This window comes from Arachis ipaensis, chromosome B6 (assembly GCF_059453495.1).
Source record: "Arachis ipaensis isolate K30076 ecotype BB chromosome B6, ASM5945349v1, whole genome shotgun sequence".
NCBI lineage: Eukaryota > Viridiplantae > Streptophyta > Magnoliopsida > Fabales > Fabaceae > Arachis > Arachis ipaensis.
The window spans coordinates 103776533-103848621 of NC_142441.1; the positions used below are offsets into that span (position 1 = coordinate 103776533).

The 72089-nt window shown below is 36.8% G+C and overlaps 1 protein-coding gene and 1 pseudogene across 2 annotated transcripts; both read right to left on the bottom strand.

Moving 5' to 3' along the window:
- Positions 1 to 357: 357 nt before the first annotated feature.
- LOC148562130 (uncharacterized) lies at positions 358 to 2661 on the bottom strand. The gene is made up of 5 exons (XM_088492068.1): positions 2518 to 2661; positions 2234 to 2326; positions 1955 to 2056; positions 1502 to 1852; positions 358 to 438 (listed from the first exon to the last, which is right to left on the bottom strand). Exons 1-5 carry the CDS (start codon positions 2659 to 2661, stop codon positions 358 to 360), a joined length of 771 nt encoding a protein of 256 aa, XP_088348194.1.
- A 17742-nt stretch (positions 2662 to 20403) lies between these two features.
- LOC148562131 (uncharacterized) lies at positions 20404 to 53726 on the bottom strand (annotated as a pseudogene). The gene is made up of 2 exons (XR_015885631.1): positions 53514 to 53726; positions 20404 to 23805 (listed from the first exon to the last, which is right to left on the bottom strand). The product of XR_015885631.1 is annotated as an uncharacterized LOC148562131 (transcript).
- Between the last annotated feature and the right edge of the window lie 18363 nt (positions 53727 to 72089).

The following is a 72089-nucleotide window of genomic DNA, read 5'->3' on the forward strand; positions in this document are numbered from 1 at the left end:
CCAGCGTATAATGGCATCGTTTTCATTTAAAACGGGGGTTTCTAACCTTTGTTTGTACCTAATTATGATAACAATTTTATGCTTTTTAAAATAAGATTGAAACCACTAATTTAAAGTGATATTTTCGAAACTCACTTAAAAATCTCATAATAACCAAAAGGTATAGCCATAAATCAAACATCATAAGATGATTTTTAATTCATACATGATCCAAAAGTCATAATCCAAGTCATAATTGAAATGTCATAATCCAAAAAACAAAGTATCAAAATAATCCTTAACAAGCATTGACTAATTCTGACTTATAATTGTCTTAACATATAATCCTTAATATACGTCTTAACATATCAAGCAAGGTCATGCTTCCTTGTTGCTTGCTCCAGAAGACCTACTTCCTAACTCTTTTGGTGATGGAATCTCACTCTCCTGATCCAATCCCTACAATAAAAATATAATTATTATGAGCACAAGAAATACAAGAAAAAGGCATATATTAATAATAAGTGGATAATTATGAATTTGAATTCATCTAAAAAATACATATAAAATGTTACTAATAATACTACTAGTGCTAGTTGTTAATTAGCTTTCCCATGTGCTTGTTAACCATAGCAGCGACAAAGAATGAAGCCTTAAGATCTTTCTATTCACTGATGTATAGAATCATTTTCAAACAAAGCAATAACAGCAATAACAACCCTTAGTCAACAACCAGCAATAACACATGCTCATGCTCACCTATTACCATTAGCTGCTTCCTACTTATGCCTATATACCACAAACATTGATAAATCTTTTTTTTTCACTTTTTGTTAATCAATTATAATTTACAACAAAATCAGAACGGGAAGTCAAAATCTGTATTCATGAACAGTTTACAATTATTTCACTCAAAAGTACATTCAAATAGCCAACAGTGACCATGACCGAATCTTAACTTGTTTTGGAGATCAAAAGTATTCATGAACAGTTTACAATTATTTCACATCAAAAGGAAAAAAAAGAGGGAATTCTATGATGAATATGAACACTACTACTTGGGGGAGAAACCCTAATATTGCTCTACAAGGAGATGCTACTTCTCAATTAGCCCAACTACAACTGTTGCAAAATCTGTTGCAAATCATGAACGGCAACACATTTCTTAACATGGGAATAACCCTAATTTCCCCTTAGGAAATTAAACCCCAGCTTCAATAATTCTTATCTTAACGGGTCAAACATCCTTCAAATTGTAGAACCTTTTGGCTTGAAAAGTGAAGAATATGGATCACAATCAAACCCTACTGGTCTATTATTATCTCAATCAGACTACAGTAATGACTTCTTTCAACATGGATTGTCAATAAATACACGAGAGCTTGAATGCTATAACAAACTCAGCAACACTACTAATCAAGCAGAGATTAATCCACTGTTCCATGCATTAGTAGCATCCTCTCCACTGTTTATAATTATTTCACATCAAAAGGAAAAAAAAAGAGGATAATTGTATTTGTACCTGTGAAACTTGTTGAGTAGGGAACATTCCAGCCAATTGTATTGGAATTTTACCTCCTTCCTTAGAAGCAATATAGGAGACTAGCGCTTGCAATTGCGCTTTAACGGTATCCAACTCTTCTTGCACATTTGGACCACAAGTAGATGATGTTCCAACATCATTTGAAGAACCTAAATTCATTTGACTAATCCTTGTAGTGTTGTTCTTGAAAGCAATTGTTGGAACAGCTCCCATACCTAAACCTCGAACACGACCAGGGTGCTCTTTCCCAAAAACTACTCCAAGAGCATCAAGAGGAGAATTAAGAGTTAATTCCATCGGTTGTTGGCTGCTATGTGCTTCAATCTTCTCCTACATGTATAAAAAAGAAAGAAAGAATAAAAAATAGTATTATATTATAAAAAAGAAAGAAAAAGAAATACAATCAAGTTACTTATTACACTTTAGTCTTACCGCTATTTCTTTAGCTTTTTCATTAACATAACTTCCATCTGTTTTCTTGTGAGTGATGTCCCACATTTGAACCCTACTAACTTCTTTTCCCGTCTCTTCCGTCTAAAATTTAAGAAAAGTAGAAAGACTCGATCAAAAAATAGAAGCCTACTAACTTCAATCATGTATATATCATTCATCTAATTATTATCTGAGATAGATTAGATATGCAGAAAAATTAAGAGATGATGCATGCATTATATTTGAGATAGATTAGATATGTATGCATTAATTGATTACCAATTCAGCCCTTCTTCTTGCAATTGATTTAGCACCTGAAGTATGAGGAATTATTTGTTTTTGCCGAATTTCTTGATTCCTCTTACAAAGTTTCTGCAAGTTAAATTTGGACATAATTAAATAGAACCAAACATGCATTCAACATATAACAATAATAATGGTTTCAAGAGGGCAAAAGAGTGCAGCACTACTGCATGAGAAGCTATCACTAGTTCATTACCAACTCTATATAAAATAAAATACAAGAGCAGGCAGCAGCAATATCTGCTTCATATAAGGCTTACCTGAGTTTCAGGCTTCAAACGATATTCTACAAATAAAGCCCATTGATCAGGAGCAATATCTTCTGGTGCATTATTTATGATCTCGGTTTTACTCAACCTCGGATCATAAAAATCATTCCAAAGCTTTATCCTATGTCCCTCCATTTTTTGCCAAGTGATTGGAGCAAAAATCGTTTGGCCAAGTTATCACTCACTTTGAAGCAAAATCGAGCCTTCAAAATTATAACAAAGAATATATATTAACCAGCAAATATAACTAAATAATGGCAAAGAAATAAGCTTTAGAGTTTAAGTAATCTTCTTACTAGGAAAAAAATATTCCATTGATTTTCAAAAAAGCTTTTTGGAATGTTTTAATAAAATGCATTAAATAAATAAATAAATATTTTATATATAAATTAATTAATTATATATAAAAAAATTAAATAAAAGAATTTGTTATTATATTAACTGGGTAGAAAAATATAACTTTCTAGAAAAATAAGACTAGCAGAGTATAACATGTTATCCATTTGTCACATATGAAACACACATTGCAAAAATCGTCATAACATTATTTTGGTTCCTTATCTCAACCAGTACAGCACTTATGATAGGTATGCATGCTTGTGCAGCAAGAATGAAGTCATGTACATTACTCTTTCCCTTAACCCTGCCCGTACCACAGATTCCAAATGATCAAATGAAAAGTTGTTGCTCATTTTAGTAGGACATAGAAGTTAGAACATAGATTATTGGAATAGCTCATAATATGCTTGACCCTTAATGATATTACATTTAGACATTGATTCTGCAGCTCGTTACAATTATAAGCTAAAAAAATGGTTGCAAACTTCACCCAGAAATAAATATCCAGGATAAATAAAGTAATTTAGCCACAGAAGCGTACATACCAGTCATATGAAACAGAGATAGCAGGTATATCATTGAAAAAAGCCTCGCGAGCTCCTGCTACAGTGCCCGAGTAAACACTAGAAATAGAAATACTTAGTACAGCCATGGAAAAAACACTTTCTTAACGGAGTTAAAAACTTCTGAAGTAACAATAGTTGTTTTCTAAGTTTCTTTGCAAATTATAATTTTGTGCATCTCAAATTGCAGGAGGTTAATGATCATATATGGAGTTAATGATGATTACATTGTCATATGGAGTAAATTACATCTACTAGGCATCTTTCAGTTAGATCAATTGCTATCAAATGGAAAATGCCAATTTTAAGAAGGGATTTAAAAACTGCCTCCGAGTCATCCTCACTTGGTTGGCAAAGATGAATGATTTGCAGCTGAGAGCGCATTAGATTGAATAAAAGTGTGCAGTTTAGGAAGACAAGAGTGTTACATACATGTGATAGCCACAGTTGCTACCCACAATTAAGAGGTTCATAGAGGGTATCTTGTAAAGAGTTAACCATTTTTGAAATTAAAATCCGCATCACCCATCAATTAAATGTTAGACTTCTATAATACATTACCATCATAAACTGCATAGCCCAGCAAGGAATCCAGCAAAATTTGCCAACGTGAAAAATTAATCAATGACCCAATGTGGTAAATTGAATCTACATATGCTTCAATATGTATTACTGAATGATCCCTTGTATACTTGCAACAAAACAATCGTGAGCAAACAAATACCTTAGATAGCCCAGGGGGGATTGTAACAAGATCTTATCTAAAGGCAATGAGCTGTATAGTTCATCAACATCGCTGAATTCATCAAAGTCCTCCTGCAGAAAAATGAAAAATAGAACAAACAGAATAAAAAATAGTCTTAGAATAATATCATACCAGGTTTACACTCAAAATAGAATAAGCAAAGTTTGGAAGCTAGTTGCAAGTTTCATTACTAGACTCATATCAGAGCTCAATTTCTTAAATTTTCACCATCACCAACACCAGGAAGTAAAACACAGCACAAAAAGAAAAGATATTTGATTACCCTTTAAGGTCAAGAGTCAAGACAGAGAAGCATACTCAAAATAATTCAGCAGAGGAAAAAGAAAGTTACCTAATAATGAAGAAGATATGAACCTTGAGTGCAGAATTCTACAAAATTGAGTTAAATATAGTTGGATAACACAAACTGCAACATACTACACAAACTGCAACATAATCACTCATATTTCAACAACTCATGACAAAATTGAGTAGCAAAACATATCAACTTCAGAAGAAAAAACACACACAATTTGAATAACACCTTTACACTACTTGAGTTGCTTCCTTTTGCTTGAGAAATAAAGAGAACTAAATAGAAGTAAGCAAAACAAAGCAAACATAGTTCAGTTATTACCTCATAAACTAGTTCCCAAACTGCAAAACAAAATGGTTCTAAGTGCCTAAGAAGCAAGTCCAAAATCAAAGAAACAGTTCAACCAGGGTCTAATACACACATCAAAATAACAAAAAAGTGGTGAATTTTTTCTCAAAGAAAAAATCTTCTTTTACATATAAACCACGACCATCCATAATCAATTTTGTTCTAACTAATCTAATTTTACATGAAAACCGATGAAAAGTATAACATTATCATCACCATCGTCCGAATCGAACCCATTGTTTTTCTTTTTCTTCTAAGTAACTCTCACTTCTTCTATTATTATTATTTTTTTTATTTTTTCTGAAAAATGTTCTCCAAAATTACATATTATCTTTCTTTCTTTCTTTTTTTGGTGGTGAAATGATGAAACTAAAACATTGTACTGTTGAGAAGAATGATAAAAACAGAAAGTAATAAGCGAGGGGAAAAAATAAAGAAATAAACTGTTATTTGGAAATTAAAGGATGAAAAAGAAGGAAAGAGAGAAGATTAAAAAGAATGAGTAATGATTAACAATCACAAATCTTTTGTAGAGAGTGGTGAAGGTGGCTAAATAGCGAAAAGAGCACTCTCCCTCTTTTTTGCTTTCAAAACTCAACCAACAACTATTACAAATATTTAAAAAATATTAACTAGAGTAATAACAAGAGTTAACAGCCATTCCAATAACAAGAGTCAACAGCCATTCTACTAAAATTGTTCAAAAATAAATATAAACAAAAGAAAGTCCAAGACAGCCAGCCTAAAAGAAGCAGAAGGAATAAAATGAAACAAGGACTACAACATGTTAATCAAATCTAGGTGCAAGGACATGTTAATCAAATAATGAGCTGCACTACATGTTTGATGTTGATGACCTGAGACTGAAATGAAACAAGGACTACAGCATACACTAATGTGTCTAAGTGCTTCTTTTCACTGCTATTTTAGGGCTTTAATTAAATATTGAACAGAGCTAATGCAAAAACATTGAACAGAGCAACAGCAACAGAGCTAAACAACTAAAGAGATTACTCATTTATAGCTTTGCTTAAAAGAACCAAAAAAGAACCAAAGAGGCAAATAGAGAAATTGAGAGGAATAGAAGATCTGAGTTCAGAGAGAGAGACACACGTTAATAGAAGTAAGCGAAAGAAGACCTGAGATCGTCGTCAATCACCCCCGCACCAACGTCAATCCAATGCTTCAACGGAAGACCCAAAAATCCCTAACAGAGCTGCAGAGAAACAAAAACCCCCAAAAATCAGCACCAAAAGTAATTTTCAAATCCTAACCCAAACAAAAACAAAGAAATTGGTGCCTTCTGGAATCGAAATGCTAATGTCAGTAGCCACCAGAGCCTTGCCTCTCGCCGGAATTTTGTGCAAAAATAAAACAGCATCAGTTTCGATTTTGGCTTCTCTATGTACGAAAACAGCATTTCGGTTTCGATTTCAGTTTAACTTGAGAGGGAGAGGTACCTGGAGAGATCGTAACCGGCGGAGAGAGGAGAAGCCCTAGAAGGAAGAAGGCGTTGTCGGAGAGCTTCTTTACACTGAGGAAATGAGAGTGTTGTATGTTCAGAGAGGATAGAAGCCCTAGCTAAAAGGAAGAACGGCGTTGAATGAGCCAGGAATTGTAATTTTTTTCTTTTTATATGCGTGTGAAAACGGCGGTTCAAAACCGCCATAATCACCAGAACCGCCAAAATATATAAAGCCAATTACGGCAGCAGAAAAAATTGCCATAATGACTCGATAATATGGCGGTTCTTTAAAACCGCCTTAATCTTCATGCCATTTTAACCCTTTTTTTTTGTAGTGTTAGTTTTTGTTGACTAAAGTGGATAACAAGTTATTTCTCTTATAAATTATTTTGTACAATTTGAGGTGATAAGTTAATTTATCTAATTAATTCAAGATATAAAGCCAACTTAATTATTTGTGCAATTTTCGTGGTCTTTTTTTCATATTATAAAATTGAAATTGTTATTTCCTAAAAGTAGATATGTAAATAAGTGATTTCGTTATATTTTTTTTTTTTACAATATCTTGTAGTCCAACAGATCGAAAATTAATTCGTTGTGAATTTAAACTCCATTTAAGGGTTTGGAATTGTCCAATAAGTTATTGTATGCATACAGATTCTTTTCTAAAATAAAATAAAAAAATTATTATTTTTTCAAATCCCATTTTTTAACTTTTCATAAAGATTCGAATCATTGTTAATTTTCTATGTTAAATTTATAGAGTTCAAAAATCATGTTTGAGGAAATAATAATTTTTTTATTTTATTTTAGTGAAAAAATCAATAAAGTGATATTCGAACTTTCGATACGTACTTAAATAGGCTACTAAACTAATTACTAGACTAATCTAAGCTGGTTAGTGATTTCATTTCTCGAAATTAAAAATAAAAGAAGAGAAATTAATCCGTTTTAAATAACTAACTTTTATTAGATATGAATCTCATGTTAGAAAATAGTATAGAGTGATTAAGTATTCATATTTAACTTTATAAATTTTTTTTCCTTAGGGAAGCTAAATATCTAAATAAAAGGGAATGTAGATGTCTAAACTCTTAAATAAGGCTAATTCTGTTATTATTGGCATCTTGTGTTTAAGGAGAGATGGTGAGATGGACAATTGAAAATGACTAGATATGTAAAAAAGAAAATACTTTGCAGTGAATAAAACAAAGAAAAAGATAAAAATGAGTCCTAAACCTTTAGTGGCAAATGCTTCTCATAGCCTCAACCCCACAACCCATTCAGCAATCGAAGTAACAATGAGTTAATAGGACTATAGGAGTAACCAAATATTAACAAGAATCCAACTATGGTTTCAAATTCTAGCAACCAGCCAGTTTTTATTTCTAGTTATCTTCTCTTTTGTTAATTTCCCTATTGTTTATTAGCCACTGTGAATCTTCATCAGTTGAAATAAACCTTAGGTCTACATGAGGATTTTTTATTTTAATAAATAAATTAATTATAATAATTATTGAAATAAATATTTTAAAAAATAATTATCGAAATAAATATTCTTCTCTTATCTTGTTTACACTGTAAACGAGATAATTTTACATGTATTTCGTTTACCGTGTAAACGAGATAAAAGAGGTGGACGCAACAATATCTCGTTTACAATGTACTAATTGATCAAACATATCCATTTTAATCTTTTTTACCAATTTTTTTATATACTAATTGTATACTAAAAGTTTGGATTATTAATATTATTAATAATTTTTATTGTTTTTAGAAATTTTTTTTTTTACAAATATACGTATTTCGTTTACAATAGTGTAAACGAGATAGTTCTATCTCGTTTACCTATACACGTGTCGCATCTACCTTTCTTATTTCGTTTACAGCTATGCAAAATTGTCTCATTTATAGTATAAACGAGATAAGAAGAGAATATTTATTTCAGTAATTATTATAATTAATTTATTTATTAAAATAAAAAATCCGTCTAGATGATGATCTGCTCACAAAACACTCAAATCAAATAAAACCGAGGGCATGAAATTGTACAATTGAATAAAGTAATATTAAATTAATAAAAAAAAACTTAGGCAGCCATCAAATTAAACTCTGGTAATCAATATTGGGGTCTTGGCTCTGTATGAAGGGTGCTAATGTTATTTGTACAACCTTACATTGGGAATTATTATTTCTGTACAATCCTACATGCACAGGACTAATGTTATTTGTATATTTAAATAGGTGTTCTATTTGTAGACATCTAATATAATTTATAATTATTTGATTAGGTGTGATTCCATTTGTTTCTATGTGTGTCTATTTCGGAGATATGAATTTTGAGAGTTTTTTAAACCATTCTATATGTCACCGTCATTACCCGTAGTCCCATATAGAGCCTTCTTCTTGGCACCATTCAGGGCTGGAGCTAGCTACTTTTGTAACGCGGCCAATAATTACTATTAATATAATATAATATAAACATGAATATATATTTACTAAAATAGAATTCACAACATACAAAAATAAAGTAAATATTTAATTGTTAAAATATCTAGTCAAACAATAAATGCATTTAGTTTTGAAAAAAATTATAAAAGCTAATTAGCTAACTTCAAATATTAGAATTGAACTTGTAGGTAGCGTTTGTTTTGAGATACTGAGACAGAGACTAAGAGACTGAGACTCAGTATTGTGTTTGTTAGTTCAGAGACTGGTACTAAAATTTCTGTCTCTGTCTCTAAAATTTCAGTATTTCAGTACTTCCAAAAAGTATGGACACATGGGACTGAAATTTTTAAAGATGGAAACTGAAACTTTAATAACATTTTATACCTAAAATACTTTCATTTCAATTAATTAATTCCAATTTTACCCTTTATGCAAATTAAATTAGAGTTTTATTCATGTTTCAATTCCTGTCTCCCATTTTGCACCAAACAGAATACTGAAATTTATTTCAATCCCTGTCTCATAGTCTCTGTCTCTCAGTCTCAGTCTTTCTGTCTCTATCTCTCCACCAAACGCTACCTTAATGTACCATAGTTTGTTTTTTCCTTCAAGATAAATAATTTATATTTAGACATATCATAACTCATACGAGTAAAAATAACAAGAATTAAAGCAAAATTTAAATAATTTTTGAAGAGTGTAACTTATAATTGTTTTTTAAAAAATTGTGAATAGTCAGAAGTGTAGATTATTGAGTGAGTTGAAAGGTATGATACATAGGAGCATATATAGGTGTTAGAAGAATCAAAGTAATAAAAGCATACAATCTTACAATTAATATACAGATATTCTATATAAATATAAATGATACTAATTGATCTAAATTGATTCTAATTTATTCTCTAACATCTCCCCTCAAACTCAAGTGGGAGTTAAAGATGCCATCTTGAGTTTGGATACTAGAGTCTGGAAACGAGTAGGATGATGAGCCTTCGTGAAGATATCAGCAGTTTGATCCAGAGTTCCAACAGCGGCAAGGCAAACAACATTAATAAGGAGACGTTGCCGGACAAAGTGATAATCAATCTTAATGTGTTTGGTGCGTTCATGAAACACATCATTATGTGCAATCTGAAAAGCATTGCCATTGTCACAAAAGACATCGGTTGGGGATGATTGAGGAGCACCTAAATCTGAAAAAATCCAACGAATCGAGACAACCTTAGCAATGGTGTCACAAGAGCACGGTATTCGTCTCTGTGCTTGATCGAGCAGTGAACGCTTGCTTCTAAGCTCGCCAAGAAATGAGAGCGTCCTCAAGAAACAAATAATAACCAGTAGTAAAACGATGATCAGTGGGATCACCAGCCCAATCAGCATCTGAGTACGCATGAAGGGACAAAGATGAATGGACAAAAAAATAGAGGCCATGAAATAGGGTGCCTTTGATGTAGCGAAGAATGCAAAGAACTGCCGCATAGTGAGTAGTACGAGGAGCTAACAAGAACTGGCTAAGTACATGAACTGGATAGGCGATGTCTGGTCGGGTGACAGTAAAGTAAACGAGACCTCCAACTAACTGTCGATAAAGAGTAGGATTATCCAAAGCAATGTCATCTATAGGGGTAAATCGAATATTAAGCTCAAGGGGAGTAGACTCAGTGCGACTATCTGTAATCCCGGTGCGAGCAAGAAGATCTGAAGCATACTTAGCTTGAGGGAGATAGATGCCATCATTTGTGGATATGACCTCGAGACTAAGAAAATAAGTGAGAGAACTAAGATCTTTCATCTAAAAAATACGGTGAAGAGAGGCTTTGAAATCAGAGATACCATCAACATCATCTCCAGTAATGATTATGTCATCAACATACAAAAGCAGAAGAACAACTCCACGTTCACTTTTACGAATAAAGAGAGCATTCTCATAAGGGTTGCAAGTGAAATTGAGATTGCATATAGTGGTACTGAACTTGTCAAACCATTCACGAGGAGCTTGCTTAAGACCATAAAGTGCCTTGCGAAGGAGACAGACTTTGCTAGAAGGATAAGAATAACCCGGAGGTGGTATCATATAGACCTTATTTTTTAAATCTCCATTAAAAAATGCATTCTTCACGTCCATCTGACTGAGAGACCATTTTTTGGCTGCAGCAATGGCAAGAAGAGCTCGAACAGATGTGAGACGAGCAACAGGAGCAAAAGTCTCTTCATAGTCAATACCATACTCTTGCGTACAACCTTGAAAAACTAATTATGCCTTATAATGGTCAATAGAACCATCAGAGTGAGTCTTGATCTTGTATATCCATCTACTACCCATAACTTTTTTATTAGAAGGAGGATCAACCAAATTCCAAGTGTGTACTTTTTCAAGTACCTGTATTTCTTCCTGCATTGCTTGTTGCCAATTTAGATTTGTGGAGGCTTCTCTGAATGACTTAGATTCATGTTGATAAAGAATAGTAGAAAAATAATGATAATCAAGAAGATAAGGAGGTGGATTTCTTACCCTAGAAGAACGAGTGGAAGGAGGAGGCATGACAGTAGGAGCAGGATCGTCATCCGATCTGAAATCATCGGGAGATGGAGAAGGTGGAAGAGCAGGAGACTGTAGAGGGTGACTCGAGATAGAACCTGTAGAATCATCACTAGGAAGAAGACCAATATTGGGGTTAGTGAAAAAAGGTGACTGAATAGGAGGAATGGACTCAAAGGAGGAGAACTAAGAAAACATGTGATGCTCCTAGAAGACAACATGACGAGATATACGAATACGTCTAGAGAGTGGATCCCAACATCAATAAACCCTTGTGTTTAGTGTCATAACCAAGGAAACAACACATGCGAGCCCGAGGTTCAAGTTTACTATGTTCATGAGATTGAAGAAGAACAAAACAGACACAACCGAAAACTCAAAGAGAACTGTAATCTGGAGAAGTATGATAAATATGCTCAAAGGGAGTAATATTACCAAGGACAGAAGAAGAAAGTCTACTGATAACCTAAACAACAGTAAGAAAAGTTTCACCCCAAGTACGCTTAAGACATGAAGAAGAAAGAAGCATTGCATGAACAGAGTCAAGAATGTGACAGTGTTTGCGTTCAGCTCATCCATTTTGTTGAGACGTACCAGGGCAAGAAAACTCAGACAAAGTACCCTGTTCTACAAGAAAGATTAAAAGTTTGGAATCATGGTATTTCATAGCATTATCGCGTCGAAAAACCTTAATGACCTTGGAAAACTAAGTTTTAATCATAGTGGAAAAGTTAATATAAATCTGAGGTAACTCAAGGAGATTAGTCATCAAATAAACCCAAGTAACGCATGAATAATCATCAATAAAAACGACAAAAAAATTGAGCTCCTCCCATAGAAGCGGTGGGAGCGGGGCCTCAAACATTAGAGTGGATAAGATCAAAAGGAGAGCAAGCAAGAGAGAAATTATTGTGAAAAGATAAAGCAGGTTGTTTGGTAGTTTAACAAGAAACGCAATCAAAAAACTCATTATTAACCTGACCCAAAATACGTTGAGACACAAGAGGACACAATTTTTCCAAGGAGCTGTGGGCAAGACGTTGATGCCATAAGTGAAGGGTAGATGGAGAAGAAGCAGTAGAGAGATTTGGCACAGGGGGAATATGAAGATTCTCAAGTTCAAACAACCTTCTGACCTTACGTCCAGTCCCAATGATTTGTCCCGTTCGATGATAGTTTACACGACAACCAAAAATAGAAAAATTGACATCAAAATCGAGTTCAACAAGTTGACTAATAGAAATAAAATTAAAGTTCAATTTGGTAATATAATAAGTATCAGGGAGATTAAGAATGGATTGGGAAATAAAACCCTTGTGTGTTGTGTGCAGGAGAGAACTATTAGCAATATTGATAGAAGGTGCATTGGTAGTTGTAGACAAAGACGATAAAAGATGACGCAAAGGAGACATGTCATTAAAGCAACTGGAGTCAAAATACCATTTAGAATTACCTGGAGGAGTTGAAAAAGCAGCATGAATGTTACCAGAAAGGGAGAGAAGATGCTTAAGAAGAGACGCAATATCAGATAGAGAGACAGTAGACAGGTTGAGAGGAGCAGAAGTGGTAGATTCAGTAGTAGCATCAACCGGAGAAGCAGACACATTCTTGGAGAAGTTGGGATGAGAATGATACTTAAGGTGATCAGGACGTGGTGGGCGAGTAGGTCAGGTAGTAATCAAATGTCCCGAGAGCTTGCAGTAATCGCAGAATAGTTGTGGACAATTGTAGCTAATGTGACTTCACTGTTGGCATGTGTGACATTCAACAGAAGGACAGTCTGAGAAGAGGTGCCCAGAACGGTTACATTTATGATAAAATTTACTCTATCTATCTGTGGCAGCAAAAACATCTGAATTTTCCATAATAGTAGATACAAAGATCAAAGGGAAGAGAGAAAACTGCAAATTTGGGGCCGAAAACTGGAAAACAGACGGCAGAATCAGAAATAGCTCGCCAAAAACCCTTAAGGAGGGCCTCATTGTCTGACACGTCAGCTGCCACGTCAAATTCTACGTCAGCAGCGACGCCAGTAGGAAAGGTGACACGTGGCGACGGCTGAGTGGAGAAGGGAAGCCACGTCAATGTTGAATCAGCAAGATCGGCGCACGGGTCACGAAGCGGTCCGGGTCGGGTTGGTATGGGAGCAGGTTGCTAGAGGCACTACTTCTGTGACACGTGGCATGCTCTGGACCGTTTGATCGTTGCTGAAGACGTCTGGAGAAGGAAAACGATGGAAGCAGATAGCGATCTTGCGGCGGCACGTGGCGGTAGGGGTGTGCATGGGCCGGGTGAAACCAGGTTTGATGTGACCCAGACCCGGCCCGAAAATATATACCGGGCCTATTTATTAGACCCGAACCCGGCCCTAGACCCGATGAAACCTATACACTTTCGGGCCACGATTATACCGAGTAAAAATCGGGTGAAACTCGGGCCGTTAACACTACATTATCTTGATACCTTCTTATAAGCTAGCATGTGAAAATATCCAAATTTCCAAGACTCTAACCATTATTTGACATGGTAAAATTCACTTAGAAAAATATAACAAGAACCAACTTTTCTCTAAAATTAAAGCATAACCATAATCAATACTAATATTGTCTAATAACACCAAATATTTAAATCAATATAAATAACACAATATTATACATTAGTCTAAAATCTTATGCATTTTAAACATAAAACATTAATTTGTAGTCTTATAATAACTAATAACACAAAATATTAAGGTTTACAATACTTAAATTTCACATAAGAATAGCCATCATCCATCACTAATAATACAAAATATTAATTGTGTATAATGACCGGGCCACCGGGCCGACTTCGGGTGACCCGAGCCATGGCCCGGACCCGACCTGAAATAATGACCAGGTCTATTTTTGAGACCCTTACCCGACCCTAGACCCGGTGAAATCATACCAAAATTGCCCCTAAAATGTTCGGGGCCGGGCCGGGCCATGCACACCCCTACATGGCGGCGCGTCCGATTGTTTCTGGCTATGGGGCTGGGCTCGTTGAACTCACGAAAGCGAGACGAAGATGGTGGTAATGGCAGTGACAAACCAAAGCGTTGGAAAATGTTCGAAAAATGAGGCCAAAGAACACTTTCGGGAGAAAAAAAGGGGCTATGAACGAATTTTCATGGAAAAAAAAAGAACGTATGCTCTAGATACTATGTTAGAAACAAAAGAATAATCTGAAGAGTGTATTATTGAGTGAGTTAAAAGGTACGATACATAAGGGTATTGGGTATATATAGGTGCTAGAAGAATCAAATAATAAAAGCATATAATCCTACAATTAATATATAGATATTCTATATAAATATAAATGATACTAATTGATCTAAATTGATTCTAATTTATTCTCTAACATATTATAAAACATGTACTAAAAATAATAACAATCTCTTTTTCAATATAAATAACTAAATTATGTATATTTTTCTTGTTTCTTTTATTATGTGACTGAAGGAAAAAAAATTGTCGGTAAAGATTTTTTCAAAAATATTCCGTTGCAAGTATAGTTCTAAACCAACAATTAACCTCAATTAATGTTTAAATTGTTTGTCACTTAAGCAAACCCAATAAAATTAACCGAAGAATTTAAACCTCGGGTCGTCTCTCAAGGAATTGCAGGGAAGCGTATTTATTATTGGTTAAGAAAAAGTATATTTTTGGGTTTTGTAATAAGAACAAGAAAGTAAAATGGCGAGAAAATAAACTAATAACTAAGAAAAGTCCTAGCAAGTGTTGAGAATCGGAATTCCTATCCTCATTATCATTGTCAATTGTGATGGTAATTGCAAATTGCTCTCACGTAGTTAACCTCTAACAATTGAAGGAAAGTCAAGTGAGAAAATCAACTTGAGTTCACAAGTCCTAATCAAAGACTAGAGTTAGTGAAGCTCAAGCCAACTAGCAACTTTCAATCACCAACCAACAAGAGACTTTGACAATTCAAGAGTCTCCAAATTACTCAATCCAAACTAAGAATACAAAAATCTAATTTAAAATCCAACCAAGCATTTTATCAAACACTTGGTGGGCATAAAATAAAAGCATGGTAAAATTGCAAGACATAAAAAATTCTAAGACTAACCAAAGCAAAGAAATAACCATAACAAAGTAATTGAACAATAAGAAACATGAAACATAAATTGCATTAATGAAAATTGAGAGTAACACATGAACTCATAAACTAAATTAGCAAAATAAAGGAATCAATAAGGGAAGTAGGTAACTAAAGTGCTAGAACAAATAAAAGAGAAAACTAAATTAAAGGAAGATTGAAATCTGAACCTAAGGAGAAATTGAAAGAAGAAACCCTAAACATAGAGAGAGGAGAGAGCCTCCCTCTCTAGAATTCTACATCTAAAATCTAAAATGTGAATGAATGAGAAGTGAATGATTTTCCCTTCCAGCTCTACTCTGCAACCTCTAATCTGTAATTTCGGGCCTGAAACTGGGTCAAAAGCAGCCTAGAAATCGCCCCCCAACATTTTCTGTTTAATGCAGCACGTGACGTTCGTCACGCATACGCGTCATCCACTCATACGCGTCGCTGGACTTTTCACTGGCCACGCGTAGGCTTCAGCCATGCGTGTGCGTCATTTGTCGAATACACCAGTCATGCGTACGCGTCGTCCATGCGTGCGCGTCGCTACCAGATTCTCAAAACTTCAATTTCTTGTGTTCCTTCCACTTTTGCATGCTTCTTTTCCATCCTCTAAGCCATTCCTACCTATAAATCCTGAAAATACTTAACAGACGTATCACGGCATCGAATGGTAAGAAGAGAGGATTAAAATTAGCAAATTTAAGGCCAAAGAAGTATGTTTTTAATCACAGCACAAAATTAGGAAGGTTAATGTAAAACATGCGAATTATATGCATAAGGGTGAGAATAATAGATAAAATCCACTCAATTATACAAAATAAACTATAAAATAGTGGTTTATCAATCTCCCCATACTTAAACATTAGCATGTCCTCATGCTTTGCTCAATAGAAGCTATAAAGGAGGTGAAGAGGAATAGTAGAATTTATGAAGTACAACCTATCTATATGAATGCAACTAAATACAAAATGCTTTTACCTACTTGGTTAAAAGTAAATCAAATTCTCTAAAAACAAATATGAACTGGATTCCACTAATTCAAATCATAAAATGAAGTACACATAAACTTGCAAGAAGAAAGCTCGTGAAAGCCGAGAACAAAGAATCGAGCATCGAACCCTCACCGGAAGTGTATACACTCTCATCATTCAAGTGTCTAAGGTTCGATTCTCTCAATTCTCTACTAACCTTGCTTTCTAAGGCTTGCTCTTCTTCTACCAATCAACAAAAATTTAATGCACGAATACACATATCAAGAGGTCTTTTAAGGGTTGTAATGGGGTTAAGGTCAAGGTAGGATTGTATTTGGTTAAGTGGACTAAAATCTGAATCCTTGATTAACCTAAACTTCCCTCCTAACTTAAGACAATCCATGTAATCAGAATATAAAATCTAACTACCCATTAACTATGTTTACCATATATTCATGCATCCCAATTTTTAGTACAGTACATATGAATTGCTATCACCATTTACTTTGGGGCATTTTGTCTCCTTTTATTATTTGCTCTTTTTTTTTGCTTTTTCTCTTTTCTTTTCTTTTCTTTTCTTTTGTTTTTCTCAATGCATATGATTAAGGTATTAAATGCAAGAATATGTCCTCAACATTCTTTTCACATTTTCACAAAAAAGTCTAACATACTCAATTTTCAAACTAGATATTTCCAAACCCAATTTTCCCACACTTAAATCATGAGCACTCTCAGTAGTCTAAGCTAACCAAGGATTCAAATTAAGGTCATTTATTATTTTTCACTTAGAGTTAATGATGTGCTAAAGTAAAGAACAGATAGGGTAAAATAGGCTCAATATTGGTTTGCAAAGGATAATGAAAGGGTAAGGCCATATGGGTATGTGAGCTATAGTGAAACAAAGGTCTCAATCACGTAGGTGCATGCATGCATCAAATGATGCATATATCAAAAGATGGAAATATAGAATTAAGCAAGACAAAGATCACAATTTTAGAGAGAACAACACACACCAAAATAAAACATTGGTTGATAAGATGCAACCAATCAAATAAGTTCAAAAACTTACTGGGTTTGTGTGTTTGAGCTCTAAACCATGTTCCAAAATAAATTTCTTCAAGCAAGTTCAAAAAAGTTTTAATTCAATTTAGTGAAATGATATAAAATAGTTTCTTGAAAAAGAATTCATCACTTCAACTAAGTAGTACATACATGCAAGCAACTAACTATACATGCAATCTATCATGCAATGCAACAATTAACTAACAAGAAAATTAAACATTGGTGTTGAAAAGAAAGTAGTTACCCACGGAAGTCGGTCATCGACCTCCCCACACTTAAAGATTGCACCGTCCTCAGTGCATGCAAATATGTGCAAGTGGACGGGTTGCTACAACTGATGCGATTTCTCTAAAAGATTATGCACAGGAACTTGTTTGTTCGCCCCATTAGAAGTGTTCCGTTCCCCTTCTTGGTGGCCATCTTGAAAGAAGATAAAAAGGAAGAAGAATAACCCACGAACAAAGATATGCAAGCAAATAAAGATGGGTGGGCTAATGCCAAATAATAATGAGGTTCTCAACTACATGGTAGCTACAACATGCAAGTGAGAAAACAGTATAGGCAAATGGCATATCAACTAATATTTGATGCAAGAGTAAAGTCAAAGCATAAGTAAATGGCAAGAATACTCGAAAACATCAAGTTAAAACAAGACTTGACACAGACAAGATTAGTGATAAGCATGAAAGCATTTGGTCCTACCCTAACTTAATGATAATGAAGCGCAAAAACAAAGAATAATGAGTTAGAAGGGATCAAAGCACTAATCTTGAGTGTGGGGCAAAAATTTCCATTAATGCTAAACAAGTTACGAAGCACCAAAATGATTCAAGAAATCTTCAAAAGTTGAGTAGAAAATTTAACACCATTGGTAAAATAGGAAACGTAAGAAGGAAAATAAAAATAAGTTACAAAAGCAAAGTTAAAATGAAATGAATGGAAGTATGCAAATGTAATAAACAAAAGAGAATAAAAGAGAATAAGGATGAGAAGTTAAAGAAATGAAGAAGAAAAAAGTAAGAAAGGAGGAAAAAAGAAAGAGAAAGGAGAGAAGAAAGGAGAAAGAAATGGGGTAGAGAAGCGACGCGTAAGCGTCGTCCACGCGCACGCGTGGGTTGCAGAATGGGGAGGTGACGCGTACGCGTGAGAAGCAGAAATTAGAAGGTGACGCGTATGCGTGGAAATGAATTGTGCTCCTCGAACAACATTCGCATAGTTTCTGCACAACTCTCGGGTTTTTATACTGGAGGTGACATCAATATCATACAACGCGTGCGCGTCGTCCACGCTTATGCGTGGGAAGCCAAAATTGCAAATGACGCGTGCGCGTCACTGACGCACACGCGTGGGTAGGGTTGTGCACTTGGCACCCCACCACCGTGGTCCTGGCATAACTTACTGTCCAGGCCGCGCCGTCGCACCGTTCCAGCACGATTTGGGCACGAACCAAATTCGGGCGTTGACGCGTATGCGTCAGGCACGCGCACGCGTGACAGCCCCCCCCCCTTTTTTTTATGAAATAGGGAAAAAAATCAAGAATGATTCAGGGATTTATAGAAGCAAAATACTCTAAAAACACTCGAAAAATAAAGTAAAAAAATGTAACTAGGAAGATCATACCGTGGTGGGGTGTCTCCCACCTAGCACTTTTAGTTATTGTCCTTAAGTTGGACATTTGGTGAGCTCCTTGTCATGGTGGCTTGTGCTTGAACTCATCTTGAAGCTTCCACCAACGCTTGGACTTCCAATAAGCTCCAACATTTCCAAGTGAATTCACCAAGCCTTAATGAAGTTCTTCACAAGCTGTGAGCTCCCAAAGTTGATCCTCTTGTATGCCGGGATTCCAAATCTTATTTCTACACCTGTCTTTAAGTTGATCATCATTTTTCCAACCGAGTGGCAAGCAATCTGAATTCTCTATGAAGTACCAAACTCTTCTCTTAGATCCAGCCAATTGATCATTAGTCCAACCCTTGCATCTAGCTCTTGAAATCTCAACCTTGATGAGTCTTGATTTGCAACTCCAACGACTAAACATCCTTCTCTTACGCTTCATTCCACAAAGCCTCCTAAGTTGGCCATCTGTTTCAAGAATGCCATACTCAAGTGGGACAATAAAGCTAATAGAGATAAGTTTTACCTACTCAAATGAAGGAGTAAACGGCAACCTAGGTAGAGAAGTCTCCAACGATCTTGACAAAGCATATTCAACTCCCGTCCAACCTTTCCGAAGGACTTCCACTTCCACACATTTTCCATTTTCTGAAGGGATTTTTGACGGTTTAGAATTCCTCAATGAATTCTCATTGCGAGTATAGTTTCTAAACTAACAAATAATCCTTTCATGCAAAAAATTGTTTGTCACAAGTAACAAATCCCAATAAAAATAATAACCGAAGTATTCAAATCTCGGGTCATCTCTCAAGAAATTGCAGGGAAGTGTACTTATAATTGGTTATGGGATTTTATCTTTTTGGGTTTTGAAATAAGGAACAAGGAATGTAAATAATAAGGAAATAAAATAATAATTAAGAAAAGCCTTAGCAAGGATTGATAATTGGAATTCCTATTCTCATTATCATAGTCACTTGTGATGGTAATTGCCTTTTGCTATCACTTAGTTAACCTCTAACAATTGTAGGTAAGTCAAGTGAGAAAATCAACATGAACCCTCAAGTCCTAGTCAACTCCTAAGGAAAGACTAGAGTTAGTGGAATTCAAGTCAACTAGCAACTTTCAATTGTCAATCAACAAGAGACTTTGACAATTCAAGAGTCTCTAATTACTCAATCTTAGCTAAGAACATAAAAAGCTAGTTTAAAATCCAACCAAACATTTCATCAAACACTTGATGGGTACAAAGTAAAAGCGTAGAAAAATAATAGAGAATGTAAAATCTAAAACCAACAATAACAAAATCAATGATAACAAATTATAGAAGAAGCAATAAACATAAAATACCTCAAATTGCATAAAAAGGGAAATCAAATCTAACATGAAGAATTCATAAACTAAATTGACAACATAAAGTAATCAACAGGGGAAATAAATAAACTAGAATGCTAGAACAAATAAAAGTAGAAGAGAAAACTAAATTAAACTAAGATAGAAATCTGAAATTGAAAAGGAATAAACTAAGAATCCTAAAACCTAGAGAGAGGAGAGAGCTTCTCTCTCTAGAAAACTACATTTAAAATCTAAAATTATGTGAATGAATGTTGTCTCCTGATTCCTCCACTCTACAGCCTCTACTATGTGTTTTCAAGCTTGAAATTGGGCCAAAAGGAGCCCAGAAATTGCCCCACAGCGTCTTCTGTGTAATGTAGCACGTGACGCTCTGTCACGCGTACGCGTCGTCCACGCATATGCGTCATTTGGCAAAAATCCTGGTCACACATACGCGTTAGTCACGCGTACGCGTCGCTCGTCTTCTACGCCAGTCACACGTACGCGTCGCCCACGCGTACGCGTCGCTGCCAGCTTCTCAAAACACCATTTTCTTGCGTTCCTTCCACTTTTGCATGCTTCCTTCCCATCCTCTATGCCATTCCTACCCTATGAACCCTGAAAACACTTAGCAAATATATCACAGCATCGAATGGTAATAAGAGGGAATTAAAATTAGCAAGTTTAAGGCCAAAGAAGCATGTTTTTAATCATAACATAAAATTAGGAAGGAAAATATAAAACATGCGAATTTTATACATAAGTATGAGAATAATGGATAAAATCTACTAAATTAAGCACAAGATAAACCCTAAAAATGGGGTTTATCAGTTCTTCATACTCAAGGAGTTCATTTGCGGATGTAGATTCATCACTAGGAAGACTTGATTCATGATCATCATCACTAAGGGAACTTGCCTCTTGATCTATTCCATCCAATTCTTTATAGGGAATATGCCTTGGAGGTTGTGCATAGCCTCCTCAACATCGATTTCAAGCTTCTTAGGGGAATACTCTACAACTCTAGATTCCCATGAAGGTTCAGCATCTCCTAAGTCTTCAACCACTTCTTTCTCTTCATCAATTACGGTTTCCTCCAATTGTTCCAATACAAAGTCACATTCCTCACTTTTAACCGGAGTTCCTAGTCTCTCCTTTATGATGTGTTCCTCATTAGATTCTTCACATGCAGCCATGGGGGTACTTTGAGTGTTGAAGCACAGTGAAGCTAAATTATCTACTACCTCGGTCAAGGTAGCTATGAATTCTAGTGTCGTCCGCTGCATCTCTCTTTGCCCTTGAAGAAGAACACCAAGGGTGTCATCCATTGGAGACTGGAGTGGATATGAGGGTTCATCGGTTAGGAGAAGGGGTTCATAATAGGAGGGTGGTTCGTCATAATAAGGATATGGCAGTTCAGCACTCCCCATCTTTTCCACTTGTTGCACAACACACTCCAATCCCTTGTTCTCAAGTTAAGATTTGTTAACCATGAGAGCTTCATGTGCTTTTCGGCTTTCCTCTCGCTCTATTTGATGAATGGTTGCTTGAAATCGATCCATTGCTTCCTTAAAATGATCCCGTGGCTCTTTTTCTACGTGGCTAACATAATTAGGATCATATTGCTTTTGGATTGATGGATATAGACATTCCCCTATGGAGGGTTGTGGTGGAAAGAAAAATTCATCTTGTGGTTAAAAATTCGCATACATTGGAGGTGGTGTATATTGAGGTGGTGGTTCTTGGGAGTAACTGGGTTGGAATTGGGGTGGTTCTATGTATGGTTTATATGGCTCATAAGGTGGTTGGTATGGGGGATAAGAACTAGGGTCAAATAGAAGTGTTTGGTAGGATGAGACTTGTGAGTATGGTTAAGGGCTATATTGAGGAGGGGGTTCATAGGTATATGGTGGTGGTTGTTGATTGTCACAAAGAGGTCCACCATAACCATTGTCTTGGTATGCATCATGGAATGGTTGTTGCTCATAGTACATTGGAGGAGGTTGTTGCCAAGAGGGTTGATCAAATCCTTATGACTCCTCCCATCTTTGATTGTCCCATCCTTGATGCATGTTTTCATTATAGCTTCCATTCTCTACAACATAATTTGAATCAAACTCATAGCCAAAGGGTGAGAATACATAGTAACAAGAGAAAATAAAAACAAAAACTAATAAGAAATAATGAAAATAAACTCCTAAAACTAGAAACAACTAACAAAGAAACAAAAAGCAAACATATTCACAATATTCACAATAACCAATAATAAGGCACACATTTGCAATTTTCTGGAAACGGCGCCAAAAACTTGACAGAAGAAAATTGTCGATAAAGATTTTCACAAAAATATCACGTTGCAAGTATAGTTCTAAACCGACAATTAACCTCAATCAATGTTTAAATTATTTGTCACTCAAGCAAACCCAATAAAATTAACCAAATTATTTAAATCTCGGGTCGTCTCTCAAGAAATTGCAGGGAAGCGTATTTATTATTGGTTATGAAAAAGTATATTTTTGGTTTTGTAATAAGAACAAGAAAGTAAAATGGCGAGAAAATAAACTAATAACTAAGAAAAGTCCTAGCAAGGGTTGAGAATCGGAATTCCTATCCTCATTATCATTGTCAATTGTGATGGTAATTAGAAATCGCTCTCACTTAGTTAACCTCTAACAATTGAAGGAAAGTCAAGTGAGCAAATCAACTTGAGTTCACAAGTCCTAATCAAAGACTAGAGTTAGTGAAGCTCAAGCCAACTAGCAACTTTCAATCACCAACCAACAAGAGACTTTGACAATTCAAGAGTCTCCAAATTACTCAATCCAAGCTAAGAATACAAAAATCTAATTTAAAATTCAACCAAGCATTTTATCAAACACTTGGTGGGCACAAAATAAAAGCATGGTAAAATTACAAGACATAGGAAATTCTAAGACTAACTAAAGTAAAGAACTAACCATAACAAAGCAATTGAACAATAAGAAACATGAAACATAAATTGCATTAATGAAAATTGAGAGTAACACATGAACTCATAAACTAAATTAGCAAAATAAAGGAATCGATAAGGGAAGTAGGTAACTAAAGTGCTAGAACAAAAAAAAGAGAAAACTAAATTAAAGGAAGATTGAAATCTGAACCTAAGGGAAAATTGAAAGAAGAAACCCTAAACATAGAGAGAGGAGAGAGCCTCCCTCTCTAGAATTCTACATCTAAAACCTAAAATGCGAATGAATGAGAAGTGAATGATACCCCCTTCCAGCTCCACTCTGCAGCCTCTAATTTGTAATTTCGGGCCTGAAACTGGGTCAAAAGCAGCCCAGAAATTGCCCCAGCGTTTTCTGTTTAATGCAACATGTGACGCTCGTCACGCGTACGCGTACACATCGCTGGACTTTTCACTGGACTTTTCAATACAAAATAAACCATAAAATAATAGTTTATCAGTGACATAACTCAAAAAGTGTTCTAACATTTGAGTATAATTATTTTGATATCTGCAGCAACTAAATTTTTTAATCAGGTTCATTATTTAATAATTAATTAATTACAATTATAATGATTACAAATTTTAATTTTATAGTAAAATATTAGAAGATAATACTTTTAAAAAATAAACATATCTAATTTAGAATTTAAAAATATAAAAATACTAGTTTTAGTGAATTTCTAACTGATAATAAACAACCTTTTAAAATATAGTCATAACTAATTTCATAATTATTAGATTTGAATAATCTTTAGCTACATAAAAATATAAGAAAACTATATTTATTCTTTAAGTTAAGTGCAAAATCAAATTCAAATTCAATTAGGTAGTTAAATTTGTTACAAATTCATAGTAGAAAATCATGCTCTAACTAATCAGCCTGATATACTAACAGTATTTTATAAATATCTCAATTTATAGTTATCTAATTGATTTTGTTCAAAGCTTATTTTAAAATTAACTAAATTATCTATAAATTTGTCTCTAATAGCTATTTCTAAATTCCAAACGTAGAAAATGTTACAGGGCTCTCAAAGTGACGATTCATATTGAAGATTTTAACTAAACGTGAGTTAGATTTCGCTAACACAATTTGCACATATTTAAGAGCTATTTGAGTTCTTCCTTTTTCATTCTATTCGCTTTTTCTATACAAAAATTTCAAGTGACATACTTCCTTTATCTTCTATTATTATCACTCGTATACTTTTTTATTTCATTATTGGAAAAACCTTTATCTTTTCTCACTTCCATATTCTTACTCTAAATTGTTCATTAAACTATTCATAAATTTTACTCATATAATATTCAAAAAGGTATCCTCTCTGAACTATGCAAACTACATGTGAATTAGCATTTTTTAGGTTAGTTTTTAGGTTTTATAGTAAGAAAAGTTTCAACAACTCTAAATTTTCTTATTTTTCTTATTAATTTTCTACAACTTTCCATTATTTTTTTGGCAACATTTGCTACTTTCAAGTGTTTTTTTTAATCAAATTCAAGTAGTGAGTTTCAATATTCTCTTATAAATTCTTGAATTTTTCACAAGTAAGAACATTTCTTGGCACCGGATTCGATGGTCCCAAAATGTTTGGACCATTAAATGGTCCCAGAACAAAACATGTTTTTAAGTTTTTTTATAACTGCTAAATAGTCCTTATCTAATTTTAATTACAAATTAACCCCATGTATTTTATTTAATAATAAAAACTATTTTTTATTTTATAAATTATTATTTTATCATTAATCTATTATGATTATTAACAATCAAAAATAAAAACAATAATGAATTAGATCTTCCATTGATCATAATAAACTTTTTGGCTATTCCAATCGATTAAAAGATTATATTTGATCCGTGACGTTCGTCCAGGACTGTGAAATCGTGTTTCTTTGAAAATCAATCGATTAGATAATCAAAACAATCGATTGAATTTCAGGTTTCCCATAACTCGATCGATTGGACTAAAGGTTGTCATCACAAAACAATCGATTGAAAATTGCAAGGCAGCATGGTTTTTGCAAAAATTAATCGATTGGTCATATTACCAATCGATTGAACGATGACTAAAATGTGGATTTTTTATAATTCAATCGATTGTTTATACTACCCAATCGATTGAATGCTTCAAAACAACCTGAGGTCTCACAATTCAATCGATTGGTTGTGTTACCCAATCGATTGAATTCATCAAAACTATAGATTTGCCGAATTCAATCGATTGGTTTTAGCTATATTCAGATCTTAGAACTGTTATGTCAATTTTGCATTCGTATAACATTGTCTTCTTGAGCTTATTTACTTGAGCATGTGAATGTGATTGAAGATAGAATTTTAAAGATAAGATAGATGAATAATAAGATAATAATTTACAAAAACGATAACAAAATTAAAATAGGCGTAGTACACACTTCAATCGATTGGGTAGCACAATCAATCGATTGAATTTGGCAAATCCATATTCGTTTTAAAGCATTCAATCGATTGGGTAGTATAAACAATAGATTGAATTATAAAAAACTCACATTTTAGTCATCGTTCAATCGATTGGGTAATATGACCAATCGATTGATTTTTGCGAAAACCATGCTGACTTTCAATTTTTAATCGATTATTTTGTGGTGACAACCTGTAGTCCAATCGATTGAGTTATGGAAACCTGAAATTCAATCGATTGTTTTGATAATCCAATCGATTGATTTTCAAAGAAACACGATTTCACAGTCCTGGACGAACGTCATGGATCAAATATAATCTTTTAATCGATTGGAATAGCCAATTATTTTTTATTGTTAATAAACATAATAGATTAATGATAAAATAATAATTTATAAAATAAAAAATAATTTTTATGATTAAATAAAATATATGGGGTTAATTTGTAATTAAAATTAGATAAGGACTATTTAGCAGTTATAAAAATAACTTAAAAAACATATTTTGTTCTGGGACCATTTAATGGTCCAAACATTCTGAGATCATCAAATCCAGTGCCACATTTTCTTATTTGTTTGCATATCTTTTTTTCTTTCTACTGTTTATTTTTTTCATGACTTTATATTAATTGAAATTTTGAATTAAATTTTATAAATTTTTGCACCACGGGTATCTTAGAATTTATATTTTATTGAGCAAATTTTAAATTTCTTGCAATTTTAGGTGAATTTAGAATTTTGTTTTGACATATATTATGATGATGTTAAATTTTATTTATCTACTCTCTAAGTGTTTGATGAAACATTTTTAATCATTATGAAGTAAAATTCTTGTTTTGGCTTGAGGGTGGGACCTAAGTGAGTCCTAATTTCGATTGTAGTTCATGTTTAACGATAATTAGAATAGTTGAATTAATTTAATTAACTAGACTCTAACAAATTTTTTACATTATTATTAGTTAACTTATTAGAATAACTTCACATTAATATCTTTTATAGTTTGTGATCAAAGGAAGGTTTTGAATTGACTTAGCTATATCTCGAGTGACTTTAAGTCCGAACTCCTAAAGGCTCATGAAAATGATGAAGCGTTATGGAAAGTGTTATCGGCTATCGAACAAGGAAAATAGTGGAGAGTGTCGGAAGAAAAAGATGGGTTATGGAGATTCAAGGGTAGGATCATTGTGCCAGATGTTGGCACTTTGAGGCAAGATATCTTAAAGGAGGCGCACAAAAGCGGATTTTTCATTCACCCGGGAAGTACTAAGATGTACCATGATTTAAAGGCGATATTTTGGTGGCCAGGTATGAAGAATGATGTGGCGGAATATGTTTCAAAGTGCTTAACTTGCCAAAAGGTAAAGATTGAACATCAGAGACCTTCCGGGATGTTGCAACCTTTAGAGGTTCCGCAATGGAAGTGGGAAAGTATTGCAATGGGCTTTGTGTCGAGATTGCCAAGGACTAGGACTGGTTTTGATGCTATCTGGATGATTGTGGACCGACTGACGAAGTCAGCTCACTTTTTGCCCATTCGGATGACTTACACCCTTGAGGAGCTAGCACGGTTATACATAAAGGAGATTGTGAGACTTCATGGTGTACCTGCTACTATAATCTCTGATAGAGATCCTCGTTCCACTTCGAGGTTTTGGGGTGCATTTCAGAAAGCTTTTGGAACCCGATTAAGCTTGAGTACAGCTTACCATCCTCAAACAGATGGTCAATCCGAAAGGACGATCCAAACACTAGAGGATATATTGAGAGCTTGTATTTTGGACCAACCGACGAGTTGGGATCCGTATATGCCGTTAGTGGAGTTTGCATACAATAATAGTTACCATGCGAGCATCGGAATGGCTCCGTATGAGGCATTGTATGGGATGAAATGTCAATCTCCGCTATGTTGGTATGAAGCTGGAGAGAAAGGCTTGTTGGGGCCGGAAATGATAGTTGAGACCACTGAACAAGTCAAGAAAATTCGAGATAGGATGCTTACGGCGCAGAGTCGCCAAAAGAGTTACGCCGATCACAGGTAAAAGCCCTTGGAGTTTGAGGAAGGAGATCATGTTTTCCTTAAAGTTACTCCGACCACAGGGGTAGGTAGGGCGATTAAAGCGAAGAAGTTGAATCCTCAATACATTGGTCCATTTCAGATCCTGGAGAGGGTTGGACCGGTGGCATATCGGATGGCTCTACCTCCTCATCTTTCGAACCTGCATGACGTGTTTCACGTGTCGCAGCTTCGTAAGTATACTCCTGATGCTAGCCATGTGTTAGAACCTGAATCGGTTCAGTTGAAAGAAGATTTGACGCTTCCAGTGGCTCCAGTTAGAATTGATGATACTAGTATCAAACGATTACGTGGAAAAGAGGTTTCATTAGTCAAAGTGGCTTGGAGTCGAGGCGGTGTTGAGGAACACACTTGGGAACTTGAGTCGGAGATGCGAACGGATTATCTGCACTTATTCTCAGGTAATTGAATTTGAATTTTGTGGGCAAAATTCCCAATTAGGTGGGTAGAATGTAAGACCCCGTTAATTAACGGCTAATTAACCCATAAAATGAGAATTTATTCTAGAAAGCCAAAAATGTTATTTTTATGGCTAAATGTGATAGAGGAGATTGAGACGAGAATTTCGGTACTAATTTTATAGAAAACGGACTAAGATTGGACCGAACGGGCCAAACCGGGCCAACCGGACCCAAAGTGGGCCCTTGAGATGTTGTGTATGGGTATGATGATTGTGGCTTAGGTTGTGTATATCTGAATATTAGAGCTTGATTGGTGATTTTGGAAATCTTGGAAGAGAGTTTTGTGTGATAAAATCTGTTCTTGGAGGTGTTGATACCTTGAGAGCTTGTGGACAAGTGGTTTGGAAGTGCTCCGGTTGAGTTTGGGAAATCGGCTAAGGTATGGTTTCAATTTTTCGTATCTAATATGTAATGTGGTAGGAAATACTTAGGCTAGAGGCCCTAAGATAGGCATTGAATTGTTGGTGTTGTTGAATGGTTGAGATATATGATGTGTTCATATATGTGATTATGAATATTGATGCCTTGATTGTGTGATATATGAGAAATGCATGTTGTGATATATGCTTGATGAATGATTGAGGTTGAATTGATGGGTGGTACCATGTTGATGGTGAGTATGAGGTTGATCATGTATAATGATGGTTGATTGGAAATTGATATTATTGGAAATTGGGATGAGAAGGATGTATGACATGATATTGTGTTTGTCCTTTAGCCATTTGATTGAGAAGTGTTAAAATGGTTGGATGTGGTTTTGGGAATTTTGGTAAAATATCAATGTGTGAGTTGAGGATGGCTTGATGTTGATTTTGGTACATTTTGATTGATTTCAAAGAAAAGGGATGAAATTGGCATCTTTTGATTGATTTCGAAAAGAGTTGAAAGTGGCTTGTTTTGAAAATGGCACTTTATGGTTTTGTATGAAAACATGGTTTTTGGGCATACTTTGACGGGACATAACCTGGACTACGGATCTCTGTTTTCTGCCAAATCTGTTTAGAAATGAAATTGGATCCGGGATGTCCATGCCGCTCAAAGAACAGGTGAAAAATGATTTAAAATGAGAAAGTTATGTCCGTCGGAAGATTGGGGGTTGAATCTGTAAATTCTGCAGCTTTTAACTTAGAAAATTTTTTAGCAGAATGACCCTCCGCGCGCGTAGGCGCACTTGGCGCGTACGCGCCGTTCTTCGAGAAAGCACCATCCACGTGTGCGCGTGGTGTGCGCGAGCGCGTCGATGCGCTGCACCAAATGCCCAGCCAATTTCCAGAGAGTTGTGCCAGAGTTGTGCCAGTTTTGTGCCTAGGGCGCAAGAGCACCCACGCGTACGCATGGCTGACGCTTGCGCGTCGTTTGGCTAATTTTCAATCCGCGCGTTCGCGCGTATGACGCTTGCGCGTCGATGAGTTTTAAGGCCATCCACGCGTGCGCATGGAGTGCGCGTACGCGTGGCCCTGTTTTCATCCAAAGTTGATTTTTGAGTTTTAAAAGCCAAATTTCATACTTCTAAGCCTCCGATCTCACCACTTATGTCTTAAATCGTTATGATATTCCTAGCTATGAGATAAGGAGCTAGTGAATGTGGTAACTTGCGAGTGAAGCAAGGGAAAAATGAATGATCAATGAGGATCAAAGATGATTATGTGAGGTGTGGAGGATGGCGGTGGAAGTGCTTGTTGTGCCATGGGCCGAAGGGCCGTAATTGTTAATGAATTGGCTGGTTATGGATTTAAACGTGAGCCGGATGGCTAGATTATTGCCGTGTTACGGCGGAGCCATGATTGTGGCCAAGTATAAATGCATATATGCTGTTGAATGAATTGTGAATGTTTGCACTTCCACCATTGGAGATGAGGGTTTCCCTGGGTAGTAGCAGTGGCTAGCCACCACGTGCTCCAGGTTGAGACTCGAAGCTTTGTTGACCTTATGTCGTAAGTGTGGCCGGGCACTGTGAAAGTCCCGGATGAGCTCGCCCCCGTAAATATTCACCAGTGAGGGTGATGGATATGGATCATGATTATGATCAAGTTTATGACGAGTATAACTCGAGTTGGGGATGCGCGACAGAGGGACAGTCCAATGGTTAGCTACCAGGACTTGTCGGGTTGGCTCTATAACTGACAGATGATATCATCAGCCACTAGGGACAGGCATTCATCATATGCATACTATGTGAATTGTTTGAGATTGCCTATTTGACTGCATATTACTTGCTATTTGTCTAAATTCCTTAATTGTTCTTATTTGTATATCTCTTGTCTGATATAACTGTGTTTGCTATATTATACTCCTGCTGGTGGTTGGGAGGTCTGAAGGAATTAGAAAGGGAAGTATTAGTTAGACTGAAGAATCTTTAGTCAGTTGCCACTTACGGTTTAGCTTGTTTATAAGCTTTGATATTATCTGGAGGAAGTTCTAGGATTTCCTTCGGCTTTCCTCTATTATTATGTATTATATATGTGGAAGCTGTTACCATGCTGGGGACCTCTGGTTCTCACCCATGCGGATTTTGTGGTTTTCAGATGCAGGACGCGAGGCTTCTCGTTGAGGCATGCTGGAGACTTCTGGATTAGCGAAGATCCTTTGTTCTTGGGACTCTGTTTTGGGTTATATATCTTGTTTAGATACTTTTATCTCCATTAAATAATACAAACTGTGATGACTCCTCTTATAGAAGGTTTTGGAGAATAGGTTTCTGTATTTGTGTCCCTTTGGGTTTTCCTTGGGGTTTTCCTTATTTTATTATATGTATATATTGCTATGCTCGGACCGGTTATCTTCGCAGCCGGATTTTGAGTCTTGATATTCCCGTTTTTGACACTCTTTATATATATGATCTCGCGTTGGCTTATCCTTGTTCGTTACGTTATCGATCGGAGTGTTGCGCGTTCGAGTTATGGTTTTTGTTTACCCCTTTTTCTACAAAGGCTCCTAGCTATAATCAATTATTCATACTACTATACGTACTAAATTTTTGTTTTAGAGGTCGTAATACCTTGCCATCTCTGAATTATGACCTAAGCATAAGACCCTGTATGGTAGGGTGTTACATTATGGTATCAGAGCAATTTGTTCCTGTAGAGCCTGAGGAATGGACTGACTATGCTTCTGTGCATTCTCTGTGTGTGTGTTATGTGCTACTAGTATATCTGTTTGATATAATTGGCATAAACGTTCATGAGCATGCATTTGGGACTTTGAAGCACTAGACTTCCGATATTGAGACTGATCAACTTAATATCGATTGTTTGGTGTATATAGGGACCAGTTGGCGCCTCGTGTACGCGGTAGAGGTCGTGGGAGGAGTCGTAATAATGCTCGTACGCCGGAGAATAACCCTAATGACCCGGTGAACTTTATGACTGCATTGGAGAACATGGCTGCTGCTATGCAAGCCACTGCTGAGGCTCTTGGTCAACAGATGAACAACAATGGCAACGACGGAGGTGGAGTTCAGGGCCCGATGACACTGGCGAACTTTTTGAAGGTTAATCCCTTGAAGTTCAAGGGAACTACTAGTCCGACTGAGGCCAATACATGGTTTCAAGCCATGGAACGAGCACTGCAAGCGCAGGTGGTACCTGAAGGGCAGCGTGTAGAGTTTGCTACCTATTTGCTCACTGGGGAAGCGTCGCATTGGTGGCAAGGAATCCGACGCCTCCTGCAGCAGGGTGATGATTATATCACCTGGGACGTCTTCCAAGAGGAGTTCTATAAGAAGTACTTTCCGACTTCGGCCAGGATAGCCAAGGAGCTTGAATTGTTGCAGCTGAAGCAGGGTACTATGTCCGTATCTGAGTACACTGACAAGTTTGAGGAGCTGTTCAGATTCTCTCGTATGTGTCAAGGAACTCCGGTGGAATATGAGGAATGGAAGTGTGTTAAGTACAAAGGAGGACTCCGGAGCGATATTTTCAGTTCGGTGGGACCAATGGAGATCAGGACTTTCTCCGAGTTGGTGAACAAGTGTAGGGTTGCTGAAGAGTGTGTGAAGAGGGCAGCCGCTGAGAAAGGAAGTCACAAAGGATCATTACCACAGAACCGAGGGAAGAGCTTTGCACCTAGAGGTCTGCCTTTTAAGAGGAGAGGTTCTTTTAGGAGGCCCAACAACAACAACTCCTAAGGGAAAAGGTTTGGGAAGCAGCCCCAGAATAATCAAGCTTGTACTAGGTGTGGAAGTCACCATCCGGGAGTACCATGCAAGGCCGGATGGGGTTTGTGCTATAATTGTGGAAAGGCGGGGAATAAAGCCGCAAGTTGTCCGAAGAAGCAAAAGCAAGGTGCTGGGAAAGCACAACAGACTGGTCGGGTGTTCACCACCTCAGCTGTGGGTGCAGAGGGATCCGAGACACTCATTCGAGATAACTGTGAAATGGCTGGTCAAACTTTAAATGCTTTATTTGATTTGGGAGCATCGCATTCATTCATTGCATTTGAGAAAGCCCATGAGTTAGGATTGAAGATCGTAACCTTAGGTTATGACTTAAAAGTGTATAATGCTACCCATGAAGCCATGGTAACTAGGCTAGGATGCCCGAAAGTTTTGTTTAGGTTCAAGCAGCGTGATTTTGTCCATAATTTAATCTGCTTACCAATGATCGGTCTTGATCTTATCTTGGGATTGGACTGGTTATCTGAGAACCATGTCCTGCTTGATTGTTCTACAAAGTCGGTGTACTTTATGCCGGAAGATACAGAAGGACTGGTCGTGGTGAATAATTATTACTTGAATTCGATGATGGTGAACTGTTCTGGAATCGAATGTCAGGGTATCCTGTTGTTACCCGCGGGTGTTTCGGGTGATGACCAAAGGTTGGATTAGATTCCGGTAGTGTGTGATTTTCCGGAAGTGTTTCCTGATGATATTGAGGAATTTCCACCTAACCGAGAGGTCGAGTTTGCTATTGAATTGGTGCCTGGGGCGGGACCAATCTCAAGTGCTCCTTATAGAATGTCACCGTTAGAGATGGCCGAGCTAAAGTCTCAGTTAGAGGAATTGTTGGGTAAGAACTTTATCCGACCAAGTGTTTCCTCGTGGGGTGTTCCAGTATTACTGGTAAAGAAGAAAGATGGAAGTATACGACTCTGTATGGATTACAGGTAGCTGAACAAGGTCACCATAAAGAATAAGTACCCATTGCCGAGGATTGATGATCTCATGGATCAGTTACAAGGAGCTGGGGTTTTCTCTAAGATCGATTTGCGATCTGGTTATCACCAGATAAGGGTGAGGGGTGAGGATATCCCTAAGACCGCTTTCAGGACTCGTTATGGTCATTACGAGTATACTGTAATGTCTTTTGGGTTGACGAACGCTCCTGCAGTGTTTATGGATTACATGAATAGAGTGTTCCGTCCGTTTCTGGATAAATTCATTGTTGTCTTCATTGACGACATACTAATTTACTCCAAGACTGAAGAGGAGCATGCAGAACACTTGCGAACCGTGTTGCAGATTTTAAAGGAGAAGAAACTCTATGCGAAACTGTCTAAGTGTGAGTTCTGGAAGAGTGAGGTGAAGTTTTTGGGTCACGTGGTGAGTAAGAAGGGAATAGCCGTAGATCCAACTAAGGTGGAAGCTGTGATGGATTGGAGGTAACGAACCACAGTAACTGAGATAAGGAGTTTTCTGGGTTTAGTTGGCTATTACCGAAGGTTCATCAAAGGCTTTTCGCAATTAGCCTTGCCGTTGACAAAGTTAACCCGCAAAGACACTCCGTTTGTTTGGACTCCTGAGTGCGAGGAGAGCTTTCAGGCATTGAAGAAAAAGTTGACCACTGCACCTGTGTTAGTGTTACCTGAGCCGAACGAGCCTTTTGAGGTATACTGTGATGCCTCATTAAAGGGTCTAGGATGCGTGATAATGCAGCATCATAATGTGGTGGCATATGCCTCACGACAGTTGAGACCTCACGAAGTTAGTTACCCTACGCACGATTTGGAACTCGCTGCGGTTGTGTTTGCCTTGAAGGTGTGGAGACATTATCTCTATGGGGTTAAGTTCCAAGTCTTCTCTGATCACAAGAGCTTGAGATATCTCTTCGATCAGAAAGAGCTTAATATGAGGCAAAGGAGGTGGATGGAATTATTGAAAGACTGAATTACCATCCGGGAAAGGCAAATGTAGTGGCGGATGCGTTAAGTCGGAAGTCGTTATATGCGTCTTGGATGATGCTTCAAGAGGAGAAGTTGCTCAAGGGATTCGAGAGTCTAAAAATTGGTGTTCGAGAAGTATCTAGAACCTTGTGTTTGAGCCGATTAGAAATCTCGAGTGACTTTAAGTCCGAACTCCTAAAGGCTCATGAAAATGATGAAGCGTTATGGAAGGTGTTACCGGCTATCGAACAAGGAAAACAGTGGAGAGTGTCGGAAGAAAAAGATGGGTTATGGAGATTCATGGGTAGGATCATTGTGCCAGATGTTGGCACTTTGAGGCAAGATATCTTAAAGGAGGCGCACAAAAGCGGATTCTCCATTCACCCGGGAAGTACTAAGATGTACCATGATTTAAAGGCGATGTTTTGGTGGCCAGGTATGAAGAATGATGTGGCGGAATATGTTTCAAAGTGCTTAACTTGCCAAAAGGTAAAGATTGAACATCAGAGACCTTCCGGGATGTTGCAACCTTTAGAGGTTCCGCAATGGAAGTGGGAAAGTATTGCAATGGACTTTGTGTCGGGATTGCCAAGGACTAGGACTGGTTTTGATGCTATCTGGGTGATTGTGGACCAACTGACGAAGTCAGCTCACTTTTTGCCCATTCGGATGACTTACACCCTTGAGGAGCTAGCACGGTTATACATAAAGGAGATTGTGAGACTTCATGGTGTACCTACTACTATAATCTCTAATAGAGATCCTCGTTTCACTTCGAGGTTCTGGGGTGCATTTCAGAAAGCTTTTGGAACCCGATTAAGCTTGAGTACAGCTTACCATCCTCAAACAGATGGTCAATCCGAGAGGACGATCCAAACACTAGAGGATATGTTGAGAGCTTGTGTTTTGGACCAACCGACGAGTTAGGATCGGTATATGCCATTAGTGGAGTTTGCATACAATAATAGTTACCATGCGAGCATCGGAATGGCTCCGTATGAGGCATTGTATGGGAGGAAATGTCAATCTCCGCTATGTTGGTATGAAGCTGGAGAGAAAGGCTTGTTGGGGCCGGAAATGATAGTTGAGACCACTGAACAAGTCAAAAAAATCCGAGATAGGATGCTTACGGCACAGAGTCGCCAAAAGAGTTACGCTAATCAGAGGTAGAAGCCCTTGGAGTTTGAGAAAGGAGATCATGTTTTCCTTAAAGTTACTCCGACCACAAGGGTAGGTAGGGCGATTAAAGCAAAGAAGTTGAATCCTCGATACATTGGTCCATTTCAGATCCTGGAGAGGGTTGGACCGGTGGTGTATCGGATGGCTCTACCTCCTCATCTTTCGAACCTGCACAACGTGTTTCACGTGTCGCAGCTTCGTAAGTATACTCCTGATGCTAGCCATGTGTTAGAACCTGAATCGGTTCAGTTGAGAGAAGATTTGATGCTTCCAGTGGCTCCAGTTAGAATTGATGATACTAGTATCAAACGATTGCATGGAAAAGAGGTTTCATTAGTCAAAGTGGCTTGGAGTCGAGGCGATGTTAAGGAACACACTTGGGAACTTGAGTCGGAGATGCGAACGGATTATCTGCACTTATTCTCAGGTAATTGAATTTGAATTTTGTGGGCAAAATTCCCAATTAGGTGGGTAGAATGTAAGACCCGGTTAATTAACGGCTAATTAACCCATAAAATGAGAATTTATTCTAGAAAGCCAAAAATGTTATTTTTATGGCTAAATGTGATAGAGGAGATTGAGACGAGAATTTCGGTACTAATTTTATAGAAAACGGACCAAGATTGGACCGAACGGGCCAAACCAGGCCAACCGGACCCAAAGTGGGCCCTTGACCCAACTAAACTAAACCAAAACCCTAGTTTTCAGCACTCTCTCTCCTCACTTAGCACTCAAACACGCTGAAATTGGTATGGAGGGGGGAAGAACACTCTCTCAAGTTCTCTCCCTTGGTTGATCTTCAAACCACCATAACTTTTGATCTAGAGCTCCGATTGCCGCTCTGTTTACGGCCATGCGTTCACCATGGAGAGCTCTACAAAACCCATACAATCAATCTTGAGGTAAGCCACGTTTTACTGTTCCAAATTCCAGCCCTTGATTTCGAGTTTCATGAGCAAAAATGTTGAGATTTTGGGTTCTTTAATGTTATAGGACCCAACTCTCTTGAAGGAGAAGGTTAATCTTGTCTCCTTGGACCTTGGGTGTGGTAAGATTCTCAACCCTAGTGTAATTTGTTGTTCTATGTGGTTTGGGTATTGAGATGTTGTGTATGGGTATGATGATTGTGGCTTAGGATATGTATATGTGAATATTGGAGCTTGATTGGTGATTTTGGAAAGCTTGGAAGAGGGTTTTGTGTGATAAAATCTGTTCTTGGAGGTGTTGATACCTTGAGAGCTTGTGGACAAGTGGTTTGGAAGTGCTCCGGTTGAGTTTGGGAAATCGGCTAAGGTATGGTTTCGGTTTCCCGTATCTAATATGTAATGTGGTAGGAAATACTTAGGCTAGAGGCCCTAAGATAGGCATTGAATTGTTGGTGTTGTTGAATGGTTGAGATATATGATGTGTTCATATATGTGATTATGAATATTGATGCCTTGATTGTGTGATATATGAGAAATGCATGTTGTGATATATGCTTGATGAATGATTGAGGTTGAATTGATGGGTGGTACCATGTTGATGGTGAGTATGAGGTTGATCATGTATAATGATGGTTGATTAGAAATTGATATTATTGGAAATTGGGATGAGAAGGATGTATGACATGATATTGTGTTTGTCCTTTAGCCATTTGATTGAGAAGTGTTAAAATGGTTGGATGTGGTTTTGGGAATTTTGGTAAAATATCAATGTGTGAGTTGAGGATGGCTTGATGTTGATTTTGGTACATTTTGATTGATTTCAAAGAAAAGGGATGAAATTGGCATCTTTTGATAGATTTCGAAAAGAGTTGAAAGTGGCTTGTTTTGAAAATGGCACTTTATGGTTTTGTATGAAAACATGGTTTTTGGGCATACTTTGACGGGACATAACCTGGACTACGGATCTCTGTTTTCTGCCAAATCTGTTTAGAAATGAAATTGGATCCGGGATGTCCATGCCGCTCGAAGAACACGTGAAAAACGATTTAAAATGAGAAAGTTATGTCCGTCGGAAGATTGGGGGTTGAATCTGTAAATTCTGCAGCTTTTAACTTAGAAAATTTTTTAGCAGAATGACCCTCCGCGCGTAGTCGCACTTGGCGCGTACGCGCCGTTCTTCGAGAAAGCACCATCCACGCGTGCGCGTGGTGTGCGCGAGCGCGTCGATACGCTGCACCAAATGCCCAGCCAATTTCCAGAGAGTTGTGCCAGAGTTGTGCTAGTTTTGTGCCTAGGGCGCAAGAGCACCCACGCGTACGCGTGGCTGACGCTTGCGCGTCGTTTGGCTAATTTTCAATCCACGCGTTCGCGCGTATGACGCTTGCGCGTCGATGAGTTTAAAGGCCATCCACGCGTGCGCGTGGAGTGCGCGGACGCGTGGCCCTGTTTTCATCCCAAAGTTGATTTTTGAGTTTTAAAAGCCAAATTTCATACTTCTAAGCCTCCGATCTCACCACTTATGTCTTAAATCATTATGATATGCCTAGCTATGAGATAAGGAGCTAGTGAATGTGGTAACTTGCGAGTGAAGCAAGGGAAAAATGAATGATCAATGAGGATCAAAGATGATTATGTGAGGTGTGGAGGATGGCGGTAGAAGTGCTTGTTGTGCCATGGGCTGAAGGGCCGTAATTGTTAATGAATTGGCTGGTTATGGATTTAAACGTGAGCTGGATGGCTAGATTATGGCCGTGTTACGGCGGAGCCATGATTATGGCCAAGTATAAATGCATATATGCTGTTGAATGAATTGTGAATGTTTGCACTTCCACCATCGGAGATGAGGGTTTCCCTGGGTAGTAGCAGTGGCTAGCCTCCACGTGCTCCAGGTTGAGACTCGAAGCTCTGTTGACCCTATGTCGTAAGTGTGGCCGGGAACTGTGAAAGTCCCGGATGAGCTCGCCCCCGTAAATATTCACCAGTGAGGGTGATGGATATGGATCATGATTATGATCAAGTTTATGACGAGTATAACTCGAGTTGGGGATGCGCGACAGAGGGATAGTCCAATGGTTAGCTACCAGGACTTGTCCGGTTGGCTCTATAACCGACAGATGATATCATCAGCCACTAGGAACAGGCATTCATCATATGCATACTATGTGAATTGTTTGAGATTGCCTATTTGACTGCATATTACTTGCTATTTGTCTAAATGCCTTAATTGTTCTTATTTGTATATCTCTTGTCTGATATAACTGTGTTTGCTATATTATACTCCTGCTGGTGGTTGGGAGGTCTGAAGGAATTAGAAAGGGAAGTATTAGTTAGACTGAAGAATCTTTAGTCAGTTGCCACTTACGGTTTTGCTTGTTTATAAGCTTTGATATTATCTGGAGGAAGTTCTAGGATTGCCTTCGGCTTTCCTCTATTATTATGTATTATATATGTGGAAGCTGTTACCATGGTGGGGACCTCTGGTTCTCACCCATGCGGATTTTGTGGTTTTCAGATGCAGGACGCGAGACTTCTCGTTGAGGCATGCTGGAGACTTCTGGATTAGCGAAGATCCTTTGTTCTCGGGACTCTGTTTTGGGTTATATATCTTGTTTAGATACTTTTATCTCCATTAAATAATACAAACTGTGATGACTCCTCTTATAGGAGGTTTTGGAGAATAGGTTTCTGTATTTGTGTCCCTTTGGGTTTTCCTTGGGGTTTTCCTTATTTTATTATATGTATATATTGCTATGCTCGGACCGGTTATCTTTGCAGCAGGATTTTGAGTCTTGATACTCCCGTTTTTGACACTCTTTATATATATGATCTCGCGTTGGCTTATCCTTGTTCGTTACGCTATTGATCGGAGTGTTGCGCATTCGAGTTATGGTTTTTGTTTACCCCTTTTTCTACAAAGGCTCCTAGCTATAATCAATTATTCATACTACTATACGTACTAAATTTTTGTTTTAGAGGTCGTAATACCTTGCCATCTCTGAATTATGACTTAAGCATAAGACCCTGTATGGTAGGGTGTTACATATATCTCTGATGGCTAATTTTTCAAAAAATTTAAGATCAATTCAACAACAATTTCATAAGAACAACCCTCAAATCAAGCAAATCAAGCATAATTTTCATGTATTATTGTTAGATTGGTCTTAAATTTTTTGAAAATTTAACCATCAAAGGTATATTTAATGTAAATCGAAAACTACTTAGACAAAATTGAAACAAAATAAAATTTAGGGGTATTTTTGAAATTTTTATCAAATTTCAAGGACAAAAAGTATGCTTTACCCTATTTTTTTAGAATACTACTCCAACGAAGAATGCTACAAGTCAAACCAAAACTTTCAAAATCAATTATTTTTCATTGTGAAAAAATAAATAAGAATAAAGAATTTGTTGATTTGGCCCAATTTTAAGACAAATCTAAAGAATTTTATTTCGTTTAGAAAACTTTCAAATTATTAGTTGAATTGCAAAGTCCATTTCTAAGTGAAAAATATCTATCTCCTTAAGATTAAGTTATGGATGCTTTGTGCAGAACTATCTTGTTCTGGAATTAAAAAATTCATATTTAAATAAAAGTATTGAATGATTGAATCATTTAGTATGGATGTATTGATGGTTAAAACATCTTAATTATTTTAATCACTTGTCTAAAAAAAAGTATCAATAATTTTTAACTTGCCAAGATGCAAATGAGTTCCTAAAATAGTAATTGAAGTTTTATAATTCTTGATACATGAGTATTATTAGTGTCTTTTCTATATGATATATATGATATTTTGTTAATTTGTTAGAAGATTTTAGTGAATTATGTCCTAATGGATGCTACTTTGAGTTGTTGTTGCATTCTATTGATTACAGGTAGCATTCGGGTGAGATCTGGCAGAGTTCAGAAAGAAGAAAAACAAGAGAAGTTGTTGCTGCCACCTTAGGGCTAAACGCCACCTTAAAATCCCAATTTCAATTCGGGATAGGTGGCGCTAAACGCCACATCACCGTTGTTTAGCGTCAGGGTCATTGATTTGCGTGCAATTATTCTGGAAGGGTGACACTAAACGTCTAGTCACCAGCGTTTAACACCGGGAGTGAATTTTTTGGTGCTCCTTGCGCATGCAACAAGTATCAGGGAAGGCCTCTATTTGATTTTCAAATCAAATAAATCAATAGAAAATATTTGTTAGGTTTTTATTTAAGTTTTAAATAAATTAGAATTAGGACTATAAATAGGATAGAGATTCGCCCCCGTGAAATCTTCTCTTCTCCTATTCCTCATTTTGCAATTTACAGATTTTTACTCTCAGGTGTTTTTCTTTGCACCATGAGTAACTAAACCTCCATTTTTAAGGTTATGAGCTCTGTTTACTTTGATGCATTAATAATTATTTGTTCTTCTACTCTTGATTAATGCATTGATTTATGTTTAAAAATTGATTTCATTCTTCATCCTACGAATTAGTGTGTATTGAAAAATAACTCTTATCTAAATTGAATTCTTTTGAATCTTGAAAAAGTTACATCACTATAATTAAAGCTTGAAACCCTTTCTTACAACTCCTTAATTTTCTGGATTTAATATGATACGTGACATATAATTACATCATTTTTGGGTTCTTAACATTTGTGTGGCTTATAAATCAGAATTTGAACTTAACTATCTAATATAATTGATTGATCAAGGAATTGACGGTTGATTGGGTTAGAGGAGATTGAATTAACTAGGAATAGGAATTCAATCACCTAGGATTTTCCATAAACTCAATATTTGAATGATCAAAGTAGTTGACTTTGAATGTTAATCCAGAAATTTAAACATCTCCAAAGCCTTAACTCTTTTCTCATACTATTTTTCTCAACCATTCACTGTTTGCTTTTCTTAATTCACTATCTTTTATGCTATTTAATGTTCAAAACTCTTATTTCAACTTATCCAAATCGAATAATTAATCAACCATTGCTTTCATAGTCTATTAATCCTCGTGGGATCGACACTCGCTCACTTGAGTTTATTACTTGGTACGACCTGGTGTACTTGTCGGTAAGCTGTGGTTTGAAATTCTGCACCAATACTATGTGTCTTTCTTTTATTTGATAATAATTTAAAATAAAAACAACCATTTATACCTATGAACTTTGTGAATGCTAACAAAAGTACCCATCAAACAAGAAAACTAATATTGTACTTATGAAAGATAGATTCTGTGTGACAAAATTAACCAAATTCTTTCCCTCTTAGAGGTTGAATAAGTTGAGGGATGACATCCAGACATTTAGACATCTTGAAGGAAAGTCTCTCTAAGAAGCTTGGGATAGACATAAGGCTATGGTGAGAAAGTGCCCTCCCGACATGTTCGCCGATTGGGTACAATTGCAGATTTTCTATGATGGTATCACTCTGGCTTCGAGACTTTCTCTGAATAATTATGTAAGAGGTTCTTTGCATATGAAGACCATCGATGAGGCCTTGGATTTTATAGAGATGGTGACCAATAATCAGTACTTGTATTCTTCAGAAAGAACCATGAGGAAGGGTGTCATGGAATTGGATGCCTTAGATGCTATTCTTGCTCAAAATAAGGCCATGTCTAAGTAGATTAATGCCATCGCTCAATACTTGGGAGGAATGCAAGTCTCATCTGTTGCTACCCAAGATATTTCTTAGGACATGAGTGGTGGAGTATCTCAATTTGGAAAATATGACTATGAGCAACCCCCTACTGAGCAGGTTAACTATATGGGTAACTCCTTCAGATCATCTCACAATGATCCCTTTTCTAGGGTATACAATCTGAGATGGAGAAATCACTCTAATTTTTTATTGAGAAATTAGAATCAAAGATAATCCAATTTCAACAACAACAACTTCCCCCAGAATAATTTCAACCACCAACATCAGCCTGCTTAATCACACAATCTACCCCCAGTTTCTCAGAATACCTGATGTGGATTTTACAAACCACAAAACACCGGCAAGTGCATCAGGTCGTATCAAGTAATATCTCAGGTGACTGAAGGTCGATCCCACGAGGATTAATGGATCAAGCAAATAATGGTCAATTAAATAATCTAGTCAGACAATCAAGAATAAGAGTTTTTAAAGACAATTGCATAAAATGACAATGAATTGAACAAAAGCAAGTTGTGAGTAACTGAGGGAAAAATATTATTCAAAGGAGTTAAGGTTTCAAAGATGTGAAACTTCTAGAAAAACGTCTTTCACTTTCCACCTTGATTAAACAATGATGTTTCTATGGAAAATCATAAGTAATTAAACTCCAATCCCTTGGAAATTTAATTTTTTGAATCTTAATCAATTATCAATTCCTTGATTAATTAATTGTGAGAAAAGGTTAAGAACGTTCACTGATTTAAAAATCACACAGTTCTCAAAAATAAAAACTTTTTGTTGATTCGATGTCACTTATCAAATCTAAATTCAAAATTTGAGAACCATGAGAAGAAAATTTCAAGCTTAATTCAATTAATCACTTTTCCAAGGTTTTAAAAGAATTCAAGTAAGAAGAGAATTATTTTCCAACAGATTCAAATCTTTGGTATGTGATGCGTAAGCATCTTATACCCTTTTCCCAGCATTTTCTAGTCATTATTAGTTAGATTTTATTTAGTTTCACTTGATTTTAGTGCGAAAACCCTCTTTCGATGCTACTTTGAGTTGTTTTGATATTTTTATAATTTTAGGTGAATTTCGAAGAAATTTGACAGAGTTTGGAGCAAAAAGAAGAAAAGCCTGCAGCAACCCCCCTGGGTGCTAAACGCCCAACTGGCGTTTAGCGCCAGCAAAGGATCAAGGCATACATGAGCTTTACTCCCCATGGGGCGTTATACGCCCATCTCTGGCGTGAAATGCCAAGAGCAGGCCGAAGACATCCTCTCATTAGGCCTCCACGTGGATTTAGCACCTCTTAGTCTTATTTTTCTTTTGTAATCTTTGTTTACAAACGATATCTTTTTTTTATCTAGCATTTATTACTAGGTTAGTATATAAGGAATAAGATGCACCCTTTCTGGGCATCGGGCATCATGCATCATTAGACAAAATTGTGTTTTCTCTGTAAGTATGAGCAACTAAACCTCTCTTGGTTAAGGTTGGGAGCTCTGTTTATTTCTATGGATTAGAACTATTATTCTTCTATTTTAATTTATGTCTTATTCAATTCTAAGGATTGTTTTTGTTCTTAATCTTATGAACTGGGTGGAACGAGAGTGTGACCATTTTTTACATGAGTTCTTGTGATTCTCGAGAGAGTTATCTCGCTTGAACTACAGCTTGAAAACACTCCTCCTAGACGGCTAATTACAAGAACCGATGGGGATAAACAACATCTATTCATCCGGTTTTGGGGTGATTAGGGTCTTTGTGGTATAAGCTAATTTTCTGAACTTCACCATCTAATCGGAATTAAGTGACCACGAGAGTGAATTAGTCACTTATGGTTTTCCATAGAATGAATTAGTCATTGTTAAAATACTTGGTAAGAACTTTTAATCCAAAAAGATAAACATCTCTAGGGGTGTCCATGTATCGGATCGTATCCGCAGATCCGCGGTAAATATCCGCATCCGATCCAAAAATTGCGGATACGATCCGATCCGCAAATTGATCGGATCGGATCCGATCCGATCCGCACCCTTTGTGGATCGGATCGCGGATATATGCTCTACATCCGTGTATCCGATCCGCGGATCCGCAGATCCGCACTATAATAATTAAAAAATAAATAAATATATATGTTTGGTATTATATTTACTTGTTTGTATGTTTTAGTTAGTAATTATTATTCATATATTGTATTATTTTATTTTTGTTATTTAGAGAGAGTTTGATTAAAAATATTTTAGAAATAAATAAGTTTAAAAGTATGAAAGAAATATCTTTATCGAATTCTTTTACATAGAAATATGATTAAAAAGAGAAGGTTTAATTATGCGGATATATCTGATATCCGATCCGATTCGATCCGCAAATGTGCGAATCGGATCAGATCGGATCCGGCACTAAAAAGTGCGGATATCATATCCGATCCGATCTGATGGAAATTGTGCGGATCGGATCGAATTTTCGGCTATATCCGATCCGATCCGATCCGCGGACACCCCTAAACATCTCCGAGACCTTAACTATTTTCTCATATTGTTTTCACACTAACTTGTTTATTACTTTCTTTATTTTATTGCTTATTGTTCTATTCGAATTGCACACACCAAACCCCTTTTTCTGATTCACCTGACTAAGTCAACAAGACAACCATTTCTTGATCAATCCGACAATCCTCGTGAGATCGACCCTCACTCACCTGAGGTATTACTTGGATGATCCGGTGTACTTGGATCGACCCTCTCAATTTGCGCACCAAAATTTTGGTGCCGTTGCCGGAGATTGTTTGTGATTGACAACTACCAGTTGTCTTATCGCTTAGATTAGGTATTTTTTAAGTTTTATTTAATTACTTTTTGCTTTTTAATTTCCGGTTTTTAATTTTATTCCTTTTTCCTTATTTTCGCATTCTGCTTATTTATTTTCATATAATTTTGAATTTTAAGTTTGGTGTCCTGTTAGGGTTTTTTCTGTTCTTTTTATTTTTGAAAAATTTTAGGGTTATTTTCTTTTTTCTAGTTTTCGATAATTTTTGAGTTATTTTCTCGCTTTTTGTTTCGAATTTTTTTTTAGGTTAATTGCTTACTTAGTTTTACTTTATTTCTTTTATATAGGATATCTCACTGGGAGTTCTCTATACTCTGACATAGAGACTCCCACCTTTTTTCTTGTTTCTTATTTGTGTATGAGCAGGAAAGCTTGATTTTGATCTTGAGCCTGAGAGAACCTTGAGGCGGCTCTTGCAACAAAATAAAGCATACAAATCCGGAGAGAATCTCAAGGAAACCTTTGAAAAGGAAGTTGAAGAGCCCACCATGGCGACTAATGGTGAAAACGAGAATGTTGGGGAGCAAGCACGGAAGGTGCTTGGCTCATACACTGCACCAACGCCTGACTTCTATGGATGCAGTATAGCTATACCTGCTATTGGTGCAAATAATTTTGAGCTCAATTTTCAACTAGTCACTCTGGTGCAATAGAATTGTCAGTACCATGGACTCCCGCAGGAGGATCCCAATAAATTCATCTCTGGACTTTCTGCAGATCTGTGACACTGTTAAGACAAATGGAGTGAACCCGATGGTCTACAGGCTCATGCTCTTCCCTTTTACTGTGAGGGACAGAGCAAAGCAATGGCTTGACTCTCAACCCAAGGAGAGTCTGGACAAGTGGGACAAGGTAGTCACTGGATTTCTGACCAAATTTTTTCCACTTCAGAAGCTGACCAAGCTTAAGGTAGATGTCCAGGCCTTCAGACAGAAAGATGGAGAGTCCCTTTATGAAGCCTGGGAGAGATACAAGCAGATGATCAGGAAGTATCCTCTTGACATGTTTTCTGAGTGGACCAGGCTACAGATCTTTTATGATGACATCTCTGAGATGACCACTTCTGAGAGGAACCATGTGAACACTGGGACGACTAAAAAAAAAGGAGTCATGGAGGTGGATACGCTGGATGCCATTTTGGCTCAAAACAAGCTCATGTCTCAGCAAATTAGCATGATCTCTCAACACTTGATCGGATGCAAGTTTCTGCTGTCAACCCTCAAGAGGCATCATATGACATAGAAGCTATACTCAAGAGGACGCCTGTGGCAATGCTCAAGCCACCACAGAGCAAGTTAGTTACATGGGAAACTCCTCCAGAAATCCTAACAATGATCCCTATTTGAACACTTTCAATTAGGGATGGAGGAATCACCCTAATTTTGGGTGGAAAGAGCAACTATTGAGGCCCCAACAAAGCTTCAAAAATAACTAGGGCAGATCTAATCAGAACAGGTTCAATAACAGGCAGTTCTAGCCATCTCAGTAGTAGCAGGAGACCTCAAAACACAACCTCTCTGACTTGGCTACAGTTGTCTCTGACCTTTCCAAGACCACTCACAGCTTTATGCAAGAGACACAGTCTTCAATTTGGAACTTGGAAGTGCAAGTGGGTTAGTTGAGCAAGAGGATACCTGAGAGACCTCCCAATACTATTTCAAGCAACACAGAGGTAAATCCAAGGGAAGAATGCAAGGCCCTGACCATGGACAAGGAGGCCGTGCCTGAAGAGAAGCATGTTGTTGAGGAACTGAAAGAGAAAGAAGCTCAAGAAGAGACTAGAAGTACATTGATGCATGCCCTAGTGGTGGTGAAAGAGCCTGAAGGACAACAACCTCAGAAATTGCAAGAGGAGACTAAGGATGAGCAACTCACTCAATTCTCGGAAATATTTAAGAAGTTACGAATCAAATTCTTTTTCCTGAGGTGTTAGAGAAGAAGTCTCCCTATATGGCCTATTTGAAAAGCGTATTCTTTGAGAAGAATGCCTTAAGGGAAGATGAGACTGTTGTATTGACCAAAGAGTGCAGTGCACTGGTACAGAAGAAGCTACCTCTGAAGATGCTGGATCCTGGAAACTTTCTAACACCCTGCACCAAAGGGACCATTACATTCGAGAAGGCACTGTGCGACCTTGGGTCAAGCATAAATCTAATACCTCTCTCTGTGATAAAAAAGCTGGGGATCCAAGAGGCGCAACCCACAAAGATCTCACTAGAGATGGCGGACAAATCCCTGAAGCGGGCATATGAATTGGTGGAGAATGTCTTAGTAAAGGTTGAAGACTTTTACCTCCCTACAGACTTTGTGATACTTGATACGGGAAAGGAGAAAGATGACTCCATCATCCTAAGAAGGCCATTCCTACCAACTGGGAGAGCCTTGATTGATGTGGAGAGAGGAGAGTTAGTCCTGAGGATGCATGAGGACTATATGCTATTCAAGATTTTTAAACCTCTTCCACTCTCTAAAGGAGGTACTTCCGTGCAGAGTTTAGAGCTTCAGCCCTCCCACTTGGTGAAAAGCCATACAGTACCCCCTGACATCAAACCTAAGTTTGGTGTTGGACATTCACCACCCACCGTTGATGGAGGAGGCCCCAAAAATAAAGTACCCAAAGGCTGGAGGAATAAGAATATTCCTACTGAGGACTTCTCACCTGGCATGAGAGTAGTCTTCACTCAGAGTCCAGTCAAACCACACACTGTGAATAGAATCCTATCTCTGGAGCATGTTGAACTAATTCATAAGAGCACAGAGAAGAAGTTCACTATGAGGGGTGAAGATTTGAGCCCATATGGTCCTCCTCCTTAGAGGAGCGGCCCGTCAAGCTAATGACAGTAAATAAGTGCTCGTTAGGAGGTAACCCAATCATTAGTATCCTTACATTTGCTTTTTCAATTTTAATTTTAGTTTTATTTCATTTCATTTTATTCTTCATTGTTTCTTATAGTTTTCCTAGTTTTTCTAATGTTTGTGATCATGTGTAGCGCTTAGAACTGAAACAGGAACATTTTGGCGAGAAAACAGCACACACTGGAGATGACATACTGCTGGCGCTAAATGCCAGGGAGGGCGTTTAGCGCCAAGGGAGGAGGAGTTGGGTTGGACCTTTAACGTCCAAAAGGGAGCACCCACAACAAAATTTTTGCTCCCCCTAGGGCGTTTAACACCTATTACTAGCATTAAACGCTGAATATATATATATATATATTTACCCCCTGCTGGCGTTAAATGCCAGACCAGCGTTTAATGCCCAGAGGGGGGCAGCGAGCATGGAAGGAAGGCTTTGTACCCATGGTTAAACCCCAACCTCAACCACTTTTGACCATAGTTATCAAACCCGGCTCGACCCGTCCATTTCGACCAAAAACCCGGTCACCCGGTCACCTGGTCGGGTCGAGTTACTCGTTGAACCGGTTATGCAACAGACCCGGCCGAACCCGGTTTGACCTGACGGGTTTTTGTAAAATCCGGTAACCCGGTCGGTTAATTTAACCCGGTCCGGGTCATTTTTATTTTTTTTCTTCCTAATACCTGAAACGGCGTCGTTTCATAACCCCCCTCCTCCCCTTTCCCTTTCGATGAAACCATATGCCCAAACGCCAAATCTGAGAGTCTAAGTAGAACCCCCCTAACCCTGCCAGTCTCTGTGCTCTCTCCGTCTCTAGCTCTGCAGTCGGAACTCAGTACTCAGTAGTTCCTCTCTCGTCTTTCGCCTCACCTCGACAGTTGTCACTCTCACAATCTCACCGCCTCACCTCGTCGCTCTGTCAGTCTCTCACCTCGTCCACTCTCTTTGGTCGTCATCGCGGTCTCGTCCCACTGCGCTTGCTTTGCTGGCGGCAGAAGCAGACGGAACCGCATCTGGTCCCTCAGGTGGTGGTGGTGGTCATCTTCTTGCTTCTCACGGTCTCTGTCTCGCACCTGGTCTCGATCTCTCCCTTCCATGCGCTCTTCATCGCTGGTAACAGAGGCAACAGATCCCGGTGGGCTGGTCTTCGTTGTCGTCTTCTTGCTTCGAGCCTTGACGTCAGCTTCTCCCTTGCCATCAGCTTTTCCTTCGCGTCAGATTCCTTCGTGCAACCCAATTTGGTGAGTTCTCCCTATTCTTTCTGTTTCAATTTTGTTGCTGCATCACTGCACTTTGATTTTGTTGCCAAAATAATTTGTTGCTAAAAATTGAATGTGTTGCTAAAATTTGTTACTGATTATCATGAACCTTGATTTTGTTAGTGAGTTCCCCCTGTTCTTTCTGTTTTAATTTTCTTGTTTTTTTGTTGCTGCATGAAAGTTATCATAGTTATCATAGCTTAATTTGTTGCTAGAACTCTAGAAGTAGAATTTGTTGTCAGCTGTAAGTTGAATTTGATGCTGAACCTATCATAAATGTGGTTATTGCTGGAAGTAGAATTTGTTACTGGATAACTGACTTGAGTTGAATTTGTTACTGAACCTTCTTGTTGTGTTGCTTAAAAAATGCTAAATCTTTTGTTGCTATATGTTAAGGGATAAGAGATAAGAGAGTTAGTCAATAACAAAATCAGTTTGGTACATTTAGTTAGTGTTTGTTATTCTGATCTCTGATCTTTCTCTCTTTTCCAACTCTGTTATAAATAAAGCTCTTGCATCCCTCTAAGAGGTGTGTAGAATTGATTCATTGATGGAAGAATAAGATGAAGTTAATTCAGTTCACTAGTTTCTTGTACCTCTCTTCAAACTCTTCTTTCTCTGTTTCTGATGTTTTGCATAACATCATAATGCAGTGTTTCTTATGAAAGATATAGATGCAAATCAAAATGAGGAAAATGTTGATCAAGCTCTAAATTTGTCCTATGAAGATATAGATTTCGATTTTAAGATCACTTGGACTTGATTATCGATTATGTTATATTTTGCTTGCTCTTGTTTATTTAAATAGAGAAAGTATTTTGTACTAGAAACTAGTTTATTATCTCTTTTTGCATCATTAGTTGTCTAAAAATTAACATTTGATTATTATTATTATGTTTGTAAAGACTTACATTTTAAGTTTTAATATGTAATTTTAATTTCATTTATATAATTTTATATTTTTTAAATTATGACCGGGTGAATCAGTGACCCACTAGTTGAACCGGTGACCCGGTGACCTGGTCATATGACCAGGTGGATTGCCAGTTCGATTCTGATAACTATGTCTGGCAGAGTTCAGAAAGAAGAAAAACAAGAGAAGTTGATGCTGCCACCTTGGCGCTAAACACCTAAACCCCGGCACCTTTAATCCCCAATTTCAATTCAGGACAGGTGGCGCTAAACACCACATCACCAGCATTTAGCGTCAGGGCCATTGATTTGTGTACAACCATTCTGGAAGGGTGGTGCTAAACACCTAGTCACCGGCATTTAGCGCTGGGAGCGAATTTTTTGGTGGTCCTTGCACGTGAAACAAGTATCACGGAAGGCCTTCTATATAATTTTCAAATCAAATAAATCAATAAAAAATATTTATTTGGTTTTTATTTATGTTTTTAAATTAATTATAATTAGGACTATAAATAGGATAGAGATTCGCTCTCGCAGGATCTTCTCTTCTCCTATTCCTCATTCCGCAATTTACAGTTTTTTACTCCTAGGTTTTTCTCTGAACCATGAGTCACTAAACCTCGTTGTTAAGGTTAGGAGCTCTGTTTACTTTGATGAATTAATAATTATTTGTTCTTATACTCTTGATTAATGCATTGATTGATGTTTAAGAATTGGTTTTGTTCTTTATCCTACGGATTAGTGTGTATTAGAAAATAACTAATCTAAATTGAATTCTTTTGAATCTTGGAAAAATTACATCACTAGAATTAAAGCTTGAAACCCTTTTCCAAAACTCCTTAATTTTCTAGATTTATTGTGATGAGACATATAATCGCATCATTTTTGGGTTCTTAGGGTTTGTGTGACTTATAAATCAGAATTTGAACTTAACCCTCTAATGCAATTGATTGATCAAAGAATTGACGATTAGTTGGATTAGAGGAGATTGAATTACCTAGGAATAGGAATTCAATCACCTAGGATTTACCAGAAACTCAATATTTGCATTATCAAGGTAGTTGACCTTGAATGTTAATCCGAAAATTTAAACATCTCCAAAGCCTTAACTCTTTTCTCATACTATTTTTCTTAACCATTTGCTGTTTTCTTTTCTTAACTCACTGTCTTTTATGCTATTTGACGTTCAAAACTCTTATTTTAACTTGTCTAACTTGAATAATTAATCAACCATTGCTTGCTTAGTCCATTAATCCTCGTGAGATCGACACTCACTCACCGAAGTTTATTATTTGGTACGATTCGGTGCACTTATCGGTAAGCTGTGATTTGAAATTCTGCACCAATACTATGTGTCTTTTTTTTATTTGATAATAATTTAAAAAAAATAATTATTTGTACCCATGAACTTTCTGAATGCTAACAAAAGTACCCATCAAATAAGAAAACTAATATTGTACCCATGAAAGATAGATTCCGTTTGACAAAAATATCCAAACCATAATTTTTTGTTACCTTTTAATAAAATTCTCAAAATTTTCTCTTTTATCTTCAACCTCAACTCTCTCTCTCTCTCTCTCTATGTCTCCAAAGACCACCATCTTTTCTTTCTGAAATTCACAAATTTTCCAAACTTTCACCATCGTCTCCTCGACCATATCGCTGCTTAGTACCACTATAATGACCCAACTTCTATTATGTCATGATCATACTAGAAGCTAATCGTTACTAATTCTCCTCCCTAATTATTAACTGTTGTTTATTATATGAGCCTGATTCGTTGTTAAAACATTATTACTTTTTTGGGGTAACTTTTTTTAAAGCATTTGGGTTGACAAGAAGAAACATTCATAAATGAAGTCGCAGATAATAACAGATAAAATAGTTATAAGCAACCACGCACATAACAGAAGAATATACGCAAATAAGGATGATGCATGTCTAGCTCTATGCAGGCCACGAGCTCATGTGTCGGTTGACTACCTGCAACCTGACATTACTTAGGACAAGTCCTAGATATGACTTTTCAGTTGCATCAGTTGCATACAAGTCATATGGTCGAAGCCACATTAGTTGACTTAAGTTGTTAAAAGTTGTATGGCCAAAGTCACATTAGTTGACTTTAAGTCGTATGGTCGAAGCCACGTCGGTTGACTTTAACCCCATTTTTTATAGATATGCGTACTTCTAGAAAGTAATTCTCAGTTTGTGGGCGTCCCACTATACATTTGGCACAAAGGCCCAACCAAACATTCACCTTTCAAATTTTCTTTTTTTGTAAATCTTTTCCGGTTTCTTTCTCTATTTTTCATCCTCGTTCACTCCTTTCAGTTACTAGTTCTCAATTCCTATTACTGTTTATCAGATAGCTTTTCCCTTTCTTTGTTCTTTTTAATATCTTAATTAATCTTATCTTCTCCTCTTATCTTATCTTAGGTCTTTTATAGAGAGAACCTCCAAATTTGGAGCTTTAAATTGTCTTTCTACGTCTTTTACTGTAATTATCATTATGTCTTGTTCTTTTACATTAATTTCTTTTATGTCCTTTACCTTTTAAAAATTATATTGACCTTAAACTTTTAAATATATATAGTTCAACCCCTGAATTTTAGTTAATTATATTTTAACCCCTCAATTTTTAACTATTTAAACTTTTACCCTTATATTTTTACTTAATTATATTTTTACCTCTACATATTTTTGAAATTCTCAAAATACCCCTACATATTTTTCAAAATACTCGAAATACCCCTAAAAATCAATTTGACCATTTTGCCCCTAAACTTTTTAGTTAATTTCCAAAATATCCCTAGGCTTTTAAGTTACCATTTTATCCTCAAACCTTTACCGAATTCCTATTGTATCATTAGTGTGAAATTATCATATTATCCTTGCATAATTATGACTAAAACTTGCATGATCTTGTTCATAGTTTTTAGCTTGATTTTAACATGTTTTACAAACTTTTCAATAATCGATTTTTATCAAGTTTTTAACACAACTTTTAGCCATCAAACATACATCAAAATACATCAAACAAGCTTGAATTCAAGCCCTTGAAGTACTGAACAGCCAGCAGATTTGGTGCACTTCAAGGTTCCTTGAATTCCAAACTTGATTTTTTCATGGAAACATGATTATTTTACCATACAATCACTCAATTTCAAGCACTAAAAAATCATTTAACAATCAAACATCAAGAACACAATTAATTCATAATCTAACTCACTTTCTTTCTTGTTTTCAATCAAAAACAATTTTAATTCAAAAATACCATGAAGACCAAACCTTCGTCAAGAATTTATGAAGGATTTTCTCACCTTTTTCAAGCTAAAATTGATAGTTTCTTTCTCCTTAAGGCTTTTAGATATGAATTCTTAAGCAAGAACATAAAAAATATCAAGTTACTTCCATGTTTAACAATGGCCAAAACTTCAATGAATAAGAACAGCAATCATACCTCACTTTACCTTGTAAAATCTGATTTGGATGTGAAGAGGAAGAATAGAGGAATACTTTAATCGATGTGGAATTTTGATTGGAGTTTTAGAAATGAAACGGTTAAGCTTGGAAGCATGGAAGGCACGAAAGCTTTTTTGGTTTTTCTTTATTGTTCATGAAGAAACAAGAAGAAAATGAAAGCTGTCGGTGGCTGCCAAGTGAGGGACATGTAGAGATATAAGGGTGATTCATCAAGTTTAATAATAAAATATCATTAGGGAGAGAACTACTAAAGTTCGATGTATTTGATCACAAGTAATTATACTCCTAGAGTAAATATATGAGCTACTGTATAAATGATACTAGTAACATCATTATCTTAACTATAAAAGATCTATGGGGATGCCTTAGCATAACTAAGTTCATTGAGAGTGCCAGCATTAGTCTGTGCCGATAGATTTTGGACCCGGTTATTATATTATTATTATCATAACATATCTTTATAATAAAATATGATTATCTTAAAATATTATTATAATAAAATATTTTTTTTGCATATTCAAAATCGGCTCGTTAAATGGAGTCTAACCGTGTCAATTGGATTTCAAAATTTCCAACTGAAGTGGCTTGAAAACACAATTTTCTACAAGTTTAGTAATTGATGATATGGCGAGGTCCTTGATGATGTAGTAGAGGTGTTTGATGATGCAGTATCTATGCAGTAGAGGTCCCTGCTTCACTGAACTTTTAGAAAAATTTTATTTTTAAAAAAGGTCCCGTTTTGTCAAAAACTAGGTCGTTACAACCATTGCCTCACCTTCCTCCTCGACCCTCATCACAACCCCTTCACCTTTGCCGCACATGCTTTCTCCCTCATCCACGATGCCTGGTCCATCTTCTTCAACCCTGTCAAGAAGGCCACATACGATGCAGATCTTCGATTGCTCACTTCTAAGGACGCTACAAGCAGTGTGACCGATCCAAATGTGCATAATTGGACTCAAACGACATGGTAGCAATGGAGTCGAGTTTATGGACCACGTGTCCTTACTGTTACATTCTGTATGAGTACCTTAGGGTTTATGAGGAGTGCACCTTGTAATGCCAGAGCTGCCACAAGGGGTTCCAGGCGGTGATGATAATGTTGTCACTATTGAACGGGAAGCACTCATTGTTCTGCAGCTGGGGTTTGGTTAGTTGGTTGTCTTGTAGTTCTTTTCTGTTGTCTTTAGTTTGGCTTATTCTGGTTTTCTGAATATTTTTATTTTTGTATTGATGTTGTTCCTCCCTTTCAATAATGGATCTATAAAAAAAAGACCTGTGTCCTCCACTTTCTCCTTCGCGACGGCACCATTTTTGGCGCCGTTGTTAGTCGTGTGTCGCGTGCAACTATCTTTATCTAATTGCATATCTAGAGAGTTTATATCTTAGTTTGTTGGAGTGTTAATTATGTGACATTGTGAATGGGATCTGAATTCAAAGAGAAAGAGAGAGAGAATGAAGGTTGAAGATAAATGGTGGGTAATTTAAAAATTTTATTAAAAAGTCAACAAAAAATTAGGATTTGAGTACTTTTGTCATACGGAACTTATCTTTTATAGGTACAACAGGGATGGATCCAGAAATTTTAATTTGGAGGAGCCGAATTTTAGATAAACTTTTTTATTATTTTTTTCATTCTATAAAAATAATTAACATATAGTTATTTGAGTTGGTTTTTTAAAAGATTTATCAATATATATATATATATATATATTCATAATTTTATTTTTAATATGACAGCAACATAAAAGAAAGATAACAGTATCAATAGTACATTATAAAATTATAAAATACCAATAATTTATAGCGTATTTTGTTAAAAACTATCATATATCTTATTAATTAAAATTAATTCTTTTAAAATTTTTGAAAATAAATTATAAATTATTAATTATTTAAAAGACACAATACTTTTATAAAATATAAGATATAAGATATCTTTATAAATTTTTTTTTTTAACAACATAAATTTAGAAAAAAAATGAGTATTTTACAAGAAAAGAATATCTAAAGTACATAATATGATTACAAAAATATAACTACGTAAGTCATTATTAATATAATAATATAAATATTAAATGTGTTATATAAAAAAATAAATTAATTTTTCTAAAAAATAGATGTAGAGATTATTATATAAAAATTAATTTGAAAGGTACAAAGACTTGAGAGTATGATATTAAATTGGTTAAATAAAAAATATTAGTGCGTTAAATAATTAAGATATAAATCTATTATATAATGAAAAATAATACATATAAAACTATTAAATTACATAATATTTTTTTTATTTCTTTAAGCACATATCTCATATATAAGTATAGTTTTTTAAAATTTGAGGAGAGGGAGGCGACGAGACCACTACTCTCTCGCTCTAGGTCCGTCCCTGAATATAATGTTAATTTTTTTGTTTGATGGATATTTTTATCAATGTCATCAAAATTCATGGTTGTTTTTCTTAATTTAAATTTTCTACGTATATTACCTTATACATCTATAAAGAACAAATAACTGCAAGCACTATTGATTATTTATACCTAATTGAGAATGATCTAATCTCAAATTGGAATCTATGAAAGTAACAACATATACAAGCTAACCATTACCAAGTATTTCAATTTAGCAATTAATGCTTAGAGAAAGTGGTTTGGAAAATTCTTTTGATGTCAAAAGTTCCAGGGAAAAAAAACTAGCCTATTGTCAAATATCAATGTTTTTCGCATGTGTAGTTGTATTACCTAAGTTTCAAACTAAAAAAATTTAAATAAAATAAAATAAAATAAAATAAAATAAAATTGTAAAAAATGAGTTGAATTGAAAAATAAAAAAACAAAAAACAAAAATAAAAAAAGCAACGAATGAGATATTTTGTGAAAAATTTCTATGGCTTTGGGATTTATAATTGATGTGATTAATTATATATTTGTATAAAAAATATCATAGAATTATTTATCTCAAAAATTTAAACAGATAAGAGGAGATATATAAATATTTATATCTTTAATACGTCTTCACGCAATAATTGTAATCAAACTTTATACTTTCTAGTTATAAAAATTCAGAAATCATGTTTAAAATCATTTATCTCAAAAATTTAAGTTGATAAAAGAATATATATAAATAATTATATCTCTAACAGAAATAATACACAATAACAAAAAAGATATAGATTTTATTTCATAAAAAATTTTAAATGTTGAATTTAGCACATAATTGGGCTTATAAACTGTTCCCGAACAACAGTTGGGTTTGGGTATTTGGATCCATATGAGTCAAATCTTAGATCAAAATTTAGGAGAATATCGATGAAATTATAAAAGTCTAGACTCTTGAGACTCTTGAGTCTATTGACACCGAAAAAAAAATTAGAACTACCAAAAAAGAGAAAAGGATAGTTGAGGTTTGAGGATAAATAAAGTCAGCAATGAAAACCAAAAGAGAAAAAAAGTCAGCAATGTATTATAAAATTAAATCTAATAAATTAAGCATTACGAATTAGCGAAGGGGGAATAGAATACAATACAATGACTCAATGAGAGAGGGGAGAGAACGAGGGATGAGCAATCAAAAACAGAGCATGTGACATGAAGCATGAACTGCTGTTTGCTTTAAATCAAATCTGCCTTTTCCTTTGTTAATTTCTCCTTGTCTAAACTTTAAACCATAAATATGGATTGAATCATTGGTAATAAAGCGAAAGAGTACCGGGAAAGTTGTTGACATATGAGCTCAAATTATGTCCATTTCATTCAATCATACTCCACTGAGGTGGAAATTTTTCCTAATAAAAAAAAAAAAAGCAAAAACTACTGTAGTTCTTTTATGTTTTACCTAAGTAACAAACCAGTAAATGATAGAATAAAAAGTTCGGGGAGAAAAGAGTATTTAAGACAATTGAAAAACATTATAATAGTTACTCCATAATTAATCCAACTCAGGAAAACTCTTTCTTTTTCTTTAATAATAAAAATAAATTTTAACGTAAAACCTGAGTATATATTACATAAACTGTGCACTATAAAGCCCTCTTTTAACTTATCCATCATAAAACAACAATATACGTGTTTTTGAATCAATACTAGTTAAATTTTTATTTTCTCGATATCTTGTCATTTTAAACATTCAATTATATATTAATATATTAACAAAAATACAAAATATTTATACTCGTTAAATTAAAAATATCTAAAATAACTATTATTATATTAAAACTAAATACTGAAAATTTGATTTGACAACTTTTATAACACCCTAACTATCAAAATGTCACACTTCCGGCTGCGCTACTCTGATAGCTCGGATATTACGACGACTCTTGTACTATTTAATACTAAAATATGAGCATGTTTAAAACTTTAACTGAATCTTTAATAAACATACATTCATACTTACAATATAAGGTACAATACTCACTATATATATATATATATATATATCAAAATTCTATCCCTCTTACAAGACTTATAAGATGTAAGGGGAGGGAAACATAAATACTAAAACAATACAAAGTTATCGTATGACAGAAAATAAATAATATCTTCTAAACTTCGTCGTCTGTAACCTGAAAAGAGAAGATCTGTAGGAGAGTGAAAACATCATCCTCTAAAAGGTTCTCACTATAGGGTTGCAGAATTGCGATAATAGGATACGCGAGATAAAATCGTTACAGTGATTAATAACCGCCTTATGCATCTTTTCAAAAGTAAGGGTTTATTATAAGAGAAAAATCTGAAATCTTTTCTGAAAGAGGAATGGTTCATTTCTTAAAATTCAAAAGTCTTTCAAAAGGTTTATCTAAGCTGAGCCTAATTAGTTTTTTATACTTTTCCAAACCAGGAACATCAACCAGACATGGCCTTCGGCCCACCTCATGATCAACCATGGCCCTAGACCCAAACAAGCCAAACAACAACTAATCACCACACTCCAACAGAGTCTCAGTCGCAAACACAAATAGGAAGTTCAAGCACCAACAAACAGTTACTGCAAGTAGAACAATTAGCAGTTAATTACAAGTAATCACAAAGGCAAACCAAGTACAATATGCACACCTAAACAATGTCACATAGATGCATATGATGAATGCCTGTCCTAGTGGTTGATGATATCATCTGTCGGTTATAAAGCCAACCCGACAAGTCCTGGTAGCTAACCATTGGACTGTCCCTCTGTCGTGCATCCCCAACTCGAGTTATTCACAATCATAATCATAATTCACATCCAACACCCTCACTGGTGTATATTCACGGGAGCGAGCTCATCCGGAACTTTCACAGTGTTCGGCCACACTTACGACATAGAGTCAGCAGAGTATCGAGTCTCAACCTGGAGCACGTAGTGGCTAGCCACTGCTTTCACCCAAAAAAACTCGTATCTCAGATAGTTGGAAGTGCAACAATCACTTTATCAGCTCAAAATCATTTATATTCATACTCAGCCATCCGGCTCATAACATATTCCACAATCAGCCATAATTCATCATCATATACAGCCATTCCGGCTCATAACTTAGTTCACAATCAGCCATAATTCATTATCACATGCGGCCATTCCGGCTCATAATATAAAAGCACTTCCACCATCCAACATCATCAAACTCATAAAATCATCATTCAAGCCATAAATCACTTTTTCTCAATTCAATTTACTTTAAAATCAAAAATTAATTCTTTCCATCCTTGGCTTTAAAATCCCCATTTCACAAATATTTTTCGGCTCATAGCCACTTTTCCTCAAATGTAACTTTCTCTTTTCCAAACCAAAGTCACTCTCAGCATTATATTTCCCAAAATTCCAAAATCAGGTCAAATTAAAATCTCCTTTGAAGGATTCAAAAATCATTCATCCCAATATAGGATTCGATAATAAAATTTCTCAGCCGAGTCTCAAGACTTTAGGGAAGGACAACCTATCTCAATTTCTTAAAAATTCATTGAAATTCTTAGAATCATAGATCCTTGATTTAAGTAAATAAAAACAGAGTTTATCATTAAACCGGATCATATGAAGTCACAAGTCCCAACCCAATCCAAAGTCAATTCACTTGAAACGGAACCGATTCATTTAAATTAAAACCACTTTTAGGTTCCTCCTCAAAATCAATTCTCTGACTTCTTCCAAAATGCCACAAACGTAATTATTCAGTCAAAGCTCAATTTCTTTTAAAATCACTAAAAGCTCCTCTGTACGAAACCTTTAAGTCTAACCAAAAGCAAAAGTCCTTTTAATATTAAAACCAATATTAGAACATAATACTTTCCTTCAGGGATTCAAATGGTAAAATAATTCATTTCTAAATAAATCGAACTCAAGACATATAGTTTGCTTAAATAAATTAAGCTCGAAAACATAAATATTTTCTTAATAAATCAAATAGTACAATTTCTCGAATCCAAACCTTTCTAAATAACTTTTCAAACAAAGTCTAGGATTTTTATAGAAATTTCGGTAGCACCTCCCCTAAAACTTGGACTTTACCACCCGGTTCGGGTCCCAACTAAACCATTCCACAATCCCTTTCAACGGTCCAGAGTCCAAAATCAGTTCAAAAGCAAGCTAAATCCAACAGTCATCTCATTTTCATATCTCAAGGAAACCGTTTCAAAATCAAATCATTATCAACCGATTAAACTCATTTCCAAAACTTTAAAGAAACGGTTCAGTAACAATTCGTTTATCAAAACCAAACAATAATCCAATCAAAACATATAATCATATTCATCAAAAGTAGCCAAACAATATATAAGACTGGTACAATCACTAAAAATATATAATTCTCACACCAGTATCCATTTATAACAAATCCAGATATTAAATAGCTTTTAGAAAAGCCCCTACCTCACTGCGCAAAACCATAACCCAAACGCGTCATAGGAACCTTCTCTCTCAACCCGAAATCATTGACAACCGTAACCTCAACTCCAAGCCACTTTTGCAGTAACCACAGCAACTCTAATCGCGATATACAACAACCGAAATTCAATCTTATAGTAGTTTACGCCACAAACCTCAGCGTACGATAACAGAACAGCAACTAAAGGGCTTTCAAAAAAAAAAACGCTTACCGAAACTAAGAAGGAACGACTGAATCAAGCAGCGACAGCCCCGGCGGTGGCTTCGGCAACACCCATGCCATACTAGATGACCAGAACGGCAGCAATAACGGTGCAGCAGCTCAGAACACGACCCTGTGTTACCAGAACCTCAGCGTTTATAACCGAACAAAACCGAATACTAACGCAAGAGTTTCCGAAACATAAATACTTACCAAACTAAGAAAACGAAATAACGGCGGTAGCTGAACTGGTTTGCTGGCAGCCTCGGCAGCCACCTCAAGCGACAGCGGTGACCGGAATTGCGGCGACGGCGACTGTAACAAACATGCAGCTATGAAAAGCTTCCGGAAACTCAAAAGGAATGAAAGCCAACTTAAAAACCCTTACTCGCAGTGGTTCTTAGTGGCAGCAGAGGCATTCCTGGCCACAGAGGCTCAACCCAGAGCTCCGGCGGTGGTCCCGGAAGTCACAGAACCACTTTCGGCGAATAGAAACACAGAGACGCAGCTTCCTTCTCCAGTAGCGACACCTGCGGCGGCAGGAGCAGCGGTGGTTAGTGTAGGTCTCCCCTCTCTCTCTGTGTGGCTGGACAACCTTCTCGACAGCACGGTAGCGGCGACTCCACACGTGGCAGTGACAGCATCGGCTTCGCCTCCCTCCATGCGCATCAATCTCCCGTCAGTCTCTCTCTCACCCTTTGCGGCTCTCTTTCCGACGGCAGATCAGCGGCTCTGTGGTGACGGTGTGGTAGGATGTGATGGCTGCTGAGCGCGGCGGTGCATCCACATGCGACTGTGACACGCGTGCTCTCTTCTCTGTCTGTGGCTACGGCTCGCGCTCCTTTCTTTCTTAACGGCAACATGAGGCGCGGGCTCCATGGACCGGATGACACTGGCGGCGATGGCACGGTTTCTTCCGTGCAGCAGTTCGGTGGTTGGGCAGCGGCATGACGCGAGCAGCAAGCTCAGCCGGTGACCAGGGATGCGGCTGGGCGTGGCACAACTGCGCGTCCCCTTCCTCCTTTCCCTTTCTGCTTCGTTTTTCTTCCTCATTGCAGCGTCGCTGCTGTTTCTGAGTGTGTTGTATGTTGCTGCTGGGAGTAAGGAAGAGGGGTTGGGGTGTGGCGGCTGAGGGTTAGGGATTAGGGTTTCATTTTTTGAAAATTAGGGTTAGGGTTAAGCTAGGGGTAGTTTAGGTAATTTTTAATAAAATTAGGGGGTAATAGCGTAGTTGGAAACAAATTTTAATTCAACAAAATTACCTTTAAAGAAAATATTATTTGATCATAAATTACAAATTAATTTCAAAAAAATTCTCTAATTTAGTAATTAGAGATAATATAATTAATTTTATTATTCATAAGAATTAAAGTATTAAATTCTAAAATCTCAATTATTTAAAGTAAATCATAAAATATCTATTATTTACCATTACTAAACTTTATAATTAAAATATGGAAGTTATCCAATAACTATGAAATTAGATAAAAATCCGAATTTAATTATCAACACTTGATTTAATTAGCCTTAATAAAATAATTTCGGAAATTAAAATCCTTTATGAATAAATAATTTGAAATTGACTCGTAATGAGATTTTCCAAAAGTTCTGGTTTTACATTCTGCCCATCTTATAAAAATTTTCATCCTCGAAAATTGATACAGAACGAAAGAAATTTCATAACAGTTCACTCTTGAACACATTTAAGGAAGAAGCAAAAATATCTTAACATATAAACATATATACGGTTTTCAAAAACTTGAATTGTCGTATGCATAAAGATACAAAGGTAGGAGTGTGATTGCAAAGCAAACGTTACAAGATAGGCTCAATGCAAAAGATGACATGGTTCAAACATGTGATAGTAAAGCAAGGCTTCGAAGGCTGTAAAACAGGATGGGGTTAAAACGACCTGTGATAAACCACTACTTTATGGTTTATCTTGTACTCAATTGAGTGGTTTTATCAAGTCCTTGCACACTTATACATACAAATTGCATGGTTTTACAATTCCTTTCTATTTTTGTTCTATGATTGAAAACTTGCTTCCTGAGCCTTTAAATTGTATATTTTTAACTCCTCTTTATACCATTCGATGCAGTGATCTGTGTGTTAAGTGTTTTCAGGCTTTATAGGGCAGGAATGGCTTAGAGGATGGAGAGGAAGCTTGCAAAAATGGAAGGAGCACAAGAAATAAGGAGATAACCAGCGAGAAGTGACGCGCACGCATGGCTCACGCGTCCGCGTGAATTGGAGTTTGCATGGCGACGCGTGCGCGTGACTGACACGTACGCGTGACAAGAAAATTTGCCAGATGACGCGTACGCGTGACTGACACGTACGCGTGATGTGCGCTGTCTACAAAAATCACAGAAAACGCTGGGGGCGATTTTGGGCCAAGTTTGGACCCAGTTTTCGGCCTAGAAACACAGACTAGAGACAGGGGACAAACAGAGACTCAACACACATTCTCATTCAGATAGTTTTTAGTTTTAGATTAGAATCTTAAAGAGAAATCACTCTTCCTCTAGGTTTTTCTTCACATTCATAGTTCTAGTTTTTATGCTTTTGATGCTTTTGCTTTGGATATTGATAAGAGTCATTACCTTCGTTGAAGTTTTCATTATTCTAGTTTGTTTTCTTATTCATTTACTCTTTTGATTACCTATTAACCCTGTTCAGATAGGTATGTTATGATTTTGGGATTTATTAATGCAAAGAACTATTTTTACCTTTAATTAATTTTCAGTTATTATTTTATTTAATTTATCATGTCTTCTTCTTATTCCTTTTTATCATTTATGAAAGTTACATTCATGTCAATGGAGTAGACTCCCAACTTGACTTGGGGGTTAATTAACAGGAGACCCTTGAGTTGGAATACTCAAGTGATTAGTTCAATTAGAAGTTGTTGGATAACTCTCTATTTACTAACGCTAATCCTTCCATAAGGAGAGGATTAAAACTTGCGAATAAGAGTTATCTCAATCACTTGATTTTCCTTTATTTAGTAAGGGTTAACTAAGTGAAAACAACAGCCTCTTGCTATTACACTTGAGAAAGTCCAACAAGGATAGAACTTCCGAATAATCTTCCCCCGGTCAAGGCTTTTTATTCTGATTATATAAAACATCTTTTAATTTATACTGCTTTAATTTACGATTACTTAAATTCCTGTTCTTCAACTCTTAAAATTTCTCGGAAAACTCCTGATTAATAAAATAGTACTCTTTTGTCAACTCGTTGGGAGACGACCTAGGATTTCTACTCCTGGTATTTTTATTCTAAATTTGTGACAACTCTTCTAAATTGATAAGCTGATTTTTGTTGGTTAAAAACCGTACTTGCAACGCTGTTCTTATCATAAATTCTTAATTGGCTAATTTCTGCCCCATCAATTTTTGGTGCCGTTGTCGGGGAGTTGCAATAGCATGCTAAATTATTAGTTGGTGTAAATATTTTTAATTTTTCAATTTTTTCATATTTTATTTTATTTTATTACCATGAGCTGTATGTTTCTTTCATTGAATGACGTGTTCGCTACCTGATCTGAGCTTAGCCGCGTTTGATCCTGAAATTGAAAGAACTATTTCACGTATTAGGCGAGCTCGACGTCGGTTAGCCTCTGAGGGTGGTGAAGTGGTTACTACCAATTCACCAGTCTCTTCTGAAGGCGAATCTGAAGTGCCATCTGAGGAAGAAACAAGCTTCTTTTCTACTGATTCTGTTGATTTACGTGCAGGTAATATGGTAGAGCCCAAAAGGATTACTCTCCTGGAAGCAGGCACTCCAGACTTTACACTGCAACCGTATCAAGCACGTCACCCAAATCTAGCTCCAGATTTTGAACTGAAGACTGCGCTAATCAACCTAATACCCAAGTTTCATGGCTTACCTGCTCAGGAGCCTATCAAGCACCTCAGGGATTTTCAGACATCCTGCTCAACTGTTAGGCATCATGGTGTAGATGAGACTACTATTTTGCTGTCTGCCTTTCTGTTTTTTCTTGAGGGAAAGGCAAGGGAGTGGTTGGAATTTGAGTTGAGTGAGGACTGCATGATTGCATTTGATAAGCTGAAGATTGCCTTGACTCAAGCTCCGATTGTGAGAGAACCAGACTGGAGCCAGCCTTTTGAGATTATGTGTGACTTCTCCAACCATGCAGTAGGAGCGGTGCTGGCTCAGCGCAAAGGTAAGGATCCTTTCGTAATTGCTTATGCTTCTAAGACCTTAGACGCTCAAGAGAAAATAGGAAGGCAGACAGCAAAATAGTAGTCTCATCTGCACCATGATGCCTAACAGTTGAGCAGGCTGTCTGAAAATGCCTGAGGTGCTTGATAGGCTCCTAAGCAGGTAAGCCATGAAACTTGGGTATTAAGTTGATTAGCGCAGTCTTCAGTTCAAAATCTGGGGCCAAATTTGGGTGACGCGTTTGATACGGTTGCAGTGTAAAGTATGGAGTGCCTGCTTTTTGGAAAGTAATCCTTCTGGGCTCCGCCATATTACCTGCACGTAAATCAATAGAATCAGTAGAAAAGGAGCTTGTTTCTTCCTCAGATGGCGCTTCAGATTTGCCTTCAAAAGAGACTGGTGAATTGGTAGTAACCACTTCACCACCCTCAGAGGCTAACCGATGCCAAGCTCGCCTAATACGTGAAATAGTTCTTTCAATTTCAGGATCAAACACGGTTAAGCTCGGATCAGGTAGCGAACGCGTCATTCAATGAAAGAAACATACAGCTCATGGTAATAAAATAAAATAAAATATGCAAAAATTGAAAAATTAAAAATATTTACACCAACTAATAATTTAGCACGCTATTGCAACTCCCCGGCAACGGCGCCAAAAACTGATGGGGCAAAAATTAGCCAATTAAGAATTTATGATAAGAACAGCGTTGCAAGTACAGTTCTTAACCAACAAAAATTCACTTATCAATTTAGAAGGGTTGTCACAAATTTAGAATAAAAATACTGGGAGTAGGAATCTCAGGTCATCTCCCAACGAGTTGACAAAAGAGTGATATTTTATTAATCAGGAGTTTTTCGAGAAATTTTAAGAGTTGAAGAAAAGGAATTTAAGTAATCGTAAATTAAAGCAGTATAAATTAAAAGAGGTTTTATATAATCAGAATAAAAAGTCTTGACCGGGGGAAGATTATTCGAAATTTCTATCCTTCTTGGACTTTCTCAAGTGTAATAACAAGAAGTTGTTGTTTTCACTTAGTTAACCCTTACTAAATAAAGAAAAGTCAAGTGATTGAGCTAACTCTTATTCGCAAGTCCTAATCCTCTCCTTATGGAAGGATTAGCGTTAGTAAATAGAGAGTTAGCCAACAACTTCCAATTGAACTAATCACTTGAGTATTCCAACTCAAGGGTCTCCTGTTAATCAACCCCCCAAGTCAAGTTGGGAGTCTACTCCATTGACATGAATGTAACTTTCATAAATGATAAAAAGGAATAAGAAGAAGACATGATAAATTAAATAAAATAATAACTGAAAATTAATTAAAGGTAAAAATAGTTTTTTGCATTAATAAATCCCAAAATCATAACATACATATCTGAACAGGGTGAATAGGTAATCAAAAGAGTAAAGGAATAAAAAAACAACTAGAATAATGAAAACTTCAACGGAGGTAATGACTCTTCTCAATATCCAAAGCAAAAGCATCAAAAGCATAAAAACTAGAACTACGAATGTGAAGAAAAACCTAGAGGAAGAGTGATTTCTCTCTAAGATTCCAATCTAAAACTAAAAACTATCTGAATGAGAATGTGTGTTGACTCTCTGCTTGTCCCCTGGCTCTAGTCTGTGTCTCTGGGCCGAAAACTAGGTCCAAACTTGGCCCAAAATCGCCCCCAGCATTTTCTGTGATTTCTGCAGATAGCGCACATCACGCGTACGCGTCAGTGACGCGTACGTGTCGTCTTGCAAATTTCCTTGTCACGCGTACACATCAGTCACGCGCACGCGTCGCCATGCAAACTCCAATTCACGCGGACGCGTGAGCCATGCGTGCGCGTCACTTCTCGCTGGTTATTTTCTTTATTTCTTATGCTCCTTCCATTTATATACATAATGAATGGAGGAAAGTAAGACTCATGAGATGCAACCTATGAATGCAACTATATGATAAGATGATTCTGTCTACTTGGTCAAAAGTAAATAAGCTCTTCAGAACAAAAATAAACCAGATTCCACTAATTCAAATCATACAATAAAAGACAAGTAAACTTGTAAGAAGATAGCTCATGAAAGCAGGGAACATAGAATCAAGCATTGAACCCTCACTGGTAGTGTATATGCACTCTAATCTCTCAAGTGTCTAGGGTTAATTCAATCTACTATTCTCTAATCATGCTTTCTAAACTTTGTTCTTCATCTAACCAATCAACAAATATTTAGTATACCACTGCAAACATCATGAGGTCTTTTCAAGGTTGTAATGGGGCTAAGGTAAGAGTGAGGATATATGTATGGCCAAGTGAGCTATAATATGAATCTTTGATTAACCTAAGCTTTCACCTAACACACACACACACTCTATGTAATTCTAAGATCATGCCTAGCTACCCGAAATTCCCACTTTTGCATCACATACTCATGTATCAAATATTTCTTAATTTTATCACATATGCATTGATCTTTTATTAAACCTAACATTGGGGTAATTTTATCCCCTTATTTAATTACTTATTTATTTGAATATTTTTGTTTTTTTTTTTTATAAAAGTAAACATAACATATCAATGCACATGGATTTTTGATTTTTCTGGTCTCACATGAGTAGGTACCCAAATTCCCAATATTTTGTCAATAGAACACTGTACACTTTCATCAACCCAAGTTCTCATAGTTCCCCACACTTAATTAATACACAATCTCTATCTTAAGCCAACCAAAGATTCATTTGGGTTAATTAATTGTTTTTCCGCTTAAGGCTAGTGATGTTGTAAAATATAGAACAAATGGGGATTAAAAGGCTCAAGGTGGCTAACAAAGGTGATTGAAAGGGTAGGCTATTTGGGATAAGTGAGCTAATAACAAATAATGGCCTCAATCATATGCAAGCATGTAAATATACTAAACAATGGACATATAAAATGGAACAAAATAAAGATTGCAATCATAGATAAGAAAACACATAAGAATAAAATATTATGGTTAAGTAGTGTAACCATGTAATTAAGTTCAAATCTCACAGGTTGTGTGTTCTTAGCTATAATTCATGTTCCAAATTACAATCTTCAACAAGTTTAACAAAAAAGTTTTAATTTAAATTAGTGAAATATTATAAAATAGAGTCTTAAAAAGAAATTCATTACTTCAACCAAGAAAAACATGCATGCGAACAATTATTATCATGCAAACTATCCTATCTAACAAAAGAAAAAAAATTAACTGTTGGTGTTAAGAGAGAGAAGTTACCTCCGGAAGTCAAGGACTGACCTACCCACACTTAAGGCTTGGCACGGTCCTCCGTGCCATCAGTAAGGAGCAAGGAAGGGCTGGAAGCATCGCCTCCAATGTCTGGTTCGCCTTGGCTCTCTGTACTACTGGATGAAGGGGAGTCTGGGGTGTCCTTTAGTTCTAGAGGTGGGTGTGTACCAACTATGAGGTCCTTCAGATAGTTGTATCTGCGCTTGTTATGGCACTGCATTTACTTCATTCACCGGTCTTGCCGGTCGAACCTCTCAAGGATCTGAAGGAACATCTGATGGATGGACGGTGCCTGTAGTGTGGATGATGGAGGAGTAAAAGAAGGAGGAGTATCCAAAGATGGGCCTGCAGGCCGGCTAGCAGAGGAAACTGGTGGCTTGATGTACTTCCCATTCGGGACATACTGGTCGACTCTAGGGATCATGACCTTCGTGTTTCCTGCCCGATAGGACACACTTACTGCAGAGACCAAATCTGAGACCAAAGCGGGGAAGGGCAGGTTACCCACAATCTGTACATGTCTCATTGCTTGTCGGATGTGTCAGGGCAGGTTGAGGGATTGCTCTGTCAGGATGCACTAGATGAGGACAGCCATGTCTGCTATGAAGGTCGACTCGTGAGTGCTCGGAAAGACATGGTGGGACATAATTTGTGCCCACACGCGAGCCTCCAGGGTGAGTGACTGGGCTGAGATGCTCTTGGATTTTGAACGATGCTGCCCGTAGATCCACTTGCTGCCAGGTTGGGCTATAACTCCAAGGATGATATCCCAGTCGAACTGATACATCTGGCACTTACAAAATGCTGCTTGATATGCATCCCATCCCTCTAGACTAGGTGGAAGGTCCAGTGCTCTCTGTATGGAATTTTCGGAGACAGGAACCTGATGCTGACGAACGTAGACAGTCTGCAGAGTAGGCGAGTGAAAGTTTGAGTAGAATTCAACTACCCATGATAAGTTGGCCTCTCGCGGCTGCCTCCTCAAAAATCCCCACTGTCTCCTCTTAATTCGGGGCTTCACAAAATCAACGAAATGTGTTGGGACAATGGACAATGAGCAGATGCTCATTGTTGTAGTTCCTCTCGGCTAGGATGGGGAACATCTGTTCGCAATAACGGTTAGCAAACTGTGTGGAGTCTCGGGTGGGAAAAGCTTTCTCTGATTCATCAACCTTAATGATTCTCTTCACCCGCTTTGTTGGTGGCTTTACACTGGTAGAAGGAAGTACTTTTGCTAGAGTTCTCTTGGTTCCTCTCCTTGCTGGTGTCTTGTCAGTGGCTTTCTCTTTTCCTTTCTTAGTACCCCTGTCTAAAGAAGAAAGAAAAGGAAGAATATTAAAGATAGATAACTAAAGAACCGGAAGGGAGAAAAGTCCAAGTGATAATGAATGCCAAAGGAAAGATGTTAGCTTAAATACATGGTAGTTACAATATGTAGGTAAGACATCAATGAAGATCAAGAGGACAATTCATAATAAATAGATGCAGGAGTGTTCATGGCATGCAAAAACAGGCATGAGAAGCAGAGCTCAAGCATCAAGTAGTAAATGTGCCAAATTAAAGAGCATGTGTAATTATGACAATTGTGAATAATAATTCCAAATACATGAGGAGTACAAATGTTGTGAAAAAGAAGCATTCAAGTAAAGGGTAAAACAAAATAGAGTTCAAGATACCATAGGCCTTTCACAAACACTTGGTGAGCAAGTTAAAGTAGGAATGAAAATAATATAATCCAAATGTGTGTGAGAGCCAAATTAAAATATCAATTGTCAAATCACTCCTAATAATATCCACAAGCTTCATTATAGTAAGGTAATACCCAAATAAAACTCCAATACCAACATAAGAATGCATGAAAAAAGAAAGAAAAAGAAACCATACATAATGAAATTAAAAGAAAAATAAAGAAAAAAGAAAAATAAATGCAAGAATGGAAGAGTAGAAGGGAAGAAGAAAAGAAACCTGGTAATGAAGATGAAGAAGAAGGAAAGAAGAAAGTAGTAGAAAGTAAGAAAGAAAGAAAGAAGAAGAAATAATTAGGATTGAAAAGAGTTAAGATTGGGGGAGAGGGAGAATTAGAATCAGGAGCTGAGGTGGTTTAAGTGTGCGTCGCATGCGACGCGTACGCGTGCATCACGCGTACGCGTGGGTCGCGCAATTTCCAAGCGACGCGTAAGCGTCAGGGATGCGTACGCGTGATATGGGTTGTGCAATTGGCACGAAGGCAACCCCGCGCATGCACAACTCTCTGTTTGATACGCACGAGAGCAAAAAATGCATATGACGCGTGCGCGTCAAGGACGCGCACGCGTGGATGGCCATTGTGGGAAAACGACGCGCACGTGTGAGGGACGTGTACGCATGGCGGGGCTTGTGCTCCCAGCACAGTTCCAGCCCCACACCATCATAATTCTCTGGCCATACACCCATTTACGCCGATTTGCAGGGTCACGCGTACACGTAGGGGACACGTACGCGTGGACTGGTTAAAACGCAAGTGACGCGTACGCGTGGACTTGCTTGTGCCGAAGGCACGCCGCCAGCACCACTCCTACCTAACTTTCTGTTCAATTTTTATTTTTTACGCACACACATATGATGCGTACGCGTCAGCAACGCTTGCGCGTGGTGTGCTTTTTTTTATGCAGAATGCAAAAGGTAGTATGCAGATGAATATGCAGAAATTATGAATGACTACTGCGAAAATTAAAATAAAATAGACTTAAAATGAGAACAAACGATTATACCATGGTGCGTTGTCTCCCATCTAGCACTTTGCTTTTACGTCCTTATGTTGGACGGTCCATAAGCTTAGTCTGCTTTTGTTGGTGGGTCCTCCAAGAGGAATACCTCTAGCTCTTTATTTTCCTTCATCTTCTCACCATGATAAAGCTTTAAGCGATGTCCATTGACCTTGATGAATTTGGAACTTGAAGGATGACTTAGATGGAAGACTCCGTATGGCTCTGCCTTCTCTACTCTGTAGGGGCCTTCCCATCTGGATCTCAGCTTTCCTAGCATGAGTCTCAGCCTTGAGTTGTAAAGGAGAACTAGCTCCCCAGGTCTGAAATGTCTTCTTTTGATATGCTTGTCATGCACAGCCTTCACCTTCTCCTTATATAGTCTGGAGTTGTCATATGCCTCGAGTCGAAGGGTCTCCAGTTCTGCCAGTTGCAGCTTCCTTTCAGCACCAGCCTTCTCAAATCCCATGTTGCATTCCCTTATAGCCCAAAAAGCCTTGTGCTCCACCTCCACTGGGAGGTGACAAGCATTTCCGTACACTAAGCGGAAGGGGCTCATTCCTATGGGTGTCTTGTATGCTGTCCTATATGCCCAAAGCGCATCTACAAGTCTGGTGCTCTAGTCCTTCCTATGAGGCTTGACTATCTTCTCCAGTATGCGCTTTATCTCTCTGTTAGACACCTCGGCTTGCCCATTGGTCTGGGGATGGTAGGCTGTTGCTACTTTGTGAACAATCCCATGCTTCTTCAGTAGACCTACTAATCTCCTGTTACAAAAGTGAGTGCCTTGATCACTCACGATTGCTCATGGTGACCCAAAGTGTCAAATAATATGGTTTCTAACAAAAGAGACAACAGTGTTAGCATCATCAGTACGGGTAGAAATTGCTTCCACCCATTTAGAAACATAATCTACAGCTAACAGTATATATAAGAAACCACTAGAGTTTGGGAATGGACCCATGAAGTCAAGGCCCCAAACATAAAAAATTTCACAGAATAGCATAAGCTGTTGGGGCATCTCATCCCTCTTGGATATATTTCCAAACTTTTGGCATGGGGAACAAGATTTACAGAAGGTAGTAGCATCTTTAAAAAGAGTGGGCCACCAGAATCCACAGTCTAGAATTTTTCTAGCTGTTCTTTGAGGGCCAAAATGTCCTCCACTCTCAGAAGAGTGGCAGGCCTCTAAAATGGACTGGAATTCTGATTGAGGTACACACCTTCTAATTATCTGGTCAGCATCATACCTCCATAAATATGGGTCATCCCATATATAATATTTGGACTCGCTTTTCAGCTTTTCCCTTTGATGCTT

Coding starts and splice junctions, on each gene's coding strand:
- LOC148562130 (XM_088492068.1), bottom strand. CDS start 2,661: ATGGAGGGACATAGGATAAAGCTTTGGAATGATTTTTATGATCCGAGG. Junction 2,057..2,233: donor CAAGAAGAAGGGCTGAATTG/GTAATCAATTAA, acceptor CTTAAATTTTAG/ACGGAAGAGACGGGAAAAGA. Junction 439..1,501: donor CTACTCAACAAGTTTCACAG/GTACAAATACAA, acceptor TTTTTATTGTAG/GGATTGGATCAGGAGAGTGA.